The 71,302-nt window shown below is 40.9% G+C and overlaps 6 protein-coding genes across 20 annotated transcripts in view; 4 read left to right on the forward strand and 2 right to left on the reverse strand.

Moving 5' to 3' along the window:
* The first annotated feature begins 6,796 nt into the window (after nt 1-6,796).
* Nucleotides 6,797-8,461, forward strand: LOC128737793 (zinc finger protein 32-like). 2 transcript variants are annotated; one of them, XM_053832498.1, is made up of 5 exons: nt 6,797-6,979; nt 7,037-7,634; nt 7,691-7,908; nt 7,970-8,186; nt 8,244-8,461. In XM_053832498.1, exons 2-5 carry the CDS (start codon nt 7,048-7,050, stop codon nt 8,449-8,451), a joined length of 1,230 nt encoding a protein of 409 aa, XP_053688473.1. In that variant the 5' UTR covers nt 6,797-6,979; nt 7,037-7,047; the 3' UTR covers nt 8,452-8,461. The 2 variants fall into 2 exon arrangements, with proteins under 2 accessions (XP_053688473.1, XP_053688474.1); XM_053832499.1 differs by having other exon boundaries at nt 6,848-6,908.
* Nucleotides 8,462-8,742: 281 nt separating this feature from the next.
* Nucleotides 8,743-22,489, forward strand: LOC128738045 (dynein regulatory complex protein 11). The gene is made up of 4 exons (XM_053832866.1): nt 8,743-10,282; nt 10,342-11,431; nt 22,222-22,306; nt 22,361-22,489. The coding sequence occupies exons 1-4, from the start codon at nt 8,743-8,745 to the stop codon at nt 22,487-22,489; spliced, it is 2,844 nt and encodes a 947-aa protein (XP_053688841.1).
* A 152-nt stretch (nt 22,490-22,641) lies between these two features.
* Nucleotides 22,642-25,821, reverse strand: LOC128734533 (N-acetyltransferase eco). The gene is made up of 5 exons (XM_053828782.1): nt 25,555-25,821; nt 24,237-25,493; nt 23,778-24,161; nt 23,080-23,719; nt 22,642-22,954 (listed from the first exon to the last, which is right to left on the reverse strand). The coding sequence occupies exons 1-5, from the start codon at nt 25,805-25,807 to the stop codon at nt 22,753-22,755; spliced, it is 2,736 nt and encodes a 911-aa protein (XP_053684757.1). The 5' UTR covers nt 25,808-25,821; the 3' UTR covers nt 22,642-22,752.
* A 93-nt stretch (nt 25,822-25,914) lies between these two features.
* LOC128734534 (BLOC-1-related complex subunit 7) lies at nt 25,915-26,618 on the reverse strand. Its single transcript, XM_053828783.1, has 2 exons — nt 26,601-26,618; nt 25,915-26,526 (listed from the first exon to the last, which is right to left on the reverse strand). The coding sequence occupies exon 2, from the start codon at nt 26,476-26,478 to the stop codon at nt 26,161-26,163; it is 318 nt and encodes a 105-aa protein (XP_053684758.1). The 5' UTR covers nt 26,479-26,526; nt 26,601-26,618; the 3' UTR covers nt 25,915-26,160.
* Nucleotides 26,619-28,981: 2,363 nt separating this feature from the next.
* LOC128737354 (tryptophan--tRNA ligase, mitochondrial) lies at nt 28,982-30,331 on the forward strand. The gene is made up of 3 exons (XM_053831976.1): nt 28,982-29,116; nt 29,175-29,721; nt 29,782-30,331. Exons 1-3 carry the CDS (start codon nt 29,051-29,053, stop codon nt 30,282-30,284), a joined length of 1,116 nt encoding a protein of 371 aa, XP_053687951.1. The 5' UTR covers nt 28,982-29,050; the 3' UTR covers nt 30,285-30,331.
* An 8,590-nt stretch (nt 30,332-38,921) lies between these two features.
* Nucleotides 38,922-71,302, forward strand: part of LOC128738154 (rab11 family-interacting protein 4B) — a 222,558-nt gene continuing 190,177 nt past the window's right edge. For 2 of the 14 annotated variants that reach the window (XM_053833052.1, XM_053833065.1), the window contains exons 1-2: nt 38,922-39,221; nt 41,132-41,829. The gene's annotated coding sequence lies outside the window, so the exon portion shown is untranslated. Of the gene's footprint in view, nt 39,222-39,289; nt 39,477-41,104; nt 41,830-71,302 lie in introns of those variants that run through there. The other 12 variants (XM_053833053.1, XM_053833056.1, XM_053833063.1 and 9 more) reach the window with 12 other exon arrangements.

The following is a 71,302-nucleotide window of genomic DNA, read 5'->3' on the forward strand; positions in this document are numbered from 1 at the left end:
CATGTTGGCACCATGTGAATCCTATTCGGCACCGCGAAGGTGCTGTCTATGAAGATTTTCTCCCTGCATAAACAATACAAAAAAAAACTTGTCGCTCGTTGCTCGCTTTGCATGTTGGGCTTGTGCATCCCCGTTCCACTGCTCCTTATGCTACTCTTCCTCCTTATGTTGGCTCTTATGCTACCCACATCCTGAATATAAGCCGGTGTAGACAAGTACCTAACCTATCCGAATGCATCATGATTAGCTCTGTTGCGATGCTATCTGACCGTACAGAACAGCTTAAGCGATGGACTGAGCATTTTGAACAACTCTTCCGAGTTTCAAATGTCAGAGACCAACAAAACCAGCAGCGACGCCTACAGTTCGTCGAATAAATCGCGTGAACTCGGAGGCGCCATCGCTGGATGAAATTGTAGCAGCCATCAAGAGTATGAAATCCAATAGAGCGTCAGGGATAGATCGTATTTCAGCCGAAATGCTCAAAGCTGACCCATCTTTGTCAGCCCAGATGATGCATCAGCTTTTCAGCAATATTTGGGAAACCGCAACTTTTCCGGTGGACTGGATGCAGGGCATATTGGTCAAAATCCCTAAGAAAGGAGACCTAACGGAATGCGGTAACTGGCGTGGCATCACGTTGCTCTGTATTACTCTCAAAGTACTCTGTAAGGTAATCCTCAACCGGATCCAGGAGAAGATCGATGCTACTCTCCGGCGGCAGCAAGCTGGATTCCGTGCTGGCCGATCATGCGTAGACCATACCACAACGCTCCGCATTATATTGGAGCAGATCAACGAATTCCAGGACTCTCTTCTGCTGGTGTTCGTTGACTTCGAAAAGGCGTTCGACCGACTCAATCACGAAAACATCTGGGGCGCACTTAGGCGTAGAGGAGTTCCAGATAAGCTAGTCCATCTCATCGAGGCTCAGTACGAGGCGTTCTCGTGCAAGGTTTTACACGACGGCGTCTTGTCCGACCCCATAAGGGTTACTGCTGGCGTGAGATAGGGCTGCATTTTATCACCGCTTCTGTTTCTCATCGTTATGGATGAGATATTAGTTGGAGTAATTGACAGTAGACCAAATCGAGGATTGCCTTGGAATCCTCTAACGATGGAGCAGCTAAATGACCTCGACCTAGCCGACGACATTGTCTTGCTCGCACAACGCCGAAACAATATGCAGAGCAAGTTAGATAACCTCTCCGAGAGCTCCCAAGCAGCAGGTCTCACAGTCAATGTAGCGAAAACTAATTCTATGGTAGTGAACACTGACAATGCCACCAACTTCACAGTAGCGGGACAACAAGCTGAGCAAGTAGCCGCCTTTCAATATCTTGGTAGCTAAACAACGCCCGATGGTGGTACCAAGACTGATATAGCCACACGAATCAGGAAGGCCAGGGATGCCTTTGCAGGTCTGCGAAACATTTGGCGCTCAAATCAGATCACTCTACGTACGAAAACCCGAATCTTTAATTCAAACGTTAAATCCGTACTACTGTATGCCTGCGAAACGTGGTGCGTCTCAGCGGAGACAACGCAAAAACTGCAGGTATTCATTAACCGGTGCCTGCGATACATTATTCGTGCCTGGTGGCCTGATAATTGGATATCCAGTGAGGAACTCCATTGTCGGTGTCATCAACGGCCGATAGCCACAGAAATTCGTGAACGTAGGTGGAAGTGGATCGGACACACCTTGACGAAAGGAGCGAACGAGGTTTGCAGAGCAGCACTCGACTGGAATCCACTAGGACAGCGTAGAAGAGGCAGACCCAGAGGCTCATGGCGACGGAGCTTAGCCAACGACATCCGGGCTGTAGACGGGAACCTGGCGACAAGTAAAAGCCATGGCGGGTAACCGTCAGCAGTGGAGATCTCTGATTTCATCCTTTTGTTCTGCCGGACCGGCGGACATGGACACATAAGTAAGTAAGTAAGATGCTGTCTTTGCCAGCTGCCGTGTCGCTCTTTAGCAATTTACTGTGAATTAGAAAGAAAAGAATTTAGTGAATTTCACTCGGAACATTCGGCATGGACAAAGGCGACGAAATAAGAACATGAAATGGAGACTTCGTCGCCTAAATATTGTTGGTGGCGACAAATATTGTCGCTAAATATTGTTGGTGGCGACAGGGTTTTTTTGTATGCCAGAAGGGCATTGGGTTAAAAGGCCACTGCGACAGTCTTAATGATTGTCTTTTGTGGCAGGCCCCGATTGCTGTACACAGTTTACGGACCGCTCATACCCTTTGATGGAGTTGAGCGGGATAGTTGTAATCCTGTGCCCCAATTCGGTACTACATGGTTTATAAAGCCAATGACCGTTTTGGGATTTAGGCTCCATACCTGATATGGAGTAAGAAGGAAACTTCCTAAGAAGTTGTGCCTTGATAATGCAAGAACTCCGCAATAGCAGAGCAGATGCGCGGAACTTTCAAGTTCAAAGTTACAAAAGCGTCAGGTGTCGGATGATACCTTGCCGATATTCTTTAAATGATAAAGAGCGGGGCTGTGTCCTGTTAGGAGTCCTGTGATTGTGCGTAGTTCACTACGAGTTAAATGGAGTCGTTTTTTAGCTACTGCAGGGTTTGGGTAGATAAACTGTTTGGCTTGTCTACAACCCTGTACTTGATTCCAACGGGATGCTATTTCTAGCTTTTCCCATGTCATCAGTTCGCCTTTCACGGCGGATGTGGAGGTGCCCAGAAACGGTTCAGGACCAATACATTGCTGAGACCAATACAACCTAGCAAGACAAGGATCAGAGCAAATTCATTGCCCTCGATTCCGCAGTGACCTGCGGGGTGCCCACCCAAAGTAATAAAACTTTGTTTTAGCGGGAGAGCTCCCTCAACGCTGTGCTGTACTCCCAAACTAATTTGGACACGCATTTGGTGGACTGGAGGGCTGCTTGGCTGTCCGTGAAGATACCGATTTTCGCATACCTGTAGCACAGATGTATATTGCATATACTTCTGCTTGAAAAACGGTGAGCCACTTTCCTAATGAGATAGTTTCCCTGATGCCGGTTCCGTAGTCTCCGGAGCCTGTGCAGGCCCTCATTTTTGAACCATCTGTAAAAAATCAGATAGTTCCAGATGGAAGATCGGGCCCTTCATTATTCCACATTGAGCGATCTGTTTCAATCACCTCATATGAAACGTCCATATTGGGCCTGGCTTCCATGCAGTCAGAGACTGAAGTTACTAAGGGTGTCACACTCAACAAACATTTTTGTTGAATAACAGCTTATCAAGCGTTTGTTTACTGGATAGTAGCTGTAAAGCAAAGCCAGCAAAACCCAGTTGCTACATTCCGTTATCGAAACTTGACCTTCTGTTTTTTTATACGAGACTTCGCAGCCAGCTGTTAGAGTGCAGGACCATTGCAGGGCCAGTTGCTACGATCTTATTGACTCAAAATGCCTCTCCCAGTCGAGATTCGAACATACGACTACTGGCTTATTAGGCCAGCGTCATATCTCGGAGCCAACTGGGAGGCATTTATATTAGCTGTATAATAGAGAATCGCGGCCAACACACGCTGACAGACAAACAACGTCACATGCAGTACCTTGCAAGTCGTAAGGGCCTGCAGAAAGTCGTCGTCTTGCCAGTAAAAACCAGTTAGATTTAAACTTCTCGCTCGGTGGTAATCTGCAATAGACGTAGGAAGAGGCACAATTTGTGTCTATAACCCAACCAAACGTGTTGCTATCTTGATGAGTGTATTTTGCAGTCTCCTTTTGTTCAGAGCCTCTATGGTTCAAAGGTACAAGTACCGGCGAACCACATGCCCTGGCAGGTGTTGTGGGTTCGAATCCGGTTATAATCTCAGATTATAATTTGGTTCGACTCATGCACCTTCCAGCATTGGACAAAAGGTAGGAGTCAAAATGACTACTTGTTAAGAGTAGCTACCCATTCCCCCCCTCCTTTTCTTTCCGATCTTCCCCTCCTTCGCCAAAATTTTCATTTCTTTCCCCTACCGTCCCTTCATCAATTGTAGAACCATCGTTTCGAATTTCATTACTGAAACCCAGTCTGACACCATTCAGTATAGGGGGAGTAATGATAATGGTGGCGACAGGGTACTGCTCGATCAGTTAGAACCCTGAAAGTTTGGCACTGTGGCAGTGCAGAAGATCTATCGTAAGGGCGAGAAGGTGTGGAGGATCCGTGGCGGTAGAGCCCAATTTTTCCAGAGTGGTGGAGCGACCAACGAGCTGGAAACGAGCTTCGTAGTGTTGGGCAAAATGCAGGAGCGTGTAATGAACTGGAAAGCTATCTACGAGAGGATGTGCATGTTGAGGATAAAAAGCCGTTTCTTCAACTACGCCATCATAAACGTGCATTTTCCACACGAAGGTAGACCCGACGAAGAGAAGGAAGCGTTCTATGCGCAGCTGGAGGCAACGTACAACCGTGCTCACCACGGGACATCAAGATCGTCATCGGAGATATGAACGCCCAAGTCAGCAGGGAAGCAATGTATAGACGGGTGATCGGACCCCGTACCCTGCACACTGACACGAACGGTAACGGCCGACGATGCATCAACTTTGCAGCTTCCCGAGGCTTGGTGATCAGAAGCACAGGTTGCAGTGAAACGACTAAATGCACAGCAACTGCAAGGAAACAGCCAAACATCTGCAATCAGTGTTACGATCTAAATAGAGCCATTGCAGTGCTTCGCATTAGAGAATATTATCAGTCGTTTTTCTTCTTCAAACAATATCAATCAAATTGTTTCCATGCTATTTTCTGTTTTCAGAATATTTTTAGCAAACATTGTGTGATAGAATCTAAAAACATCACATGTTATGCTGCAAGCATGTTTGTTACATTAATGCAATTTTTTATTCCAATGTTTTTCGAAACTTTAGCATCACTGGATACGAGCTCTGACAGCTTCTGATGAGATTTTACTTGCATTTTGTCTGCAAGTTCCTTGTATTTCGCGTTTTTGATGCAATCTGCAATAATTGTTCCAAATTGTACAGCGCAGCGGTGACGATGGCGATGGTACCAAAGGTTAGTAGCAATGAACAATTTTTGGCACACTTTAACCACAAACTACCGTGGACCCCCGTTCGTTTGACCATTTTTAATCTGAACACTTTTTAATTTGAACCCCGTTGGTTTGCACGACGTGCAAATTAAAAATGGTTCAAATGTCATTCTCAACATGACATCATTTGTTCGATTCATTTGTACTGACCTAGCGTGTTTAATCGGTTTCACATTTCGTTTTCCTAACGATTAAGAGAGAAATCCGATCGGAAAATGCAATATTCGCACTTGCAACTGCCAACTAAAACAAACCACCAAAACAATAACAAAGATCCAGGGCGGCCAGTTCACACAGGTTTCAGCATATTTCGGGTTACCAGTTGTTCAAATTAAAAAGTAACCCCGTTAGTTTGCATGAGGAATCGTTCAAACGAACGGGGGTCCACTGTATACAGACAACACGCGAACGATTTCTCTACGTCCTTCAAATGCGTAGGGGGGGGGGGGGGTGTCGTGGATGCGTGTTGTTAGAGGAATACCTGCAATGTGTAATGTGCGTTAATGACATATTATTTGGGTAGTCGCCGTTAAAAAAGTCGGTTAACAGTTTCCCGTGTAAATGTGATGAACAGTCAGTTGTGGAGATAGCGAACGGTAGGACATCACAGTCAATACTACAACGAACATTGAATGGATTATTGAAGTTTCAGAGTGACAACTATTTGCTTCTGGTGCTAGTGGACAATTTAATGTATATTACCGCCAAAAGCAAAGTATTGTCACTGCAAAACTGGCTATCTTCAATAATCCACTGCTCAGGATTGCTAATAAATTTATCAGAAAATTTAACAAATCAGGCAAAAAGTACAAAATCGGCTTCATATGTCGAAAAACCGGCCTGTTTGCAGGACTGACCGGCCACCGGCTTTGCAAGTAAAAAACCGGTCGGGCCGGCCAAAAACCGGCCACTTGGCAACCCTACCGCCAGAACCAAAGTATTGTCACTGCAAAACTGGTTACCTTCTATGATCCACTACTCAGGATTGCTAATAAATTTATCAGAAAATTTAACAAATCAGGCAAAAAGTACAAAACCGGCTTCATATGTCGGAAAACCGGCCTTTTTGCAGAATTGACCGGCCACCGGCTTTGCGAGTGAAAAACCGGTCGTGCCGGCCAAAAACCGGCCACTTGGCAACCCTATACGTACCAGAGGACGTGAGCAATTCACTCACCGACCCTTCACAAGTAATCATTTAATTCACTTTTCGTTGGAACTATAGTTCATCGTTCATCACAAATAGCAACGCAATACAAATGTTTTTAGTAACCATGCAAAAAATAACAAATTGCACACTACAGCGGCAAATATTTATTATTGTTCCGTCGCCGTCATCAGCAGCAGAGAACCAGAATCGTGTCCATTCGACTTTTCTTGGGTCACTCATCGTCGACTTCTATAGTTTGTGCTTTAACCGCAGACAAATAGACATGGCTCTTGATTTAACGCTTGCACCATCTGTTATCAACATTTCCAAATCTTACTCATTTTAGCGTGCATTAATCATTTTCCGGGTTAATCTCACTCGTTCGTGTGTTAAATTTTGTAAGCGTGTCTTCGGGACGGTGACGTTATTACTTGTTTTTTTTATCGGATTTGAGAGCCCCTCGGTACAACATTCTTTCAGATGATGTTTATTTACTGTTCTTTTTGACAGTCTCTCACTCAGTTCATAGTTCAATACAAAACTTCAGCGTTCAGCCACAACTTTATAAACTGATTTATAATTCGGTTTTGAAAATAGAAGAAAGCAGTTTTCTTATAATTGATTTGGTTTAACGGGATTGCCGTCTACCTGTGCTAATATACAGTTATAGTATTATATGGTAAATCCGAGCCTCATAATATCCATGTTTAGGAGAAAGTGATTTTACAAGTAGTTTACGATTTATTTTTTGTACGCTGTGATATACACTAAAATTTTGTTTAAACATCAATATATTCTCCTTTTCAGAAATAGTCACAATGTCAACGTTAAAGATTTTCAGAACTAAGAACTCTATTTCGGCACAAGAAGGAAAAGTGTTTGACCCTCTGAACACAGGCGATGAAACTTGTATCCTATGCTTAAGAAACTGTACCTCAGGACAAGTCGTTAAATTCTCAACCATTCCGGGTTCAAACATTCACGATGCAATACAATGTCGATTGCAATTGCAGAGCACTTTGAATCTCAATTTAACTCTAGATATGTTTGTAATTTGCCGAACTTGCTGGAAGCTGGTAGAGCTAGTATTAGAATTTCAGCAATGTTGTCTAAAAGCAGAAATGTGGACAGCTGCCGGTTTTAAGAACGATGCAGACCAACAAAAACCGGATACCTGGTTGTGTGAAGAAACGTTCGAAATGATGACACGTGCTCATCTTGTTATACAAGAGCGTAACGAACATATCCTAAGCGAAAAACGGCTTCTTGAAAAAGAAACCGCACCTCTGACAATAGAAAATGTCAAAGTAGAAATGTGTGACGACGATGATGATCTGCTAACTGAAATGGTTCACAATGCAGAATTTCGGAAAATTTCCAGAAATGATCCAGATGTTGAAAAAGGGTAAGAAGAATTGTTTATCAATGTTTATTTATAAACTATGTCAATTTATTTTATAGAGAAACTGTTGTTGAATCTTCAGAAGCGAAAAAACTGGATAATAATGTTATAGAATGTAACATATGTCACCGGAAATTCGACACTGAACACGGTTACAAAGTTCACTACAAACGATGCGTTGGAAAAAATACAAATGCAACTTTTTTTAAATGTTCAATTTGCACGAAATCATTCAAAGCTCAAAGAGAATTGAGGGCCCATATGAATAGACACAGAGGTTCAACAATATTCCTATTACGTTTTTTCAACTCTAAATTTTTCATTTATCTACTTGGCAGGAGTCAGGCCGTACCAGTGTCGAAAAAATTGTGAAAATACTTTTTTTAGCGTCGCAACAAGGGTAAAACATGAAGACTCCTGCGGATCGCAGATGCAAGTTTGTCCCATATGCGGTGACCAGTTGAAATCAAGGAATACATTTGCTAATCACATGGCTCATACTCACGGAGAGCCACACATCGGTTGTGACATTTGCGGAAAGAAGCTCAAGTCGAAGTTCGGCATTTCCCACATTATTATAACCGTAAGTTTATTAATCTTGCTTCGTTGTAGAAACAAACTCCGACGGCATATGCTGGTGCACACGAACGTTAGAAACTACCCCTGCAACGTGTGTGGCAAATCGTTTAAAACCTCCTACGCAGCTAACGTTCACCAAAGGATACACACGCAGGAAAAGCCGTTCATGTGTGATATTTGTAGTCAAGGTTTCACTTACAAATGTTCTCTGAAAGCGCATGTGAATCGGGAGCACGGTTAATTTTTTTTTAATTAGGTTGTATTTTACTGTCTTCGTAATGGAAAGTTCTCTAATAAAATATAGAAAGAATATTGATTTTAAAGCAGCTGTAATTGTATTTTCAAAATATTAATTGGGTACGTACATGCGAAATTTAAAAGAAAATTGACATTGTTAGGTCATTATACTCGACATTCCTAACGTTTGTGTTTAAAAAGCTTTCATACCTATTCCAAATTACAAAAAAAAATGCATCAAAGACAACAGTGGAAAGCACACATCCTAAAATTTACTTTGACAATCGTTCAAAATATGGCTCAGCAGACGATCGCGAAATTTTGGCTTGCGACACGGAACGAACTTCAAGATGTTCTGCTTCACGAGCAACTTGTTCAGAGTTTCGAACCCACCAAAGAGTCCCATGTCGCACACGGGGTCCTCTCGGAACTGTACTGCCGATATGTTCAGCTATGTCGGATGCTTGACCGTTGCTATGATCAAACTCTGCAAGTACAGAAAAGACAGGTTATTTCCGATCTTACTGAAATAGCAACCAAACGCATGCTGGAATTGCTGCAAAAAATCAAACAAATGGAGCTCAGCGAGTTTACGTATATCGATGGAGCACTTAGAGAGTTGCATCTTATTCCGGAAGACGTTCAAATCGTACGGCCTTGTTACTATCCACTGGAACGGTCAGAAGAGTACCAAACATTAACAACTAGTCAACCACTAGAGCCCCTGACTAGCAGCTCAAGCGATGACGAGTGTAGTTCAAGCTCGGAAAGCGAAGAAGAACCTCCGCCTGACCCACGCCGTCCAATTATACGCAGGGATCATGCCAAGGAAAAGCGAATAGCCGCCCTGAATTTAATTCTAGCACACGAGAAAGCTCGCCACGCTAGAATACTATTGTTGAATTTTCAACTTCATCCAAAGATATTCTTTCCAAAACCACGAGAGGATTCCATTCAAGAAGTTCCATATGAATTCTACCATCGCCCAGATCAGCTCATGCTAATACCTGTCAAAAGAACAGTTTTTACGTGGGATTACAGGCTGAAAAAGAAAAATGTAGTGAATTTCCCCTATTATAGACCGCCAGGATGGGTTGACGATATACCCGAAGTTGTTAAAGTATCCAAACCAGATCTGACACAGGTTACGCCCACAGAAACCCAGAAAGTAGAAGAAGAGGAAGAAGATAATAGCGAAGAATTGATAGAGCAGATTACACAAATGCGTGCTGCGAAAAAAATACAACGCTACTGGCGGCAATACCAGTATCGAAAGAAGCTGAAAAGACAACGCTATCAGCGACTACTATTTCTAGGAATGATTGACGAAATGAAACCTGGACCTGATCTAGACGCAAGAATCAAACTGGCGAACGACGAACGGAGAAAACGTAAACCGGAGTTTGATGAAGCATTTCTGCACGCAGTTGACGATGAGAAGGCTAGAATTTTGCAACAGCGGGGCCCCTGGATCATGGAGGACATATCCGATCATATTCGTGCATGGTTCAAAGAGTTTTATGATTTTGCACACGCCTTCGATCGTTATCCGGAAGAATGGGAAGGCGGAACTCTACTGGTAATTAAAGGTGAAACTATGACACCAGGGGAATATTTGGAGGCTGAGCGGCAAAAAGCTTTGGATAAGCGCAAAACTGTGGATCAGAAAAAGCGAGAGGCCGATGCGAAAAAGAAAGCAAAAGAACAGGAAAAAGAAAAGGAGAAAGAGAGAAAAGAACGACTTAAAGAATTGAGACGCGAGGAAAAGGAAAGAGAGAAAAAAGAAGGGAAAACATATGATTTTGGGAAGCCCGAGTTTACAACCAATGTCTATTGTAAGTTTTTTTAATAATTTTTATGATACGCAACATAATGTTTCATATTTTTAACTTAGTATCCATTGAAGAGACACTAGCTCGTTATGAGAAAGATTGGTATTTTGTGGATGAGTTAGAAAATAAAGATGAACTGCCGATCATGGAGTGGATAACACTTGATAAGTTTGCCGAAGTTCACCAAGAATTACGGCCACTGGTAGACGAAGTGCTTCGTGTAGAACGAGAGCTCCTTCAAAAGGCACTTTGCAAAGATTCAAAAAAGAAATACAAAGCCCCCAAACCGAAAAAGCAAAAAAGGAAAAAAGCCAAGGGCAAAAAAGGAAAGAAGAAAAAGGAACTCCCGGACCTAACTGCTGATAGATCAATAGAATCACTATATGAAGAACTCGTAGAAAAAGACATCATTCGCACTTATACGAAACGGCAAATCGATGACTTTATTGGAGACTATAACTATGCTGCCTTTGAAAAACGAAACTATTTGGATCAAGATCCACCGGCAGCGCTGGGAGAGGTACGCGACATAATCCGTTCGTGGCTGTTTGGTTTTGGACCTCTCGTTATACCAAAACCAAAATCATTCTGCTTAATAGGACCGCCAGGTTACGGGAAAACCATGCTTGTGGAGGCGATTTGCACTGAAACAAACTCCGTTCTATTTGATCTCAGCTGTCCCAATATAGCACCCGTGGATGCATCCGATATACCACTATTTCTACATATGGTTTTAAAGATGGCCCGAATTTTACAGCCTACAGTAATCTACATTGATCAAGCACATAAACCTTTTTACAAAAAGGTACCGCCGGAAGAAAAATCGTTAGATCCTACAAAGCTAAACAAATACCTATTCAAACTGTTAGTCAAGCAGATAAAAAAGGATGAGAAAATTCTACTGGTGGGCACCTCAAGCCAACCGTGGACAGCCAAGCTGGGAAAGTTTAAAAAGTGCTTCGAAAAATTCCTCATAATGCCAAAAACCGACTATGGCACTACACAGCTTCTGTGGAAGCATGCGCTGAACAAAAAGGTGGGCATTGGAAAAGATTTCGACGTCTCGCCGTTGTCTATGGTGACAAAAGGTTACTCACCGCAGCAGATAATAGGTTGCGTGAACCAAGTTCTTGGCATCCGCAGGCGAATGAGGTAAGTCTTTTTTTTTCCAAATATGAGCGTACCATTATATATATATAATATTTTACTTTTACTTTTTACTTTTCGCTGGACTAGCGAAAGTTGGATGGTACAATGCCTGGTGAATACGGCGGAAGGCACAGAATTGGTCCTTTTAGGATTTTCAAAAGAGCTTCCACATTTTTCGCAACATCAGAAATTTGGCATTATCGAATAGATGAATAATTCTGTCACTTTGGTCCCGAAACTACAGGCGTTTTTATCGTTGCAGGACTGCTCATCAGGCAGTCCCTCTTTGAAGATGCTTGTTTTGTTCTGTTGAATTTAATGTAGGCCTGGAAATGGTACCCTGTCATATGTCAACTGACTCACCTAGGTCCTGGAATTTTTTTTGTTAGATTATGGTCACTTTAACAGCTTGGGTCATTCGTGACTTCTGCGGAGTTAGAAATTGAGCACGGGTCCTCGGCGTGAGAGGCGTGAATGCTAATCACTACACCAGGTCTGCCGCCAGGTCCAGAAATGGTTCGATCACTTGGACTCAATTTTCATTCATTTGACAGTACCATTTCAGTCGAGCGGGCTTTATGGGACCACGTGCTACTACGGATCAAATTTATACTTTCCGACAAATCCTCCAGAAATGTCGGGAGTAAAACGTGCCCACGCATTATATTTTCGTGGATTTTAGGGCAGCATACTGTTGAACGCGAACAGTTATCCACCTTTTCGCGCGCTTTATGGAGGTTAGTGGGTACAGTTTTCGACAATGTTTATTTGCTTTTGGGAACTCCGCTCACGTATGCTTGAAAGTGTTTCAACGACAATTAAGGCTGGAAATATCAACTTGACGTGAATATTGTTTCCAAAGGCATGCTAACGTTCTCCGAAAGTTGTACCCACAAGCCGCCATTACGCACGCGAAAAGGTCGATAGCAAATAATTCACGAGTACAGTTTTCCGGACAAACTGACGCGGCTGATCAAAGCTACCCTGGAGCGAGTGATGTGCTACGTGTACGTTTCGGGGCACTCCCAAGTCCTTTCGAATCGTGCAGAGGATTGGACAACGGACAAGGGATGGACTGTCCTGTATGTTATTCAACATCGCTATTGTTGTTATTGTTGATCGCTATGTTATTCGATATCGACGACCTTGATATGAAAATAATCCTGCTCGGGTGCATGGTTAGTTTTGATAGTTCGATGGTTCGCTTCTGAGAGCCAATGAGATATAGTTTCAGTAATCCTATATTGATCATATTGATTTCTGGAACTCTATCCGTCAGTATCGCTTTAAGCATTTTGGTAGTGATATTATCGAATGCCTTCTTTGTGTCCAAGGCGGCAACGTATAATTTTTTTCCTCCGTTCCAAAATTCTTCCATTATCCTCTTCGTGACATAAATAAACTTTTGATTTTTCGCTTTAAAAGTTGGAGCGGCGGAACTAATTTTGAACACACCGAACCCATTTTCACCCGCAAGGTGCTATTTTAAGCAATCCTGAAATCTGAATTTTTTTACGTCCCGTTAAAAAATCCCTCGAACTTTTCCCCCTATTCAGTAAGTTCGCGTTCCTATCCGCGACCTACTGATCGGCATCTGATGCGTAATCGGCATAGCGTATCGGCATAGATGCGTAAAATGCCATCTGTCTAAATTGTTTATCGGGGCATACACTCACCGCACCGTTCGGCAAACGGTATTCGTCGTCTCTTTTATTCTCTAGTGTTCTTATGGGAAACTGCGAGTTTGACTTCTCACTCGCTGTTCATAAGGATGGTGGGAGAACAAAAGAGGTTAACATATAGCAGTTCAAACGATCCGAGTACAAACGATCAGAACAGTGTTGTCAAAGCAAATAACATTGAAACACATCGTTGCTTTATTAAATCACTGAGAAAATCTTCGAAAATTATTGAAAAAGCTGTCTTTAGTGTTGTTTTTAATAAAGAAAAATTAATTATGAACATACATTTCTCTTGAAAGTATTGAACCACGTTTTCACCATAGGAGGTTTCAGGTAATTTCAAACTTAAAATTCTTATTTCCAGAACCGAAATAGTATCTTGGCAACACGATAGTTCATCAGTTGTGTTGCAGCTGCTGCTAGTGGTGAACAGGTTCCGTCAATTCAGAATTTGTTTTCAGTTTTGTTAGAAAATAATAAAACTTTTGGCTAGTGACAAAGCCTTAGATAATAGAAAAAAAGAGACTGAATATGGTATGTGACAATTGAGTGCTTGACTTTCAGAGTGGTTGTAATCAGTGCTGAAAATTTGATGAATTCGTTAGTAGCGAGGTGGCGATTGCTGAAGAGCAGCTGAAAAATGTACGTTTTTGTACAACAATTTTTAATTCATCATATTTCTTGACGGAAACCCAGTAAATTGTGTTTGTGTGAATCAAATGTATGGTTAAGTGATTTGTGAAGATGATCCTATCAAAAGATTTTGAAAATATGAATAAAAAAGTGCATTTTCGGATCATTTATGTTCAACTGATTAAAATAGGTAACACTGCTTAACTCATTCCTTACCCTATTCCATCCTCAATCCATCAGATCCCACAGATTTTCCATTGCATACATATTTTAAAATAGTTTTCATTTCCTCCGTCGATGATGGCTTTGTGCGTGTATCTTGCTCTTCTATAAGACGAATGGCCGGCCCCTCACAATCCTTTAGCACGTCGTTCCATGATTTCATCGAAATATCTGCTCTTTTCCTTTTCTTGCCTTTTACAAATTTACTTAGAAATTGGTACGATTTTTGTATTCTTGTTGCCACATTTATATCTTTGATCTTACGATAAAACTCCTTGATTTCGTCCTCCTTGTGTTTTCTTATGGCAAGTTCAAATTCATCCTTTCTATTTTGTATTCTCCATCTGTATAGTTGTATATCTAGATGTTTGTTAGCTAACCTTAACGCTGTATTCAGTCTATTGGGAGCTTGCTTCCTTTTGGGTGTTAATGGCAACTTCTTTGTTTGTAGAGCCCTCTTCGCCGCCGTTTTCATTTTGTTGACTTTATGAGATCAGCCATTAATGGCCCTATTCTCAGAGTCACCTCACTAAATTTTTGGGTGAGAGCACAATTTGCGATTTTCAAAGTCACTTAGGTGACTCCGCTCACCTGGGTGACTGTACAAATCAAATGGGGCCGGTAAGGTGAGGTGAGGGTGACTGTGAGAATGGGGCGCGTGAGAGAAGTGAGGTGAGGTGAGGTGACTGAGAATAGGGCCCCAAATCAATTTTTTATAACGGCAGTTTTCATAATCGACGGAAGTGTTGGAGAAAGAAAGTAATGAAACAAAAGTGTTTATAGTATCCAAATAGTGGGACAAGACGTGAAAGTGGAAGAGCGTTAAATATGATAAGAGGCCATCTGAAGCAACGCTTATTAAGTATATGTACCATTCCTCTTTGTATAATGACAGTCAATTCAACAGGATTCGAACCCAACCTCTCCCAGCTCCTGTGGGCCGCAGATATTGGTGAACCTCCAAGTCGGTCTACGGAAATAAGTTCGGTTTTTGAGAGTGAAAGTTAGTGAAAATACTACAAAACGTTTAGAGCGTGCAGCGACGAGTCAGTTTTTGGCCAAGGCCGCGCGTAACGCTGTTATTAGCCATATAACAGCATACATTCTAAAGTCATCTTTTTATTCATTTGGAGTGCTACGGTGCTCAGAAATAGGTGTTTAATAAAGAACAGTTATAAAAGACAAAATTGATGAAGGTGTGTAAAGGGAATAAAAGATCGATTATCAATTGTGAAGAAATTAATTAAAAAACAGAGGGGTTGTGTACAAGACACGACCGCATATATAGGTGACGCAGGACTACGTAAGTCTCTTTGTAGTGATAGTAGCATGTATTCATGCTTGTAATCCTTCGATTCTTCATGTATACATGCTATATGCAACTTATATACATGCTACATGCCTTGAATATAACATTTACCAAAGTAGTAATATTGCATACGTTCAATTCTCAAAGAGTGTGCATTTGAAAACAATTTAACAAAATCAAGAACACAAACTATTGTTTTCCTGCTACCTTACTGAAATTAAAGATTGTTTTTATTACCCATGGTTCCCCACGTTGAAGGGATTTAACCAATTCAATCCTATTTTATCAACAGCACATCTTTTCAATACACTTCTAATGAAACGGTAAGCATGCGTATTCACGGGAAACTAGCAGTCATTGACTTTTCGTCGGAAAGCCCAATTTCGGAAGCAGCTTTTCGGCCCAAAAGCGGAATTGTGTTTATAAAAATGTATATACTGCATTCTTCTTGCCAATCTGAACACAGCGAATATATTTTCATAAACCGAATTTTTTTTCAAACAAAAAAACTGCTTTTGAAATTGGCAGAATCGATGATGACTAATTTCACCTTCATACAGAGTCGTGTTATAACCGAACACTACAGCTGTAGCACAGTTTTCCAACACAGATATCAAATTCGCCGAGGTTTAATCGTCTCGCAGTAAAGAATTTGCGATCTATTGGGACAACGAACTTGTGTCATTTTTTCTGGCACACTTCCCTAACACAGACATCAAATTGGACTAGGTTTAATCGCGTTCGTAAAAAATCTGTTGGCACGAGGGGGTTTTGTCACTCTTCCAGGCGTAGTCCCAAGCAAGGACATCAAAATGGTCTAGGTTTAACCGCGGTGTTGAGAAATTTTGTTGAAATGAGCAAACTTGGTCACTTGTTTTGACTTACTTCCCAAGCACAGATATCAAATTGGTATAGGTTTAGATCATCGCAAAGAATCTTCCAACCAATCACGAATCGAAAATTCTGGTAAAACATAGGTTCATTATTTTCAATTTTTCAATAGTTCAACATCAAGAATCCATACTTTTCTTCATTTGGGTCAATTCTTAGAAGATTTTCCGATCGATTGGTGTAAGAATAATGAAAATCGATAGGAAAACCGCTGAGCTATTAGCGCTCAAAACCTTTCATTTTTCGTGACGCTCGCATTTTTCGATTTTTTGGAATGACACCCTATCTCAGAACTTGCCGTAAGACGTAGTACTACATCAAAAAAATGTAAAAGAAAGTTCTTACTGTACATTTGAAATTAGACACAGAAGAAAATGGTGTAGAAAATCAAAAGAAAATGTTTTTAAGGGCTGCATTAAATTTGTTGAGGCAATTAAAAATTTTTGAGCAAAAGGTGGAAAAGTGCATATAGCTCATTACATATTTGTGGTTAAAATTTGATTGTCTGATTACAACGGAAAACACTTTGTTTTGCACAGAATTGATTTAACAAAGCACTCTGTACGTTGTGCAGAGGATCGGAGCTTTTTACAGCAGTTGAGAACGTTCCTGGATGCGGTGGAAAACAGTGACAGAGTCTTTCCATTCCAACAGATCAGGAGTTATACATTTCGATAAAATTTGTACGAAGTTGACCTGAAAGTGAGCAATTTTGTAAAAATGTAAAATTGTTCCCATTTGACCGATTCTAACCATTGTAGAACTTGAAGTCCTGAAAGTAAACCATTGCGGAAAACTGCTCAATCATCCCTCTTATTCAACCTATTATATCGGAATACTGTAAGAACTTATCCGAATCCAAAGTCTTGTATGAAAACGTAGTATTCGTGCAAGTGGCGCGATGCAGAAATTTTCATATTGGTGAACTGCTTTCAAAGACTAGCGACGGAATTTTCTCTACTGTTAGGGACTACCGTCCCAACAAACATTTTTGTTGCATAACAGCTTGTGATGCGCTTGTTACCCGCTAATTAACTATACAACGGTTTAATAAGCTGCTATTTAATAGAAATGTTTGTTGGGGTTGTTTTTGTGTCCAATTATAAATACGGCATTAGGCTCTAGTATCGCAGGTTCGATTTCTTCCGTTTGAACCGTTTGTCCCTGGAGCATCCTTAAGTAACTATTTTGAACGAAATGTTTATATTTTTCAATATAATAAATAAAAGTCTGGGGCTTAAACGTCTCTCTAAGGCTTGACCCTTCTTTGTCCACAGAATTCGCAACCGGCTACTTTTAGACTACCCAGATAACACAACATCGTAATAGAAAGTTCACATTTAATCGTATTCATGTCAATTTTACATTTTACATTTTTAAAGTATGTCAAAACAAAGCGAACAATAAGTTGTTTAGCAGTCGAGCGTGTCCTCATATACAACTCATAACTGTGAATTATAAAGCAGTATAGATGATTGCACTATTTAGTTATATCTTACTCATATATTCAGGGGTATAAAGTTGCGTGTTATAAAAACCGCTGTATAAAATGCAAGATAGAATTACAAATAATTGTCAAAACTTTCGCACGTATATTTTCTCCACTTTGGTACATATATGTTCTTATCTGGCGTGAATTATAACTTTTCCGTTCAGATATGATGTATTTCTCAGTTGCAATCGAGATATACAAACCAAATGGTTTACTGGGTACAGGAAAATTAAGGGACTAGTGCAACGATCCTGCTGACTATATAGCAAGTACCGCCCAGCCGAGCAGCTGTACGGAAATTAATCGAACTGATGCAATTATCATAAATCCCCCTGGGTGTGAACTTAAATCTGAACATTTTTAATCTGAGATTCTGCAATCCGGACGTTAAGAATTCGCGCACAATTGCTACATTTTAAAAACATTTGTTTTCGTCAAATCGAAACAACAAATAAATAGGGGGTACGAAGTAAAGTTACCAAATACAGTGGACCCCCGTTCGTTTGAACGATTCCTCTTGCAAACTAACGGGGTTAGTTTTTAATTTGTACAACTGGTAACCCTAAATATGTTGAAACTAGTATGAACTTGCCGCCCTGCTCTTTGTTATTGTTTTGATGGTTTGATTTAGTTCGCATTTGCAAGCAGCGAATATTTCATTTCCGATCGGATTTTATATCACAATCGCTGGGAAAACGGAATGTGAAACAGATTAATCACGCTAGGTCAGTCCAAACAAATCGTTTTTACGTGCATTGTCTGCGTAAGCAAATGATGTCATATTGAGAATGACATTTGAGACATTTTTAATGTGCACGTCGTGCAAACCAGCGGGGTTCAAATTAAAAAGTGTTCAGATTAAAAACGGTCAAACGAACGGGGTCCACGGTATTGAGATTAAAAATGCGCTCGCCTCATCTAAACGAGGTGTCATTCGGGGGTTCACGGTATTTGAAAAGCAGTGCGAACTTTAGAATGTCAATGAAATTATTGTAATGATGAAGTAGCAGATGATCAAATCGAATAATTAGAAGACGTAACTGATGAGAATTTAGAGCTTGAAAACGATGATTTTGAATTAGTAAAACCCATCAACAATTCTCTGCCAATTGAAAAATGGTATTGTGTTTGATATTCTGGACAATATAAGACGTGGAGCACATACTGCACAGTTGGCAGTATGGGATGTTCTGAAAGTGTATGAATCCAAATTGGCAAATATCAATAAAAGTGTCTAAAAATGCGGCGCAAGACTCACCAAAAGCTTTTCAAAACTCAAAGTTCCACTGACGCCGAAAATAAACAAAAACGGGTGGAATGTCGGAGACCTACAGTCATTAAAGAATGACCCCTATTTGTCAATTCTAGAACTCACACGCACAGGCTGATAAGAACTCGAACTAATGCATCTCTTCATCACTGCACGTGTGGCATCGTCGCTTGTGCCACAGAGGCCGGCGGAGGCTTCCTAGGTTAAAATATTTTGCAAAACCATTTGGAGGCTGGTGTCTGTCGAATCTGAGTGCGGAGTATGCTAGGAGGGGAAGATGATCCGATCATCATCGAGGTCTAGCATAATAGCTTTGTGTACCGTTGAAAGAAAGTAGCAAGTGCACGCATAGGTTCGTCGTCCCGGTTAGTAAACGAGTAAGCTTGACCTTCTCGTCCGGTGGTTTGACTACAACTGACGGAGGAAGAGGTATAATTTACGTCTAAAATAACTCAACCCGTCAATGTTGGTGGAGTTTAAAATACGTCGCACGCTTAATTAGGGGATTGTTGAAGTCTCCGTTTTTTGTCCAGTTCGCTGTGGTCAAGGGATCACTACCGATGAGCCACAGTGCCTGAGAAGGAGTAGTGGGTTCGAATCTGGTTGTAATGTTCCGATTACAACTTGGTTCGATCCATGAATCCCCTAGCTTGAACATAAAAGAAGCGGTACACAACCTCTTAAGCGTTGATTCAATGATTCTCCCTTTCATAATTTTCCGCTCTTTCCCCTTTATGCCTTGTTCACGGTCCATTTCGTTACTTTCTTCTACCGTCCGCTACGTTAATTGCAAAAAACTACCGTTATAAAAATGGCCATTCAATCATAGCCACGCAGTATTGGGATAAAGCGGTGTTCTCAGCCAATTTCAGCGGGAGCCTTCTTCTCACCTCGGCGGTTAATGTCACGCTATATGTGATATGATTGGGTAAAAAGCCGAACTATTCCTACATCCGGCGTCCACATATCGGACGACAAATCGCGGAAGTTTGCTTACATGACCAGGAAACTTATCGTCATGGATCATCTTGGCTGTCGGGATGCGTGTAGCTTTCTGTAACATACTAAAAACCGAGTCACATTTGATTTAGCACAGTTCCTTCAGCTACCATGAATTCTCGCTAATGTGAGCTTCTTAAATCCGAACTCCAATAATTTGAATGCCACTGCCATTGTCAGCATAGAGCCGGTAGGGCTCGTGCAGTTTCAAGCAATCGTCTCCATTTAACTCCACTTTGGGCCACTCGCCATTAATTTACCAGGTGACCCAGAAGCCGCAAGTCACTTTTGACGTGGTTAGGCCATCTTACACGTTGTGTCCCGCTGGGTCCTGGTGCCGATGGGATTGTTAAAGAGAGCCGTTTTCGTCGCATTGTCGTCCGGCATTCGTTTGACGTATCCAGCTCACCGTAGCCTACCGACTCTTTCCGGCTTACCGAGATGTACGACCGAATCTTTCCAAGCAGTGCCTGTAGTTCGTAATTCATACGCCACTGCCACGCTCAGCTTTCAAATTCGTTAAACATCATCCGTAGCACCTCTTACTCGAACACAGGAGGGACGCGCATGTCCTCCGTGAGTAGCATCACAGTATCAAGTCCATGAAGAACTACAGGCATAAACGAGGGGTTTGTACATTATCAGCTACGTAGGGCATACGCTTCTTGGTCGTAGTGTTTGGCACAGTGCAAAATAGGCCAAATTTCCTACTTAAATGTGCCGCTGGATCTCCCTACTAGTGTTGTTGTCCGCGGTAATCATCCCAAATACACGAACTCATCTACCACTTCTGATTCGTCGCCATCAACGGTTACTGTCTATGGGAAGCGCACGTTTGTCACCTTTGAGCCTTTTGCTTCCATTCATTTGGTGTTTAATTCATTAATATGGGGCCCAATCCTCCTAGAATCCGCTCAGTCTGTCCTAGTGCAGTTGCCTCCAAAGTCACAGTTCTTGGCTATGATATCCTCAGTCGCAGTTCTTGGCTATGATCTTGAAAGGACTCGAGCGTGCCGCGGAGATGCGCACGAAGCACGCTACTTGATTCAATATAGCTCTGGTCAGTCGCGTCAGTTTGCCTGGAATATCGTCTTCGTGCATTATCTGCCATAACTGGATCGATCGACTGTATTGTATGCTGCTTTGAAGTCAATAAAGACGTCATGCGTGGGCATGGTATACACCCGACGTTTCTGCTGTCGGATTTGGACGGACCAATGACGCGTGATCTCAAGAACCACGCCAGATATTCCCTATGAAACCTTGAGCTATCGGTTACGGCAGGCATAACAGAATCTAGGAGAGTACAGCGAGTAGGTGGTGTATACCAGCGTTATGTTGCGATAGTTGCAGCAGTCGGGCTGATCATCTTTTTGTAGATGGAACAAACAATTGCTTCCAACCATTTCTCCGGTAACTTCTCCTCCTCCCAAATGTTGACTCTGCTAGGTTTGATACACACTAGAGATATCCATACCTTATATTTTTTTAATATTTAATCAGCTCCAGGCCGTAGTTTCCTCTGCTGTACGAAGAAGTCATCTCCATTCCACTCGGTCCATGGCCGCAATTCGCCAGCCACGTAGTCTGCGTAGGGCCCGCAGGTCGCCTTCCACTTGATCGATCCATCTTGCTCGCTGCGCGCCCCGCCCCGTCTCGTTCCAGTCGGATAATTATTGAGAACCTTTTTAATCGTGGCGTCGTCCGACATCCTCACGACGAGCCCAGCCCATCGCAGGCGACCGATTTTTGCGGTGTGAGCGATGGGTGGTTCGCTAAGCAGCTGATGCAAGTCATGGTTCATTCGCCTCCTCCACGTTCCGTCTTCCATCTGCACTCCGCTGTAGATGGTGCGCAGCACCTTCCGCTCGAAAACACTAAGGGTGCGTTGGTCCTCCACGAGCATAGTTATAGCCGTAAAGGACTGCCGGTCTAATCAGCGCCTTGTAGATTGTTAACTTCGTGCGGTAGCGAATTTTGTTCGATCGCAGCGTCCTACCGAGTCCAAAGCAGGCACGAATTCCTGCCATAATGCGTCTTTGTATTTCTCTGCTGGTGTCGTTATCTGCGGTAACCAGTGAGCCCAGATACACGAACTCTTCTACCACCTCGATTTCATCTCCGTCTAATCCGGGGGGGAAGGTCAGAATTCCGAATTTGTTCTTCACCATTCTGATGCTTTCCTTAACTCGTCGCCTATGTCGATGTCAATTCTTTTGATACGTATAATGTTTTCTTGAATTCTCATAATACAGCGTTTCTTATCAAAAACATGATAGAAAAATTCCATTTCAGACTGGAGAGAGAACCACTTACTGACAATGAACTACTGGAATATTTTCTGCAAAAGAATCCTCCGGAATATCCAATTACAGACAAGGTAAGACGGTGCTAATTTCACAATGCTCCACCAATCTATGCTTTTAATTGCTAGGAATATGACAAGTATTTGAAATTTTATCGGAAATCGGACAAATTGGCCAAAAAGCGGGCTAAAATGGTGAAGACGCGTGAAGAAGCTCTGGCCAAGCTTAAAGCTAGAATGGAAAAGAAAAAGAAATAAAACCTCCAGACACAAGTGATATCTTGTTAATAATACACACAATTGAGTATCGATAAATGATCGAAATATTTACTTTGTTGTACATTTATTCATCAATGTATGGCCTTTCGAGCGATTGAAAAGAAAATGGAGAGCAAAACTATTGTCATGTCAAAAAAAAAATAATTATTAGAACAGAAACAACAGAAAAACAGGGAAAAAACAACAGTCTAGAAAATATGCACAAATACTCACAGTCCGAAATAGCGAACAATGTTCTAACACTACATATAGATAAGGAAATCCTTGCGACCGGTAATATTTTCCGCTAGTCGTTTGCCAGCTTCGGTCGGAGCGCTGAAGGCGATTTCGTCGAAGCTCAACGGATAGCCGAAAATAAAATGCGATCTCAGCACAGTAAGCATCGTCCGTGCAATCCCGTGACAACGGAAGTTAGGTGTTACCCAGATCCGAGAAACACCGCACCTGTAAACAAGAAAAAAATAAAAAATTACGGATTGATTGGATAATTTTTTATATTAAAGTTGTTTTAATCCAGAGGGTCATTAACCACTTGGATAATTTTTTCTGGTATAACAGAATATGCTTACTTTACTGGATAAGTTTCCAAAGTGCAGCAATCAATGGATCCATCGATACCGTCGATCGTAAGTAACCTATTCGCTTGCTGTAGTGGCTGCGCCACACAAACCCCGAGAACCATTGAACGAGCTACAGCGAGGTACACAACTGAACCCAGCACAAGCGAACACGGTTCAACGTAACCTAACTCTCGATCTACCACCGATAGGACTTCCATAATTTTTTGCAATCTCTGCTTGTTTTCTGCTATCGTGATTGCCAGAATGCGTCCCGTTACGTCCCACTCCGGAACGCGGGCTACTACGGGCTCATTGGTCCAGCCAGTAAATTTCAAAACTTGTTGAGAATTGTGATAGTTCTCGTGAATAAGCTCCTCCTCTGGTTCGTGAACACTGTAAACCAAACCGCATTCCGCGCATTGCTGAGCTCCGTATTGCTTCTGTCCAGCGTCAATTTGATATTGATTGGAACCAATCGGACGCCAGTTTTGTACGTTCCGGCGTCTTCGTCGATACGGGTCGAATAAACCGAACCGTGGGTGCGCTGAAGATTCTCTACCATCCACAGTTCGTTGGTGATCTTTGTAAAATATTGGGAACAGTTTTTCTTGTTCCCTAGACTGCGGTGGCTCTGTCCCTCGAAACTGATCTGAAATTAGCAAAGCGAATTTATTTTATTTGGACTAACAAATCAGCCAGAACTCTACCATTGACTGTTTTGATTATAGTTAGCTCGGAATCCATATTTTCAACTTGATTCATTGGAGATTCTTGATAGGTGAGATTAGCGTCATGCATAGGCGCTTCTGTTATCGAGCTGCTGCTTTCCTCCGAAGCTGTATTGAATGGCGAAGTAGTATTTACAAAAATAACATTCGATTGTAGCGGTATTGGTTCATCGTCGCTTAATTCGTTATTTGCAGCATCTACAATTTCAATTTGAACCAGTTTTCCAGATACTTGGGATGTGTTCTCCGCTTCAATAGTCAATGGTTTCTTAACTGAGCGGTCTTGATTGTGGTTTATCTGAGACTGGTTGAGCTTGCTGATGATGTCATCCACTTCTAGCTGTTCGGTTTCGAAGTCGAATTCTGTTTGAAGAAAATAAAAAGAATTTGGCAAAAATTAAACAAATCTGTTGCGACTTCTCATAACAACAAACTCACCCTCATCGAAAATCGATTGGAACCTTCGTTTGCGTTGCTTTCTTTGATTGAGGCTTATTTTTCCGCCCTTCTGCACGGTCGCCGACATATTGTTAACAATCTTGTATTCTCGTTTAATGCGTTTGCTAGAGTTAGCTTTAAAAAATTTTCCCCCACACCTGGTTCCTCCCTCCGATTTGGCATCCTCATTTTCGTCACTTTCGTACGCACCATCTTCGTCCGCGTCGTCGTTCGCATATTTCTCGCTTCGAGAACACTCGTTCCGTTCGTCACTATACAAGGTACAGCACGTTAAATCCATCATTGATTTCGATAAAGATAACGGTCGTGCCTGTTCGATAGGGTTTTTGATATTCTGCAAAATTTTTTTAATACGAGCCATTTGCTCAACGAGTTTTGCATCTTGTTGTGGCTGTTTAGGTTGCATCAGAGGAGAAGTAGGTGTTGATTTACTGGCACTTTTTACGGATTTTTCTACAGAGTTGTCTAATATGGTACTAGTCGATTCCAATAATTGACTAGTAGACAGTTTTTTCAAACTGTTTTTTGATTTTTTCGCAACAGGTTTCTTAATTTTATGAAACACTCCCCGATTAAAATTCCCCAAACGTATTGAGTTACCACGATTTTTAGTGTTGGGGCGTTTCCGGTGACTGGATGGCGCCCGCTTTGCGGGTGTTTTACCATTGGACGATGAATTTAGTGGTTGGCTCCAACGAGAAGGTTGAGGCTTGGGTTGAGGGACATTCTCGATGGAAGAGGAATAAAACGATTTCGTAGAAATCGGCCGCAGATCGCCGAAAGTGAGAGATGTTCGTGCTTTGCACTCGTTAGTCGTATCTCCTAGCGGCATTTTGTGGTCTTTTGATTCACTCGGTGTCGAATGGTTGTTGATAACGCTGCACTTTCTAAACGTGAGTTTTGATTCCTTGTTTGCTTCTGTTACACCAGGAGTTTTAAGAATAGGAGTACGTTTATCTACAATGTTCAAATCAGAGTTCATAAGCTGAGATAAACTATTCGAGTTTGTTTCGTCCAACAGTGCGTTTTTGGACGGACTCCGCACACGTGACATTTCCTTTGGAAACGAGTGACGAGTCTCGTCGTCAGACATGTTATTTTCCTTGTCACAAGCAGAGGACAAAATTTCATACCGGTCTGAATGGGAAAAACGACGTTCATAATCTGGTGAGAGGGACCGGTCACTCTCAGGGGAAGCATTTCCCAAGATATTGCGAAAAGATGTTACATTTAATGCTGCAATAAAAAAAATATTCCTATCAAAACCGGTTTTCAACTCACATTGAATATTAATCACCTTTGACTAAAGTCCGTTTCGGACTGTTGCTAAATTTCAACGGACTCATTGGACCCAGATCAGAGTCTTCTTCTGGATCAAGTAAGTTTCTGTTTACTTTCTGGTTCTCACCACCGAAGAGAGCCTTCTTCCGGGAGGACATTTTAGGAGTGGGCACATGTTTAGATCGTGTAATTCTGCTGTTTTCATTTTGCGGAGTTACAGATCCAATCGTTCCCAGAGCGTCACCAACATTTCGCACCTGCTTTCTCATTGAATAACGACCCAAATTTACAGAACCAGCAGCTCACACAGTAAAACGCAGTTATAACACTTAGCTCAAGCTACATCAAATACAAGTTTATTCAGAAATTTGAGATATTCAGACAAAATCGCAAACGACACTTTGAAGCACGGTCAGCACGATATGTAAACACAGTTTTTCTTACTCTTTTGGCGGATTTTTCTGACAGTTCATATGACGATATAATAGCGTTTCCAGTACCTGCCACCAGGAGCGCTCTAATAGTCTGTTTGTTGCTTTGCTTCGTTTGTTTTAGATGTTTTTTTCCTTTCTTTTAGCAATCAGTAATAGCCAAGGGGCTCACCCGTTGCCAATTTCTCGCATCATCTTTCCATTGCATTCACTTGCTCTTCCACAAATTCCAACTTTTCTGCGGCTTGATGGATTGCATCGTACTGATAGTTCATATGTTGGAAAATTATATCCATCTTCTTCAAGTTTTGTATACTATTGTCTACAGTGCTTTCATGATAGGCAAAGTTTTTTGCAGCCTGCATAAGAATTTCGTTAGATTTCGATCCACGTACTATTTGTCGGGCAACAGAAGAGGCATTGTTTACGTTCACTGCAACTCGTTCTGCCAGCCGTCGTTTAGAATCACTGAACAGGTTTTTCGCACTGCTACTCGATGCTGATGCCATATCGTATCCGGAAACAAAATTCGTCACTTTTGGGGCGTAGTGTTTGAGCTTAAAAAGAGGAAGTTAAAAAACATTTACTTTAGAACATCGAAATTTTCATTCTGAATGCAGATTTTACTTACCACCCAAAAATCAATAAAAATAAGTTTTGGCAACCGAGGGGACCTAAATGATTACATGACTTTTAACGAATTGATCAAGGGGTTTCTAAAAGCGGTGGCAACAACGCACTGTAATGACTACTGCTCAGAGGATCATGGTGTGGTCTAGGGGTTTCCAGTGAGGCGTATAAGTGCGTAGTAATCAGAGATTACTTTTGTAATCATTTACACTCTTAAATGATTCTACCTGTAAATAGGTCGGATTTAGTTAAAGCTAGGTTGAAACTACTCAAAATGCCCTTAAAGTGTACAAACTCAAACTTTGGGTAAAAATTTCAACCAATTTTGGCTACTTGCTACCGATAATTGAATTATTCTCTATGACAAATAACGCAATTTTAAGTTCCTTCTACCAATTTTTTGGTTGAAAAACTACTCAAAATCTAGGTTTGTACACTTTAAGGGCATTTTGAGTAGTTTCAACCTAACTTTAATTAAATCCGACCAATTTACAGGCAGAATCATTTAAGCGTGTATATCATTTATTAATTAGGTAATCAATGGTAATCAGTAGAGTAATCAATGATAATCTTAAGTAATCATTGGTAATCATGATTAATTTATAGTAATCACAAGAGATTGATTACTGGTAATCAGAGGTAATCAGTAAAGTAATCAAAAGTAACTTTTTTCAAAGGTGCGTAGTAATCGTTACTGTTGGAAGCCCCTTGGGTGTGGTATTGGCCTTGCCAGCGTTGCTGATATCTTTCAGGGTTTTGCGTGAGAAAAAAAGAAAGGAAAGTATTTACACTCTAGTCCCTTTTTACGCGAAGGATACGTTCCACGTAAATCGAAATCGCGTAAAAACCGCGTGAATTCCGAAATTCGTGTAAAAACCCAAAAATTCGCGTAAAAAAACTGGAACGTTTCGTGAAAAAATAGACTAATTAAGCACATCCGCGTAAATTTCGAAAATCGCTTAAAAACCGCGTAAATTTCGAAATTCGTGTAAAAACCCGCGTAAATTCCGAAATTCGCGTAAAAACCGCCTAAATTCCGAAATTCGTGTAAAAATAAACCGCGTAAAAAGCGACTTCAGTGTATTTTTGCTTTTGTCAACACTCACGCGTAAACCACTCAAAAAAAAAAAAACACTCACGCGTTGACAGTTGGGCACGAGATTTCCTGTAGGTGCGAGCAGCCTACGAAATCTGTTTCAACGCTGGCAAGGCCAATATGCTATTCGCGACTACAAAGTTACTGATATTTGTTTGGTTTTTGTGTGAAAACAAGAGATGGAAATTTTTTTACTTTTGTTTTCACGCAAGTTTTGACAATTCGGCATTTCGGGTAAGTGCGAACAGGCTTAAAAATCTCTTCTATTTTCGTAGACGCTAACCTCTTACTTATGTAGGAGGGAAGAGGACATCTTTCAGATGGTTCTCAACTAAGAAGAAATTACAGCAAATTTCTATAAAAGGTACCAATATTAGCTGTTTGCTACCTATGGGTGAGACATTACAAAAACATATGAGCTGGACTGCCAGACCAGCTTCTATAGCTACTGATCAGTCACCTGCAACCTACGTCCTTACTAAAAAGTTTGGCAGACGGAGTTCGCAGTCTTTTGTAGTTCCATAAGAACACTAGGGAAAACCGACGAAATCCCTCTGCCGAACCTACTGTCTTACCTGACTCACAACGAATATACGTGTTATTGAAATATTACAGATTGCAAGAAAATTGTACCAACCAAAGTGCGCAATCGCTCATAAAAGTGCTGTTTTAGATTAAATCGTTTCTGTATCTTTGATGCACTTTTTCGTTAAATTTCAAGCAATAAAAAAATGCAATAAAATGTATATTCATAATATTTGACGTTTTAGTAATACTTCGCGCGTTTTCTTTTCGTGTATTCCTTTGGTTTATCGTGAACGTGCGGAAACAAAACGTGCGATGTAAATATTAAGAAATGTGCACATTTTCGTAAGTGCGTTGTAATCATAGCTGTTCGCCCCTTGCCCAGTACCGTTGGTAACAAGGGGTTTCCAACAGCAATGATTACTACGCACCTTTGAAAAAAGTTACTTTTGATTACTTTACTGATTACCTCTGATTACCAGTAATCAAACTCTTGTGATTACTATAAATTAATAATGATTACCAATGATTACTTAAGATTATCATTGATTACTCTACTGATTACCATTGATTACCTAATTCATTCGAAAATGATTACAAAAGTAATCTCTGATTACTACTCGCTTATACGCCTTACTGGAAACCCCTTGGTTGGTAACTATTGTTTTGCAGACCCCTCGGTGCGGGTGTCGTGTCGAATATAAATAAATATTTACTTTTAAATTTTCTAAACCTATCATCACTAGGATTAGCTTGATTTAGCTTAAAACTGAAATCTACTGAGAGTTTATTTTTCATTTGTGCAGCACTATCATATTTCTATATTTGAAATGCTTTACCGAGTGTTTCGTAGAATACCGTTACCGACATGCAGAAACTACTCAGTTGAAACTAAGGTAACGTATTCACTACTTATGCAAACCAACGGAACACACATTAAACCGAACGTCACAGTCACCAGCATGGCCTCGCAAGATATTTTCCGGAGTTCAACCAACCGGCAGTCTCCACATCGGCAACTATCTCGGTGCCGTCAAACGTTGGGTCGATTTGCAAAACTCCGGCGAAGATGTTACCTACTGTATTGTAGATTTACACTCCATCACAATGCCCCAGGAACCGGAATTACTGCGGCACAATAGTCTCCAAATGGCAGCCACTCTGTTGGCGTGTGGAATTGATCCCGCAAAAGCTACGCTTTTTGTACAGTCTAGAGTTTCTCAGCACGCAGAACTATCGTGGATTCTTGGCTGTCTGACTACCATGGCCAGGCTTACACATTTGCCTCAGTACAAGGAAAAATCTGCCAAACTTAAAGAGATACCGCTAGGATTGTACATTTATCCAGTTCTACAGGCAGCCGATATCATGCTGTACAAGGCAACGCACGTTCCGGTCGGAGAAGATCAAGTTCAACATTTGCAACTTGCTCAGTCCTTGGCGAGAGCGTTCAATAACCGGTTTGGGCTGACATTCCCATTTTGTGAAGCTATAATTTCTGGTAAAATTTGAATGACCTATAGAAATTGGAATTTAATTTTAACAGATCCATTTGTTTTAGACGACACTAGCAGCCGACTAAAATCTTTGCGAGATCCTACGAAAAAAATGTCGAAATCTGATCCCGATCCCAAAAGCTGCATTATGCTGACAGACGAACCGGAAGTTATTCGAGAGAAGGTCAAAAAGTCGGTGACCGATTTTACTTCCGAGGTCACTTTTGATCCGGAAAATCGTCCGGGAGTAGCCAATCTTATTACCATTCATTCCATGACCAGTGGAATAACACCAGAGGCGATATGTGCAGAAGCAAAAGGCTTAAATACAGGCCAGTATAAACTGAAAGTCACCGAAGCTTTGGTGGAACATTTGAATCCGATCAGAGAAAATATAAACAGGTATATGGCCGATCCTGGCTATTTGGCAGCCGTCATAGAGGATGGTTGTGAAAAGGCGCGGTGTATTGCTGAAGGAACGTTAACTGAGGTGAAAGAGAAGGTAGGAATGAATGCTTTCAGTATGGCACGGCAGCAAAAGTTAAGGAGAAAAGAACTCGCAGAATGAGTTAACTAGCAATGAGTCAAATAAAGTAACGTTATTGTTGATTTTTAACATGGATTTTCAGAATTTTGTGTAATGCTTGTTCCACAGTGTCATCAATGACATCAGTATTTATTTTCCGCTAATCCGCTGAGGTATTATTATACCGATTATTCCTTTTAAAACGTGTACTAAATCTACCCATGAATCGACATGACAGAAGTAGTTTGTAACGTATTCTGGAGTATTACAGAAATATGGGCAGCATAGGCATTATTATATTAATTAATTTGCCCGGCTCGGCTATAAAGCGGTTTACAGACGAGGCGACACGCATGTATTAGACAATTCGTGTCTGTCGCCCATGTATGCTGTGTGCATACTTACTTAGTTGGCCTTACGTCTTATGACAACGCCTGCATAGCGTTATTCCTCCATCTAATTCGACCCATGGCAGCTGGTCTCCAGTTCCGCTAGTACGCATACGCAGTGCTCGCTACATCTCGCTCCACCTGATCTTGCCACCTTCCTCACTCTGCCCCTCTTTGTCTTGTTCTTAACGGATTCGCTACGAAAACCATTTTTACAGGATAGATGTGTGGCATTCTAGCAACATGTCCTGCCCAACGTATCCGTCCAGTTTTAACCACTATCTAAATACTGGATTCGCCGTTAAGACGCGCGAGCTTGGAAAACTCTGAGTGCTCGTAGATCCTTTTCTAGCAGTGTCCACGTTTTTTGTCCGTAGAGGACCACCGGTCTAATTAGCGTTTTATACAGTATGCACTTTGTACGGGGGCTAAGATTGTTCGACCGCAAGTGTTTGTGGAGTCCGTAGTAGGCTCGACTTCCGCTGATAATGCGCCTTTTAATCTCACGGCTGGTATTGTTGTCCTCTGATGCCAGTGAGCAAAGGTATACGAACTCATCGACTACCTCGAACTCCTCCTTACCTTATTCTGCCGAGAGCCGGGGTGGCTCTTGCCGTATCAAGAATTCCTCTTCATTGTACTCGGTTCTGGGATATTCGTTGCGCGTCTCGACAGACGCAAGTCGGCTTCAACCTGATTGAGCCATCGTGCACATTGAGCCCCTCTATTCCTAGTGCCTGTGGGGTTCTTGAAGAGAGCGGATTTCACTACACAGTCGTCCGGCATCCTTGCGACGTGGCCGGACCACCGTAGTCTCCCAACTTTCGCAAGGTGTACGATGGGAATCTCCAAGCAGTGCCTGTAGCTCGTGATTCATACGTCTCCGCCACTCTCCGCTTTCCGTTTGCACTCCGCCAAAAATAGTTCGCAACACCTTTCGTTCAAAAACGGCAAGTGCACGTATGTCTTTCGTAACCAAAGTTACTGTTTCAAGTCCGTGGAGGACTACCGGTCTTATTAGCGTTTTGTACATCATCAGTTGTGTGCGGCGGCGTTTGCTCCTAGATCGAAACCTCTTGCGGAGGGAAAAGTAGGCTCGATTTCCAGTTTGAATACGTCGTTGGATCTCCTTACTCGTATTATTGTCGGCGGTGACCAGAGATCCCAAATATACAAACTCATCAACCACTTCCAGTTCATCGCCGACAATAGTCACTGTCCGTGGGAGGCAAACGTTACTTTCTCGGGAGCCTCTTCCTACCATATATTTGGTTTTCGATGCATTAATTTGTAACCCTATCCTCCTAGCCTCCGTTTTTAGCCTGGTGTAGATTGCCTCCGCCGTCCCTCGGTTTTTAGTAATGATGTCGAGGTCGTCTGCAAAGGCTAGGAGTTGGCTACTCTTGCTGAAGATCGTTCCTCTCATTTCGATGCCCGCTCGCCGGATAACACCTTCAATAGCGATATTGAATAACATACAGGACAGTCCATCCACTTGCCGTAACCCTCTGCGCGATTTGAAAGGACTTGAGAGTGTCCCCGAAACGCGCACGTAACACATCACTCGTTCCAGAGTAGCTTTGATCAGCCGCGTCAGTTTGTCCGGAAAACCGTACTCGTGCATTATCTGCCATAGCCATAGCTGTTCGCGTTCAACGGTATCGTATGCTGCTCTGAAATCCTCGAAAATATGATGCGTTTGCACGTTGTACTCTCGACCTTTCTGAAGGATTTATCCGAGAGTAAAAATTTGATCCGTAGAAGCACGGGCCCCCATAAAGCCCGCCTGATACTGCCCTACGAAATCTCTATTGCTATTGAGGATAGACGACGCAACAAAATCTGGGAGACCACCTTGTAGGAGTCGTTGACCAGCGTAATGCCGCGGTAGTTACAGCAGTCTAACCGGTCGCCCTTTTTGTAGATGGGTCAGACTACGCCTTCCATCAACTTCTCCGGTAGTTTCTCTTACTCCCAAATCCTTGAAATCAGCCAGTGGAGTGCGGCTCTATTATTCTCCAGCAGACCGGCTCTATTATTCTTCTGGCCCGTTTTCCTCCTCAGGATCGTGGTCAACTTATTCCTCGCTCGTCGATACTTGGCCAAATTCTCTCTCGCGGATATGCTCAGATAGTTCTCCAAGCTCTGTTTTTCCTCTCTTTCGCTTCTTGGCATTCCCCGTCAAACCAATCATTTCGTGCACTCGAGGATTCCACACCTTGCACCGCGGTTGCGACGTCGTTGACGGCCGAGCGTATCCTACTCCATCCGTTTTCGAGGTTCGAAGCATCTAGCTCCATAGAGAAAGGCAGAGCATCCAGCACGCGAGCGTAGTTTTCGGCACTTCTCGGGTTGTCTAGTTGCCGAATGACTTTGTCGCGAGGTATAAACCGTCGATAGTTTTGAGCACACATGTACTCCCAGTAAACCATTTGGTTTGTATATCTCGATTGCAACTGAGGTATACGAAATCATCTCTGAACGAAAAAGTTATATTTCACGCCATATAAGAGCATATATGTACCAAAGTGGAGGCGATATACGTGCGAAAATTTTGACAACTATTTGTAATTCTATTTTGCGCAGTTTTTATAACACGCTACTAATTACTACTGAATATATGATATAGATATAATCAAATATTGCAATTGTCTATCCTGCTTTATAATTCACAGTCATGAATTGTATATGAAGACACGCACGACTGCAAAACAACTTATTGTTCACTTCGATTTGACATACTCTAATCATTATACAACTCCAATATGAAATTGACATGAAAACGATTTAATGTGAACTTTCTATTACGATTTTGTGTTATCTGGGCTGCTACTAGGTAGTGGTCCGAGTCAATATCCGCACTCCGTAGGGAGCGTATGTTGGTGATGTTCGAGAAAAACTGGCCCTCGATGAGAACATGGTCGATTTGGTTCCGTTGGTCAGGTGATTTCCAGGTGACTTTGTGGGTATCTTTGTGGGGAAAGAAGGTGCTTTTGATCACCAAGCCTCGGGAAGCCGTAAAGTTGATGCATCGCTGGCCGTTATCGTTCGTGTCGGTGTGCAGATGGGGCCCGATCACCGGTCTATGCACTGCTTCCCTGCCGACCTGGGGTTCATATCCCCGATGAAGATCTTGATGTCCCGTCGTGAGCAGCTGTCGTACGTTGCCTCCAGCTGCGCTTAAAACGCTTCCTTCTCGTCGTCGGGTCTACCTTGTTGTGGACAATGCAATGGTGATCCGCTCGTTGATCGCTTTCCAGTCCATTACGCGATCCTGCATTTTGCCCAACACTATGAAGCCCGTTCCCAGCTCGTTGGTCGCTCCACCACTCTGGAAAAATTGGGCTTTGCCGCCACGGATCCTCCACACCTTCTCGACTTTGCAACAGATCAAACTTTCGGGGTTCTACCTGATCGAGCAGCACTCTGTCGCCACCAACGAAATTTAGCGACCTGCAGTTCCAGGTACCAAGTCTCCATTCCATGTCCTCATTTCGTCGCTTTGGTCCATGCCGAATATTCCGAGAAGATATTTCTTGACTCTTGCTGTTAGTTTTTTGGGTTTAGATAGGTAGCCGTACTAGGGCTTACGCTTTGTACATCGTCAGCTTTGTGCGGCGGCGTATGCTCCTTGATCGAAACGTCTTGCGAAGGGAAAAGTAGGTTCGATTTCCAGCTTGAATGCGTCGTTGGATCGTATTATTGTCGGCACCGCCAGAGTTCGCAAATATACGAACTCATCAACCACTGCCAGTTCATCGCCGTCAATGGTCACTGTCCGTGGGACGCAAACGTTACTTTCTCGGGAGCCTCTTCATACCATATATTTGGTTTTCAACGCATTAATTTCCTCCTAGCCTCCGTTTTTAGTCTGGCGTAGATTGCCTCCGCCGTCCCACGTGTAGGGACTATAGCAAATGATCAGTAATATCTCATTGAGTAAATGGAATGCAAATATTAAATTTGCTAAAAATTCTATCTTTTATAAGAAACCATTTTAGCGTGCATTAACGTGTTGCTCACAACGCAACAAACATCGTTTGCTTGCTCTGCTTGACTCGAGTGGCGAACAAGCACACGAAAAGGATGACTAGCAAATAGCCCGGAGAAGTGATGTCTTTCGGTTATATAGGAAGAAAAGATATGGAAAGAAAGAGACGCGGGAAAATTTGGTTGATACAAACGTATAGAGCGAGAGAGGGATTGATTTGGTGTTCATAGTTCATTCAATTGGTTATAGTTGAGAAAGATAGACGTGAAGTTAAGTTCGGTCACGACAAATGGCGCAGCTGGTAAAACTAGTGCTCCTAGGTATGTATTAATTGTTTTAAAATGAAACCGGAGCAGAACCTTATGAATCGGCGAACTTGGAAAAGACAACTGTGGGGAAAATTTCGAATGATGCGGAATTGAAAACAAAGGTGCTGGTTTGGGATGGCGTCTCTGTTTAAGTGGCAAAAAGGAGATATTGGGGTGAATAGAATGATAAACTAAAAAGTAATGAAATAAATATAATGATGAAAAAAGTATGATGATGAGAAAAAAATGTGATGAATGGAAGTATGAAGGCAAAATACATGTAAAAAAAATGTAGAAAACAAAGTATGATGATGCAAAACAAATGGAAAAAATGACGTAAAAAAATAATTATGGGAGAAAAACACTATGATAAAAAAAGGTTGATGGAAAAAAAGGTGATGCAAAAAAGTATGAAAAAAACAAGTATGATGAAATAAATTAAACATGACGTAAAAAAGGTAAATAATTATGGAAGAAAAAAATTATAAAAAAAAAAGAAAAAGTTTGATGGAAAAAAATGCATGATGCAAAGAAGAGTATGAAAAAAAAACAAGTAGAATGAAAAAAAGCATGACGAAAAAATATGATGGCACAAAGTACGATAAAAAAAATGAAAAAGTGTTGATGGAATAAAAGGATGATGCAAAGAAAAGTATGATTAAAAAAAAAAAAATAAGTTTGTTAAAAAAAAAAAAAAAAAAAACGTAGAATGGAAAATAAGTATAAGATGGAAAAAGCATGAAAAAAACACTATGAAAAAAAATGTGATTGAAATGAAAGTATAATACAAAAGAGAGGCGAGCAAAACGGCTTTGAACCGCTCATTTTCTGCTGTGACTGATTCCAATGAGCGGCGCATCATTGACGGTTTGTTTGCTTGCTAAGTCGACATTTCGGTAAATTGAGATTAACGAACAAAATTTCGTGACACGTTCGGGTAAGTTCGTGGTATTTTCCAAGAGCCGTTCGTTTGAACGCTCTTTCAGGTGAACTAGTTTATTTCAACAGCTCGGGAGCCGTTCGTTCATCCTTAGAATATGAAATAATATAAAAAAAACGAGTGCAGTGGGATTTCGGATTGGACATTCCTCGATTGTGGCTATGCAAATTGTTTCACTTTAAGCATCAGTTTTGAATCAGTTTTCGCGTAAATGTTCTAGTTAACGTAAAAATGAGTCAGTATGTGTATAAAAAAGAGCATTTGTAGAATATTTCAATAGGTAATATTTTTGTTGACGTCCTCTTTCGCCGTTTTTCAATTTTGGCGACATAGGAAACACGCGTTTGTTGCCAAGTACGAAATTCTGCGCTATGACAACGAAATATATGGTGAAAATAAAAGTGATGGGAAAAATATGATGCGATAAAGAGATATGATTAGAAAGGAAGTATAATGCAAAAAAAAAAAAAAAATGAAAAACAAATATGAAAAAAACTATAATCCCTGGCAACCATTTCTTCGTAATCTTTGTTTTCCGCCATATCAGTCTTTGGGGACACCAGTGGAGGGGGCCGATGGTGGTCGTTACCATTTTTAAGGGCAATTTCTACAAACTCTACGATTACTCTTGGGAAGCTCAGATGGGGATGGTAGTCATGTTCTGGAGGGCCCCATACCTGTGTTAGCGTGTTGGCGAATTCGTCTGTGTACGGGAGCCGCGGGCTAGCTTGGCGAAACTGGCAGAAGATATTTGGGCGAAATGCTCAGTTCGGATTGTTCGGCCAGCGTATTGTTGATTTCGGGCTGAACCATAGTTAATAAGTGTGGAAAAAAGCCACAATCTCGAAAAACAGGTATGATGGAAAACAAAATGTGATAGAAAATAAAGCATGGTGGAGATAAAAGTGTGAAGAAAAAGAAGGTGTAATTGATACGAAGGTATGAAGCAAAAGCAGTGATAATGATGAGGCTGCCTCTTGGCTACGTAGCTCTGTAATAACTTTCACTGCGAAGAAAGCTCGACACCATTCTTTTCTTAGGGTTCAAAACGTGAACTTCTATACTTTACTTCTATATTTTAAATATTGTTTCAACAGAAAAGAGTAGAGAAGGAGAATATTGTAGGGACTATAGCAAATGATCAGTAATATCTCATCGAGTAAATGGAATGCAAATATTAAATTTGCTAAAAATTCTATCTTTTATAAGAAACCATTTTAGCGTGCATTAACGTGTTGCTCACAACGCAACAAACATCGTTTGCTTGCTCTGCTTGACTCGAGTGGCGAACAAGCACACGAAAAGGATGACTAGCAAATAGCCCGGAGAAGTGATGTCTTTCGGTTATATAGGAAGAAAAGATATGGAAAGAAAGAGACGCGGGAAAATTTGGTTGATACAAACGTATAGAGCGAGAGAGGGATTGATTTGGTGTTCATAGTTCATTCAAGGGGTTATAGTTGAGAAAGATAGACGTGAAGTTAAGTTCGGTCACGACACCACGGTTTCTAGTAATGATGAACCTGACACCACGCTTGGACGATATTCGCCGTGTGGACCGGTGGGCCGTCCGGCTGAAAGACGTAATGATCTTTCCCGTAGAGGTCACGAAGTGCCGGAACCACAACCTACCCCAGATCCTTGGTCTTATTGTACGCGGCGTTGATTTTCAAGTTTTTCAATAAACACCAGTGGAAGCTTCCCACCCTTGGATACGGCCCCCCAAACCATCACCGACGCGGCACCCTGGAACCGCGAGATGTTTATGTGGCTCTGTCCAGCCTTTTCTTCGTTGTAGCCTCCGTTACCCCGTGAACCTTGCGTTTCTTGTACGGCTTGCATCCCAGATCCTTTGTCATGATGGTGTGGGTAGTCTCGGTCGACACATTCAGATCAACAGCGGTCGTCCGGATCGAGCGGTTCAGTTTTCGACGAACCCGCTCCCTCACCACCTTGATGGCTGCTGGCGTCCTCACCGAACGCGGCCACCCGGATCTAGCACGGTCCTTGGCCGAACCCGTCTCCCGGTACCGACGGATGGTGTTATAGATGAAATTCCGCTTCACCCCGTGGGATTTCAACCGCCGAAATATGTCGCCGGGTTGCTCACCTCTCGCAACCAACTTTACTACGACACTTTGCGCGTCGGTTAGCCTATATATAAGGCTAAAGCGGACACTAATACCAATACCAATACAGAATGCACATGATGCGCACTTACACAACGATGAAAAGTTGTATTCAAACTTATTGAACACCCTGTAGATCATGTAGGTACCTATCATATTAATTTGTCGTTTTTATGGAAAATTAAGGGGGGGGGGCACTTTTACCCCGGGTGGTCGTTTTGCCCCAAAGTTCCCCAGGATTACCTTAATATTCAGATTTGAATGGTGCAAGAAAAGCACCGCGATGCATGATGAAGCTTCAATTCCAAGCTGATCGCAAAATCACAGCCCAAAATTTAATTCGCAGGATCTGCGATAGAGCCCATTGCTTTAATTAATGCAGATTGAGATTCTCCGAATATTGTTTTTGAGACGTTAGTTTTTAAAAATTTATTTCGAATAATTTGCTATACACAATCAAAATAGCTGGGAATAGGCGAATCAACAGGTTCCGAGAGGTGGTTCGCCTTATTGTTTCGAATAAAGTACGCGCATGAGCTTTTTATGCCATAAAGAGAGCAAGAGAGTATCAAACTGAGCGCAGTTTATGTTTATGCTAGGGGTCTTACAACGCAAGTGCATAACAGCAGGCTGCACTGAGCTGAGCGATGCAACTGCAAGTGCAGTGGCAGCTGACGGATGGACGGGCCGGATGCAGGTAGGCCGCATGCACGATCGCCAGCAAATACTCACTCACATGCTCCGCTCTTTTGCGGGTGGCTGAAAGCTCCTCCTCTCACGAAAGCTCCGACGAAGTGCATGAGATTGTGTGGTGCTGGTGGCCTGGCCTGGCTGGCTGGCGGCATTCAGCTGGGCCAGGCAGTGATCGTCGTCGTTTCTCTCAGTCAGTATTAATTCATACTTCGTCGAGCATATACTGTTTGCGGTGTTTGTTTCGTGTCGGGCTGTGTGTTGAATCTCCGCTCCATTGTGGCATCGTCGAGCAGTATTTTTATCTTTTCCGCTTCTGTTTAGTGCTTTTCCGTTGTTTATAGTATAGTTATTCGATCGCAGTTTTTTAGTATACGAGACATTTTCGTTGTGTCGTGTCACAATAAATCTAGCGGATAATCGTGCACCGTGTTCGTTTTGTTATAGAAATTGTGTACTTATACAACGTTATTCGCCACTGGTGATAGGCATTTGTTTCCTCTCTAGAGCGGTACGTGGTTCAGGTGTTTGTGTAAGTGTATTGCTTCGTGCATCAGCAAAAAATAAAAAACCTCCTACACTGGATATATTCAAAACGAAACAACTGTCGTGTGACAGCATTGCCTTGCTGGAAGTGCATCTTACTTATTTTTGCCAGAAAAATAATAAAAGTTACTTTGTGGCTTGGTGAAGGTACACTACGTGTATGGCCGATTCGGAAGACGGAAAGAAGCAGCAATAAGTGATGCTAAAGATGAAGACGTAAAAGTGAGCGAATAACGGAACGGTGCGATCGTTTCCCCCGGTGGAGAACTGCACAGTTTCCCCGCCAACCTGCCCGCCTGTTGGTTCCCTTGCGAGCACATAATGATGACGGCGGATTGGGAAACACGAAACGAAACCTACTTTTGCACGACCAGCGGAACTGAGATCTTTGCTCCGAACCGAAGTGCTGGGGCTGGCCGAAGATATGACGGTTTCAGTGGTTAATAGATATGCGATTCGTATGGGGCAATCCGGCCGCGCGGCAATTGGACCAACTGTCTGGACTACTTCTGTAGTTCGTCTATTAGCCTGTGTAACTGTCTCGAGTTACGGAATTGCTAACGCTCGTAATGTGATGAATAGTGATACCTGGCTATTTTTCCATTACTGAAATGCATATGGAAAACAATAACGATTATGGCTTCCGAGTTATTACTATAAAATAAGCACTTAAATTCAGGCGTTGAAATTTGCATACGTTTAATTTGTTTTAGATTTTTTCCTAAGATTCCTATGCATTAATCCTAATGCATGGAAATGTACCAACAACTCTACGTGATTCACTTGAAGATCCATCGTACATTCAGTGGATTAGGTACAACCACTGTGCACACAGCGCTCCTGCATTACAGGTGTGTCGATTGAGATGTGTGCAAGGTTTATTTTTCCTCCTGCCCCCTGCCTGTGCTTGGTAGATGTGTGGCGGATTTGATCTTGAACACGGCATATTCTGAGTGTGTATAAGTTATCCGAAGCTGTGCTGCGCTTTGTGTTTGTTGACCTTTATTTACTTTTGCGCTTGTTTGGAAGTTATCCATCTCGAAGAATGCTTTCGAATGCCTAGTTAACTTTAGCGGATTGTGAGCGATTATTGCAAAGAGGGGCAGGGAAAATAAATCAGTACAATGCAGATTGAGATTAGATTAGCCTGGGATTCGTGAAGATAAGCTGTGTTATCCTATGATCGATGAATATTTGAATTATAAAATTAATGTCGGAAAAGGGTCGATTGTTTTTGGGACCAGAACATAAACAATCTATGAAACTATGTTATGTTTCTTACTTGTAGATACAATGAATTTTATCTTTGGTACACAAACAAATATTGTTTCTAATTAGGTATATGATACAAAGAACTATACCAATTTACACTAGGTAGTTGCTGTATGACCTCTAAATAGTGAAATTTGCTTTTAATGGCCCATGTTTGCTTAATTCAAGTCGATTGTGATGTCAATATGTGTACCTCTCGTGTTACTTTTATGTATACTTTTTAACGACCTGTTCATACTTCACTTTTTGTTTTTAACTACCTATTTGTGTCGTTATAGATTGAAAACTTTTCTCAATCAACAGGGACATTCATGCGATTACTCCAAATAGGTATGAAAGCTTACCTACTTTTGTTTCTAGGTACATACCTATATAAATTTATAGGTAGGTACCAATCGAAGATGGAACGAACGGTTGCATCTACTCAATCTCACAATCTAGATCAGAGAAACCCATGAAAATATATGTCATAAAGTGCATGGCGCAAATCGACAAGAGTTTCCAATGATATAATTTCAATGTCGTTAATGCCAACAATAGGTTTCGTATTATGTTGTTCCTTACTGCGTAGTGAAATTGGTTTGCATTATTTTACAGATTGTTTTGAATTTAAATTAATTCTAGCCGTCCTCCTTATGTGATTTATTTAATTTAAAATCGAACTTATGCTCTACCACGCGTGTGAATTTATCAAAGGAAAAACCGTGCAGTAAATGGCTGTGAAATTAATAACAACCCACTCACGTGAAGAAAAGTTGAAAAACAGTGCGGTACACCTTTAGGCCAAGCCATTGCATAAAGGGTTCATCCCCAGCCAGAAGCATTAGCCCATTGGCCATTACAGTATCTCTGTGTGAGGAAGCCGTGCGCGTTTCCGTCCGAAGAAGAAGTTCAACACTCACACAAGTCTCTTCGACAGAAGTAAGTGGCATTTTGCAGCAGTTGGAAGCTTTGCTAAACTTCAAGACAAGACCATAATCGTGTAAAACCGACGTGTCGGCAAGGTTTACCCATCCGCAGACCTACACAATCCGCCGCATACATACGGAGTGCTAACGAGACCCACTACTGCTGCAGTAAATAATATCTACAACTACAAACGCACATCATCAGCTTTGCCAGCGACCGACCGATCAGTGTGATTGACTTGGAAGCAACCGACCGGGGTAAAAAGTTGAAAATCAACTTTTTGTGCCTGCTGCTGGAGAGACCCGCAAGTTAGGCGCACCACAACTTACAGGAAAAAAGAGGGTGCAGAAAAGACCTGGCTCGGCCATTTCTTATTCGAAATTCCTTTACGTACACCGTTAACGCAGACCAAGGTGAGTGCTTTAGTTTGTCTTTGCATTGCAAACGCAGAATGAGTTTTGTTTTTATTGTTATTGTCATTACGACTGTTACCATTGGTTCGAGGGTGAACATAAATTGTGCTAGGGTCACAATTTTACCTCTCACTACGTTTAGCATGAGTATCATTAAGCTTGTGGCGGAAATGAACCTTTCGGAAAAGTTACCTGCAAGTTTCACTATATGTTTCTGACATTTCTGTTACGTTCAATGATATACAATACAAATAATAATATATTTCAAGCACCATAAAACTAAGCATAAGATTTACTACTATTGTTCTTTTTTATATTAATCTAACCATCTACAACAAATAGTTGTCAGTAGTGAACAATCCACTACTGCAATTTGCAACTTGCTCTTATGAATATCAATAGCTGACGTAAATGACGTAAATTATAAATTTTGTATGTACTCAAAGTGTAAGTTAAGTTTTGCACTTTTCTTGAGAAGTTTATACTTGGATGAAATGGTTAGCTGACCATCGGATTTTCACAGAACATTATTGTTTCTTACAACTGTGCTAAACCTTTAGTTAGTAATGGCAATCTTTTCAAAGTCCCAAAAATTTATTGCCAAATAACCGTTGGAAATATGGTAATTTTTCCATTTCCAGTACCCAGCAGCTTGTGAAAACTACCATACATTTTGACAGGTCATAACATTTTCTTCTGTATTCTTTACATACCAGTCTATTATCGTAGTAGAACTAAACGAAATTCTTTTCTGCAACGATAACGACATTTAGACATAGACGAAAATTTTATCTTCAAACTACGCCGTATCGTGTCAGTTTGAACTTTGAATGCAATTTTCTCTTGCATAATCTTAGATTGACTACTTGTGCATAATGTAGCATTGAGAGTAGCTCAAGCATTCGCCTTTCTTGACTAAGGAGGGGTTCAGACTTCTATCAGAACGTGCTCCTTACCCGAGAAATGCACATTTTGTGTTTTAGTTGCCTGGAGAATTCTCATGTTTGGTAACAAATTGTGTTTCATTTGTATGAGAGCCGGTTTAATCATTTATCGGGTGTGACGTGTGACTAAAGGCAGCAACATGGGACTTCTAGTGTTTGTGTTGTTTTTCGACGATATCGCCCCGCTGCTTGGAGTTGAATGCAAGCTAATGTACGCTGATGATTTGAAATTGTATTCACCAGTTCGTTCTGTAGATGATTGTATGCAGGTTCAGAGGCTTTTGGATATGTTCGTTGACTGGTGCCGGAAAAACTGGCTGGCCATCAGCATCTCGAAGTGCCAAGTAATGACTTTCCATCGTATCGCTAGTCCAATCTTCTTCAACTACCAAATAAATGAACAGGTTATTTCGAGAGTCGACCAAGTCAAGGACTTCGGAGTACTGCTTCATGTCAAGCTGACTTTCAATTTACATCGCATCACTGCAATATCGAGAGCTTCCCGACAGCTTGGCTTCATCGCTAAGATTGCTCGTGATTTCAGTGATCCTGACTGTCTAAAGGTGCTATACTGTTCCCTGGTACGTCCACTGATCGAAAATGCGTGCATAGTTTGGTGTCCTTATCAGCTGACATGGAATCTGCGCATGGAACGGGTGCAAAAACATTTTGTCCGGCTTGCGCTACGAGACTTACCCTGGCATGATCCATCAAATCTACTACCGTATCCCGAGCGTTGTCGTCTTCTGGGTCTTCAAGCACTCGAGCGGCATAGGAAGGTTCACCAAGTTGTATGTGTAGCAAAGATCCTAAATGGCGAGATCGACTCACCAACAATTCTATCTGCTTTGATCTTCCGTGCGTCGCAACGGTCCCTCCGATCAACCGGACTACTGCAGCCGACTTTTCATCGAACAAGTTTTGGATTGCAACGAACCAATAACTGCCTGCATTCGAACTTTCTCTGCAGTTGAAACTCTATTTGAGTTCGGCGAACCTTCACATATGTTTGCACAGAAATGATCTAATAGTATTTTTTTATAACCATGACTAATATTCAATAAGACAACTGTGTCAGTTGAATTACACAATCAAATAGACGCGCAAACTACTGAACCGACTAACATAAAAATTTTCCCCGGTTTCAAAAACCCTTGTATACAAATTTTCACGCCGGTCGGTTCAGTAGTTGGGGAGTCTATAGCTATTAGTTGGGGGGCGGTCATTGAAGCAACGTTTATTAAAGTATGTGTAAAGTAAAGTAACCCAAGCGGAGGGACCGCTGATCGAACCAAGCTCTAATGGGAGCCAATTATAACCGGATTAAACCCAACTTCTCCTGTCAGTTCGTGTGGATCGCAGATATTGGTAAACCTTTGAACCGCAGCGGACTGAATAAAAAGGAGACTCTTCAGCCCCTTAATAAGCGTGCGACGTATTTCAACGTATTTAGTGGATATGGACGATTAATGTACACTAGAGTCAGAAGCAAGCTGTAGTCATTGTAAAACTAGTTATCTTAAATTTTTTTATTTTTGTGTCCATGTCCGCCGGTCCGGCAGAACAAAAGGATGAAGTCAGAGATCTCCACTGTTGACGGTTAGCCGCCATAGCTTTTAGCTGTCGCCAAGACAGGTCCTTGTCTACAGCCTGGATGTCTTTAGCTAAGCTGCGTCGCCATGAGCCTCTGGGTCTGCCTTTTCTACGCTGTCTTTGTGGATTCCAGTCGAGTACTTCTCTGCAGATTTCGTTCGCTCCTTTCCTCAATGACCGATCCACTTCCACCTACGTTCACGAATTTCTTTTGCTATCGTAGAAGTGTACAACGCGCTCCCGAAATGCTTCTTGTTTCAATGTCATTAGCCAAACAAGGCAAGCATAAACAAAACAAAAAATATTGACAAAAAGAGAGAGAGAGAGAGAGAGCTAACACATACAGACTCTTATTTCTCTCTGAGCTCGTTTGTTGTTGAGTATAGGGGCCTCAAAAATTTTTTTCCAAAATTTTAGTTGTCACCCGTTAGTTGAAGTAACTATGAGAATGGGGTCCAAAATTAGAAAAAATCGCTGAGAGCAGGAATAATAATAAATAATAATAATGATTCTTCTGGTTGGTAAAAGTTTCTCCGACACCGGACTACAAATACTTCCAAAAGTTCCTGTAATTGTCGGCAGTTTTACAATAAGGCAACGGCGTTAAATATTGTATAAATAGTATTGGTCTCATATTACTGCCTTAAGGAAGCTCAGAATATATTTGTAAACTGAAAAGAATGGCAGGAAATAAGTTTTTCACGCAGAATTATATTCATTGTCCGTGCTTGGATCAGAAAAGAAATGTGAGATGATCGCCAATCGTTATTTTGTCGAATGCTGATATTGTTTGTATGTGACATGACATACCAGAACCCAGAAACTTATGAATATTTTTTTTGACCAAGCCTCGTGATTTTAGTCATGACCTTGAAATGCGGTCAGGCATATATTAATGTTTTTTTGAAACGATGGTTCTACAATTGATGAAGGGGCGGTAAGGGAAAGTAATGAAGGATTTTTTTTGGGAATGGAGGGGAAATAGTGGAAAGGAAGGGGGGGAAGACGAACAGCGTTCACACGGAGTACCTTGTAAGTCGCAAGGGCCTGCATAGTGTCGTCGTCCCGCCAGTAAACACAAAGTTAGATTAAACTTCTCGGTCGGTGGTTTCTATAGTAGGTGTAGGAAGAGGCACAATTTGTGTCTAAAAATAGCCCAACCCATGTCGCTACATTCATAATGGGGGTTGTGCAGTCTCCTTTTGTCCAGCGCCTCTGGTTCATAGGTACACGGGTACCAGCGAGCCACATGCCCTGGCGGGTGTTGTAGGTTCGAATCCGGTTATAATCTCAGATTATAGCGTGCTTCGTCCCACGCACCTTCCAGCATTGGACAAAAGGTAGAAGTCACAACGCCAACTTGTTAGCTACCTATGCAGCTACCTACCCCCCCCCCCCCCACCCCCCTTTCCACTCCTTTCCCTCCATTCAAAAAAAAAACCTTCATTACTTTCCCTTACCGTCCCTTCATCAACTGTAGAACCATCGTTTCAAAAGAATTTTAATGAATAATGTTTATTATATTGAAAATACATAACCTTGTACACTGAAGTCGCTTTTTACGCGACTATTTTTACGCGGTTTTCGGAATTTACGCGGTTCTCGGAATTTACGCGGTTTTCGGAATTTACGCGGTTTGCGGAATTTACGCGGATGTGCTCAAAACGTCTATTTTTTCGCGTAGTGTTGAAATCCACAGTTTTTTTTACGCGAAATTTTGGTTTTTTACGCGAATTTTGGAATTTGCGCGTTTTTTTACGCGGTTTTCGGAATAATAACTCTATCGAATGAAGTGTCAAAATAGCAAAACCTTGTATGTATGTATGTATGAGGGTAGCCACCATCACTTCAAGGGTTTCCCATTGTATGCAAGTAGAATTACTGCGGAATCGAATTTATCTACCCACTAACTTTCGTGTCAATGCTGTTCGTGAAGGACCAAAAGGGGTTGGGTGGATCTATAAGCAATGTCGCTTATATGATAATACGGGAATATAAGAAACTCCTTCCAACATAGACCTCCGGTTTGTAGATACATAACTTCGCCGTGCAAACTTATCTTGCGTAATGATTTGTGTGCTGGAAGGGCGCGTTAAAATCCTCTCCGACCTTATATAACTTGGGCTGGTTACCACATCCCTCATCCAGTCTTCGTTTCATTCGATACCCTGATGCTCCCTCCCCTTTACTATAAGGATGGTATATGGCAATATAATGAAAATGTGGTACATATGTGAATGTACAATATATGGAGATTAAGAATTAAACTCCTATGCCCTACCTAACAATTCCGTGAAACAGAGTTTTGGCCAAAAACCAGACCGATGTCCATGTCCCGTCGTTAGCCGTCAGTCATAAAATACCAAAGCCTTGGGCCTAAACGTCTTTCTAAGACTAACCCGTTCCCCAAGTAGCACTTGTAACTAATCATAAAAATAAAAAAATACAAAAAGGTTGCACAGCAGTTACATTTAGGATACTTGTAACGAGTTAGGTTACATAAAATTAAAAATAGTTACTTTTTAGTTTTCTAGTGACAAAAATCTCAAAATGTTACCAGGTAGTTACCAAATGACCAAATTGAAACCTTTTTTTCGAACTGTCAACAACTTGGTCGTCGCAAAACAGTCACCTTTCAGTTACGAGTTACCAAATAGTTATCAAGTGACACAAATGAAACCTTTTTCCAAACTGTCATCAACTTGCTGGTCGCAAAACAGTTAATTTTCCGTTACGAGCAGTTACGAAGTCAAAAAAAGTCGGCTAGTAACATTTTCGCAACAATTTGTTCACTGTTCCTTGTAAACACAACGGATTAAGGAAAAACTAGACCTGAAGAATATTGCTAATGGTAAAGATAAACAATTGGTACACGGGTTGTGAAATGCTCTTGTAAATGCGTTTATTTACTTAATTGATGGTACTTGGAATCTTCTCCGCCCAGACATTGGTATTAAGTAAACAAATGATGATTATTCTCAAACGTCAAAACGATCAAGTTACATCGAAACGAAACCGGCAATGAAAATAGGTTACAGTGTAACTTAGAAATGACGACATAAGAAATAAGTGACTACAACAGATTTAATATTGGTTACCGTATAACCGATACCGTAACCAGGTCGAAGACTAAGGTTACGTACAACTAGAATGTAACTGAAATGTAACCTTCTATGATTAACACTGGTGGTAACTGTTTTATTCAAACTGAAACTATTCTTTGATATTAAATTAACACTTTCTTTTCACAACAATCACTAAAAAATACCTTTTCCCGATATCAACAATGTGAACAATGAACAATGGCTGCTTAAAATCATTTCATGCCATATGCCGAAAACGATACAAAACTTCAAGGACGATGGTGTAGTAGTTAGAACCAAAGGCAAAATGGCTATGAATTTTACTGTGATAGAAGTGATAGCGAAAACAACTTGATTTTTAATGGTTTCTAGGTGAATGCTCCACTAATTCATTATTGCTAAGAATAAATTTAAAAAATCAAAAAATTAATATTTAAATTTTTATATTTGATTTACAAAACATCAATTTTTCAAAGAAGTAAGTAACGAAAAGCTATATTAAATAAGAGCGCGTGAATTTTTCAAAGCTAGAATCATGCATTTCACCATAAATTTGAAACTGCATTAAAATTTGTGTTGAAATAATAATTTATACACTCTTCTATATTCAACAGTTAAATTTACTGCTTGACGTTGACAGCCATAGATTGAAATAATAAACCTGCTACATTTTCGCTATGCAATAAAAGTTACAAGATAACTAATTTGCCACCAATTGAAAGTCAATTTACAGTTTATGTGTAACTTCAATAGTAACCATTTTGTAACTATACATGTTACATATTGGTTATTGAGTAACTGTTAATGCAACCAGATTTAGTTACATAAGTTGCGCTATTTCGGTTACACAACTGTTATATTTTAGGTTACTGTAACCGAAGTTTTACATTTAAATTTGTCGCATATCAGCCGCTGCGACTCAATTGTGACAACGTGTGCTACTTGGGTCGTTATCGACATACTTCACATGTAGCCCTCCAAACTGCTCAGCGGGAAGGGAAGGGAAGGGTAATGGTGCTAAAACGGATAGAAACGGTTGTGCGTCACGGCTATTCCTCAATACAATAAGTGTTTCCGTCGCAAACAGAAACCGATGGAAATCAACCAACAATTAGGATAATATCACGATGAATAATGCTACCAGAAACACAATGATCGAGTTTATATTCGGGTCACACCTCAGGAGAAAAATAAACGAACAGGACTGAAACTCCTTTCGAGCTCGCAAACGAAATTTACAATCAAGGTGAAGATAAAATTAGAGGACGGTGACGCTGTTGGTAAAACTCTAGATTATGTATACAATTTACAGGTTTATTTACCCTCTCCCGACAATTTTGGCTTAAATCTAGGTTACTTGCTTATCTAAGGCTGGTGGAACGACCTTCTCCTCTCAACACCGACGACGGTTTTTCCACACACGGCAATTTTGATGTTAATGTGGTCAAAGTGGCCTCGGCTACCGTAGCTTGATGGTACGGGGTATTGTTCTCGTCCCGCAATGAGTGTATCAACAGCTACGTTACACAACGCAAGGGTGTTCGAATTGCAGATATGTTGAATTAGCCGCAGGGAGGCTTTTGCGGCGGGTACGGTCAGCAGTAGACACCGGATGGTATTGCGACTCGGCCTGTACCAAACGATCCAACGGCCAAGAACACCGATTCACTCGCTCTGCGCCGAATGCTGACGGGCACGCAGGCTCACTGGGTACAGTTGCTAGCGCTGATGTTCTGCGCCTGTGAAATAGTCCAAGAATAAAAGGTCCCTCGAGGACCTTTTCGAGGGATATTAGCCTTTTTCACACACCAGCCTTAGTTTTTCCTACACCAGCCTTAGTTTACTTTTGCACATTTTATAATTTGCTTAAAACTATTTTTACCTTTTTTCTTCCTTGTATATCGGCACTATTACTTTTATAATTCTTTTTATCCACGTTTGTTTCTTCGTTACGTGTTTGTAAATTGTTCGCTTTTAGCTCTTTCTGTGTTTTTATAGCTTACCACTAGAATAAACAATAGATTTTACAATAGACTTTTTACTTTCCACAATACACTTTTTTTTTAACCACTTGATAATTACCTAGTTTAGTCCTTTTAACTTTACACAACACACGACAAAATCTTCCTTTTTATCTCACCGACAATAATCAAATCGATATAAATATATTTTTAAAATAGTAACGGACAAAACGATTCTCGCGCACTATTGTCGTTTACTTTTCCAAACATCAAATGATATGTTCATCGAGCCTGAACCCTTTTATAAGTTCGGTCAGTTAAAAATTGAATCTTTAAAAGTTTTTCAATTTTTAACAATCTTTTGTCCTGGCAACCATTATTTACTGTATAATACCCTATGGCTCTGAATACCTTGGTTGTGTTTCTCATGGTATCTGTGGGCAACCCTGTGGGGGGGGACCCCTCCGTCTATCGGGGACGTGGAGGGTTATCCCACTTACAGAGGAATCTTCTGGTTGTATTTGAAAAGGCCTTCCCGAGTGAGTTACCGCTCCGTCCCAGACGAGAGACGCCAGACGTGGAGGGATATAACTCACCCAGTCGATCGCATCACCGTTTCTCTGGCAGATAATTGAAAGAGCTATCCGAAGTGAGCGATCCGTCCGTCCCGGTCGCACTGCGACAGACTTGGAGGGATATCGCTCACGTCGTTGACTGCTAACTCAAACCTGTTGAACTATGCCCGAGAGAGCTTTCCTAAGTGAGTGACCCGTCCGCCCCTCGCAAAGCGAGAGACTTGGAGGGTTATCACCCACTCAGTAGACAGCTTACTCAGGTTGTTTTAGATATGCCCGAACAAGCTTACCCGTGTGAGTGACCGCTCCACCCGAAGGTTTGGAGCGCTATCAATCACACAGTCGACAGCTTGCTCAGAGATGGACTTAGGAAATTTGGATTGGGAATTATGAGCAGATTGAAAAAAGCATGTTAAATTGGCAGAGTTAATTTTATAAGAAATATGTAAACGAATGTTACACACAGCCGGCTGTTAGAGTACAGGGCAATTACGAGGCTAGTGCAACGGTCCTTCTGACTCTATCTACCAGCACCGCCCATCCGAGATTCGAACATGTGATGACTCTGTCGCGTGCTCTGTCTTGTTTGTTTACATATTTTCGGCGCAGCAACTGCGAGCGATTACCTCGGCACCATAACAAAAGAAGAAAAATAAATGTTGCTTATGCAATGTTTGTTTGCGCTTTTTTGCATTCCCGTGCCTCGGTAGCCAACAATGCTCATTGTTATTTCAATGTTGTACAATCCTGTAGTACAACGGACTAGAACAATTGAACATCTCTGCAAGTGTACCTCAAGGAAGTATCTTGGGGTTTATTCTGTATAACACATATACATCCGACATCCGAGGGTGGTGTATTCTTTCAGTTTCCACAAGACACAGCAATCTTGTACGCGGGTCGAAACATACGTGACCTCACAGGCAAGCTTCAGCGAGGTCTGGAGGCTCTGACCGTATATTTTATGAGCTGAAGAACTGTGATAAATGTGGCTAAAACTCAGGTTATCCTCACACTCGAAGTCTCCAAAGCTGGTTCCGGCTGCGAACATAACAGTCCAGTTCGTCCGCTCTATCATCCAGTGGTCCCATGGTCCCAGGTTGCTTAACAAAATTATCAACAAATGTGACATACTCATTCGAACGTAACCGAATAAAAATATTGTAGCGACAGAAATAACAAAAATAAACCAGAAATTCAGTCACAAGTTAAAAAAATAAGACTAGAACATGCAAACGATGCTTCTGGCAGTGGCGAAGACTGAAGCTTGGGAGTCGAAAACTGGTTCCATGCATCACAAATTTTACGTTTTCATCGACATTTTCAAAGATTTGGTCGTAGTGTTTACACTGAAAGCGTAGTAAAAATGTTTCTGTAGGCTTAGCACTACTCATCGATTTGGAACTACGTAGTGATGAATCTCGGTTTTTTTGTCTATAAAAGTGTCGAAGGAAGAATGACGCGTTATATGTTCAATCTCTTGTGCATCAATCCACGTACAAAGATTGTTTCACAGGAGCTACTTCGTCGTCTGTGTTAGGGAAGTTGAAAAGTCCAGCAGAAAATTAGTTACGCGGTTTTTTACGCGTTTTTCGGAATTTACGCGGTTTTTTACGTGGTTTTTGGAATTTACGCGGTTTTTACGCGGTTTTCGGAGTTTACGCAGTTTTGATTTACGCGGGACGTATCCTTATGTTTCGCTGTATATGTTTTAGAGCCTTCCAAACTTAGAAAGATGCACTCTAATAATGAAATTTTTTATAAGCAAATTCAGATATTTACTAATGGAAATTTAATATCCGTAGAAATCTGCGTAAAAGAGGAAATTTGCAAGTTTTTTTGCAGTCCAAAACGGAAATTATTTTTCTTTTATCAATTTTTTTATTATTCTCAAAATGATGAAAAGATAAACACGTTCTATGTGCTGCCTTGCAACATGGCTCGACAAAACGTGAACTAAAATTTTGATTTACGTAATAGAATAAAGATTAAATAAACGCATTTACCGTAATTATCGAAATGACAATACGAGAAAAGTCGAATGACCCTTTTAGATGGATAAAATAGGGGTTTATGAAATGCTTATTGCGCGATCAAATCAGTATCCTATTCATTTTGCTGTGCTATTCGGATGCTATGCCACTATTACCATGTACCAGGCGTCTCCATTGCCCATCTGGCAAATTTCAATAAAGTTTTAAATAAATGTGATTTATGGTATATTTTCAAGTAAAAAATGTTCAGTTTGTATTGTTATTTTATCACTTTTATAGAAAGACATACACTCGCGAAAAATCGTTGATATCTATATGTTGATGCTAAATATTGTTCACAAATTTGGCCTATTTTATGGTCGTCATAATTAGTTTAGTGAGAGAACGGTTAAACAAATTTCGCTCGAATTTTAGTCTATCGAACACTGAACGTTGTCGGTCGAAAACTATGGACTTTTTCTCTCTGATCTTCTGGTCTGGCCGATATGTGGTTTCATCAAGACGGCGCTACTTGTCACACAGCATGCAAAACAATTAACCAGTCGAGAAACGTGCTTGGTGAGCAATCAATCTCTCATTCTGATCTGCAAATTAACCGACTAGATTGTGTGATTTGATACTTTTGAATTACTTTTTGGAGGTAATAATATCAAATAAACCAGCAACGATTGAAGACTTGGATGACATTATGTTGAACCGTTTTATACAAATTTGGCAAATTTTGTCTGTTTTATTAAATGAAAAACAGACGTCTACAAATCATCCTTTATAACTGAATTTTGCAATAACCGCATGCATCCACTTTGATTTATTTCGAGTCATTTATTTCGAGCACAAAAAATACGATTAATTCCGCTGTCGACTGCGCTGATTGCTGAGTGTTTGCAGAAACGGTTACTTCCGTTAAATGAGAAGCATAACATTTATTCACTGTTCTGGCGCGATTTTGCATCAGCAGATTACATTAAAGTAACAGTGAATCATTAATTTTGATAACTTTTAAGCTTACGTCAGAGAGAAGGAAAGCAAATAAAAAGATCATTCAAAATATGTCGACAAAAATTACGCTGCAGAATTTTAGCGAAGCAAACTGGGCTGTTATGTCAGCATTCGCTTTACTTTTTCCCAGTTCGAAATATTTATGGTTTTTTCCTTTTTTGACATTCTTCTAGGCTTTTCCCATAATAAAACCAAAAGCGGAAGATCAACGATCTGCAATATAGCAACGAATGCAGAACCGATAGCTGTTGCTTGGAGTAAAAGGCGATCGGAAAACATTGCATGAACACAACTTATTACACGGGACCGCTCGCGATGATCATTGGCGGAACAAGGGGGGCTAAGAAACCATTCCTAGGAAAAATTTAGTCCTTTCCTAGAAAAATCGATTCAGTTTTATAAATTAAAAAAAACAATAGTTAGATAACTTTAGGTAAGAAAAACTGCAGAGTAATTTTTATTTCCATCTCTGTTATAAGAACCCAGGTATTAATCTGCATTTAATATGTCAATGAAAAAAAAAACGGTGGAAAAATGCTGGGAGCTATAGCCCCCCTAGAAATGGCCGCTAGTCCCGCCAATGGCGATGATTCAATCTCTATAACATAAACTGCAGTCTGCGCTCTGGATGGATGACCCCGAAAGAGGAAATGCTATCCGAGCATGGAGTAGACACGCTTCTCTAGCTTCGTTTAAAACAATCCCAGACGATGGACGCGATGCAACACTAAAATGCCGTTCGCTGGGGCTGCGAAGCATCGCTGCTTATTCGAAGGAAAGATTGCACTTATGATGGATAAACAATTGGATTTTCCATCCTCTCCGAAACTCGACGAAACGGTGTAATAAACCAGTACATCTGTAGTACAGCATAAACACATGTACGAGCGCATATACGCATGTTGCGATGAAAGGAGAATAGATATTTCATAACACTTTTCGGGTCTTGAACTTTGCTATACAAGTTTCGAGATTGCAAGCTTCATCATCACAGGCAGCATCCGAGACCGAGACTGTATATATCGTTGTTACTATTAGCATTGATGCCGAAAAAGAAATTAAGAGAAAAAACAGGCAATCGTAATTATAAATTGATTTCCGTTCTCTTCAGTTTTGCTGTCTGCACGTTGCTCACGTTGAATGCTACGAAAAATTTCCTGGGATTTTACGCGCGCTGTCGAAAGCAGTGGAATTTTTATTCGGCAAAGAAGTGTGGTAACCTGCGAGGTGACCTTCTTGTTTCCACACGTACATATTCATAGAACAATTTGCGTTTCTGCGCGGGAACCAACGCCGGTCTGAAATTCCACAATGGTCTTAGCTTTTTTTGGGACCAATTTTCGTCTTCCACTGACTGAATTCACCTACCACAAGGCGACCATCATGGCACCAAAGCGGCGGCCACCGTTTTTTGGGTGGTTAATTAGATGATTATTGCTGTGTGGTGTTGGTGGTGGTCGGTCAGGTTCGGTTGGTTGCATTCATTGTTCGCCTTAGCAAGGCACGTTCTCGTCGATGGAGTTAAGCAAATTGGCTGCCTTACGAAAAGTGCAGTGAAGTTATATGCCATTGCCATTAAAATTGCAGCCGCTACAGTGTAGCGCCCAGCCTGCAACTTGTTTTTAATAATCGCCATGATCTTTCGCATGCTTTTGTCGGCTACTTTGGAGGTCCTTCTCGTGTGAAAATCTGTTTAGCAATGTTTTATAATTTTCAAATCTTAGCACTAATTATCAAATCATATCTATTCTGCAATATACTGAGCGCAAAATTTTTGAGAATCGTAACAGTCGTATCGCGCATCTTAATTTGCATAGATGACTATAAATGTCGAACTACCTTTGCCACAGAAACAATGACCAAATTCCTCGTGTTCAGTGAATTTTCCACACGCTGCTGACGGTGTTTCAGGAAAGAGCTTTAACCACTCCGTGGTGCTATGCTTCAGCTCAAATGTTCATTCGTGGATCAATGCCTTCAACTGCCGCCCGGTAATGACTGAAATAAGAGTGCGGAGTAAGTGTAGGTACGTTTTTTTCGGTATATCTCAGTAAAACTGTAAGACAAAAAAAACTTTCCCCCTCAATTCGTTTGTTATCATTCGTTCGGACACCGGTTGTTAGCGTGAATAAGCATTATACGATTGGAAAGTATCAATAACATGATTTTCCCTTTCTTTCTCGTGATTAGCTAGTAGTACACGTGTTTTAAGCCCCCGGCGTATTTCCGCATTGAATTGTATTGATTTTGATGCTTCGATCGTAACATCAATAAGGGATCTGTCATTAATGAACGATGTAGGGAAAAAATGAGGCATCTTCGCTCGGTAAATTTATTCATCCGCAGTTTAGTTTGGATGAGCGAAAAAGCAAAATTTATTCAGGCTTTTGTATGGGGTTATAGGGCGTGAAAATGGAACCAAGTCCGTTGCAAACTTTTTGCAAATTGGAAGTACGATTTAAAAGGGGGCTGAATGGCGTATTGTGAGTACAGATAAATGATTATGTCTTAGTTATTTATGTAGTTGAGCCTTTTTCGTCAAGTATTTGCTGAGTAAAGTGTGGAACATTTACAAACAGAAGCATTCATGCGTCTTCATCCGGTCAACAGTTTAAAACAAACTAACGACTGAAAAGTGGGCTTCATTTTCGGCTTTTTGCTCAGTAGATGCTCATTTGACTACAGCGTCTCAGCAAGATAGTATTGGAAAAAAGTAGTGTAAAGAGCAATTGTAGTGTTAATTATTATCTACAATATTGTTGTTATCTTTTGTATTTACGGCACTTTTGGGCTGCTACCCTGTTGGTAGTCAAAAGGGCACTCATTTTGCTACCAACGAGGTAACAGTTCCATAACGCCAGAAATACAAAAGGTAAAATTATACACACTTCAACCATATTGTAGATCATAATTAACTCTACAATCCCTTTCACTACTTTTTTGAATTCTATTTCGTTCAAATGAGCATCTACTATTCAAAATACGGAAAATGAATGCTGCTGAAAGATAAATCTTCGTGAGGCTGTTGGAATGATATTCATTAATTCTTTAAATAAGTTAAGTGAGATATTATAAAGATTTAGTTTCTGCACGAGATAAAAAGTAAGACTAAACACCGGAGTGTCTTCCCGGGTTACGGTGATTGGCACGGTGGGTCGAACAAATACCGACGGAAAATAAACATAGATTAATTTTCAGCATTCTATTGACTAAAAAATTTTATGAGCGTAATACTTTCACTTAATAAAGCATTGTTCCTTCGGAGGTTACCGTCTCCGATAAGCGAATAGCATTTTTCCTTTGGCGCGTTTCAATGCTTTACTCCGTTAAACTTTTTCCTCTCTCTTTATTCACTGGAACACAACAAATCGGCATTCTTCTTCAGTATACAGTAACTGCTCGTGAGCGCTAGTGGCGCAATGGGATACAGATTTTACATTATTTTTTCTTTTCATCAACTTCGCCCTCGATTCTACTCATGGGAGGGAGTGTGAACCCCCGCGAGTAATCGATATCAGGGGGCCCTGTAGCCGCAAGGTTAAAGAGTCTGCCCTGACAAGCGGGTGGTCGTGGGTTCGAATCTTAGTAGAATCAGGCCATTCGATGTTAAGTGACTTTTGTTAAGTGGGTTTAGTCTCAGGCCCCTCCTATTAAATTCTGCATTTACAAACAATGAAGCCTCTTGCCATGGCTAGTTATAAGTGTGGTATTTGCTTGAGGTACGAATGAAGCCTGTTGTTCAAGGGCAAATTATAACTTGTTCCACTACCTGGCTCTAGGAACGAGATTGGTAATGCAAAAAGTAGTAAGAAACATATACACACCCTCATTTTGTGCTGAACTCTGCCCTATCGAACGTGAAGCCTCTAGCCTGGGCTGGTTATAAGAATGATATTTGCTCGAGGTGCGAATGAAGCCTCTTGTCCAAGACAAATGAATAACTAATCTCTGCACTTCTTGGCTCTAGAGCTAAATTGGTTGAAAAGTAGTAAGAAGTGTAGAAGGATAAAAGGGATGAAATACCGCCACTTTAAGCACATATAATAAGCAGTTCGCGTATAAGCAGTAAGCATGAGTTCGAAAGGGATGCTTATGCCGGCGTGTTCGTTAAAATGAATAATACTCGTGTGGGAGAAAATTAGACCACACGAGTGTGGGCTTCAAAACACTGTTCTTTCCGAAAAAAAATTACATTAAATTTTGTAGTAGAAACAATGCATCTACCACAGTTTTTATTGTGAACACTTGGCACTTATGGTAAATTTATTGAAAAAGTGCCTCAAATTTTATTCATGTTTTTGTTTCTTATTTTATGTAATAGAATTGGTCATATTTCATCAAAAATTTACTGCCTTTTTTAATTATATTTGTTTATTCTTTGCCTCAAAACATTACCATAAAAAGACGATAACTTTTACTGTAAATGAAAATTTTTGTTCGCGAAAAACTAGATTTTTTATTGTTAAAATACTTACCAACCCGTCATTTCTATGGTAGAATCTCTCAAAACCATGAAAGTTATGGTGGACAACAATACCTTCGATGGTTTGGTTATCTTTTCTGACGATAAATTTTATTGTTTTTACTGTATTTTGTATCCTACTGTTACAATAATTTTTATCTTCGTGTTAGGGTTATTTTTTCCGGGTTGTCAACAGCGCACATATAATCGGTACGGGGTCTGCCTCGAAGTTGTTGGCCTTTATTGAATTTTCTGCTGAATATTGCAGTTATTAGTCGCTCATCCGGCATCCTTACTAAGTGGCAAGCTTGGTATATCTCTTGATTTATGCGGCTGCGCCACACGCTTTCATATATTTTGCTAACAAGAGTTGGTCGCAGAAAACACGCTCAAACACACCTAGAACTTGTCGATCTCTTTCCTTCCACGTTCACACTTCATGACCGTAGTGTACAACCGGGAGAATTACCGTCTTATAGACCGCGAGTTTCTTACGGAGTTGCAGATTACGAGACCTCAACAAACTACGTAATCTGTAGAAGGGCTTATTTGCAGTCGCAATCCACCTTTTTACTTAACTACCCACATCGTAATCGTTGTCACATATCATTAACATACCAAGGTAGACCAATTCATCGACCACTTGAAAAGTATTTTCATCTATCACCACCGCCGAGAGCTACCACATTCTCCACCAGCCATCACATACATCGTTTTGGTAGAGTTTATGAATAACTTTTCCCTCTTTGAACCATCAATAATAGTACGTATTTATCAGCCTAAGCGGTTTTGCTTAAAAACTTAATTGTAATCTGCCGCAGTTCATTTCGTTTAACTGAATCGTACGTCGCTTTGAAGTCTATGAACAAATGGTGCGTCTGCAAGTTGAATTCTCGGAATTTATCGTATATCTGTCGCAAGATCTGTCTTTATTGTCACACTGCTATTCGACAATAAAGGTTAACCCTTTATAAGGCAGTGGCAACTAGGGTACGGGTGGGTATTTCCAGCCCATTAAGCGGTAGCCTGAACAATATTCAGGAACTACGTTGAAACCATATTTATTCGAGACAAGATTTTATACCAGTTGATAGAATAATATTTACTGAATATCGGCGTGTATTTTGATCTTAATAAAACGCTACTGAATTTGAGTTATAGTCGCGAAAAATGATGATGTCGCTGCGGCTAAATTGAGCCCATTTTCTATAGTGGTGTCTGTGTTTTTTAAATCCGACAGGCCGAATTAGCTTGCACAGCGATTAAATGCCTTTCAAAAACAGATCGAAAGAGACAAGAAAAGAGAGACCGATTGATAACTTCTCGCTATTGTCTACATTCCGGGCTCATTGAAGATAATCAGTTTTGCAGTGACAACAGCTTGCTGCTGCCAACAAAAAATTTTGATTTTTCTTCTATAATTATATTCATGTCATTATAGACGCAAAACAAATATTTTTCGTTGGTGGCAATATAATTGCCACTGCCTTATAAAGGTTTAATTACAACGGCCTCAAGGGCCCAACAGAATGCTGCGCCAACGCGTCCGTCAGCGTTATGCTGACAGCTTTCCCATGGGTTCATTGGTGAATCCACAGCTTGTCCATCATCCTCAATCATTATCATGTTTTGTCGACAGGTCCATCTTTTTACCATTCAATAGCTCACCAAAACGTAGTCCAATGCATGGATATCTTTGATCTTCCAGTAATCAGGTTACCCTCCTTGTCATTGCACATAACAGGAGTTAATTCGGTCCGGTTGCTGATTACGTGGATCATGTCGTGTTTTTCGAAGCAATTCTTCACCTAAAGCTCAACAAAGTTGCCGGTAAGGATCGCCTACCAGCAGAGCTTTGTAATCATTACCGAGAAGCACTGACAACGGCTTTACACTGGATTATTTCCAAGATTTGGGAGAAGGAGAAACTACCGGAGGAATGGATGGAAGAAGTGGCTTGTCCCTGCTATAAAAAGAGTGATTGGCTCGACTGCTGCAACTATCGCGGCATACCGCTGGCTGGTAAACGCCGGTTACAAGGTACTCTTCCAGATCCATCTACGCCGACTCTTATTAATAGCACAAAGTTTCCTGGGAAATTATCAGGCGGATTTCATAGGGACTCGCGCAATTGTGGACCTAATTTTATTCATCCAAAAGATTTTACGGACATATCAAAAGTACGACGTGCACATACATCACATTTTCATTGACTTCAGAGCAGTGTACGATACAGTCGATCGAGATCAGCTGTGGTAAATAATTCACGTACATGGTTTTCTAGAAGAATTGACACAACTGATCAGAGCCACATTCGATCGAGTGACATGTTCCGTGAGCAGCTCGGGGACAGTTTCGAGTTTCTTTGAGACGAGACAAGGTGACTGATTATTGTGTATGCTGTTCAACACTTGAGGGCAGAGTTGCCATTTTGAAATCTGTGTTTCTGGTTTAAAAATCTGTGAAAATCTGTAAAACTATCGAAAAAAATCTGTTACTAAATCTGTGTTACATAGTTATGCTCCCATGAAGAAAAACTAGCATTTCAATGTTTTTGAACAATATGCACTCTTAAATGATTCTACCTGTAAATAGGTCGGATTTAGTTAAAGCTAGGTTGAAAGTACTCAAAATGCCCTTAAAGTGTACAAACTCAAACTTTGGGTAAAAATTTCAACCAATTTTGGCTACTTGCTACCGATAATTGAATTATTCTCTATGACAAATAACGCAATTTTAAGTTCCTACTACCAATTTTTTGGTTGAAAAACTACTCAAAATCTGAGTTTGTACACTTTAAGGGCATTTTGAGTAGTTTCAACCTAACTTTAACTAAATCCGACCAATTTACAGGTAGAATCATTTAAGAGTGTGGTTCATTCAATATCATCCATACGCTTCGTAAATTTTGATTTTGATGTGCAGTAATTTCGGTTTTGTAACTTTACCTCCCGATTTTTTGTGCCATTTCACTTCCAGTGATAAAATTGATAAACTCTTCTTCAGCATGTAGCATATCTGTGAAAATCTGTGATTTTCAAAAATATCTGTCATCTATGATCACAGATTCAGTGCTTTAAAATGACGAAAAAATCTGTGATTTTACAGAAAAATCTGTAAAAATGGCAACTCTGCTTGAGAGGATGATCCGGCAAGCGGTCATCGAACCGAGTTGCAGCGATGTCAACCTTCCAGACATTTGAGCATGCATAAATTTGGGACCCACCAATTATTTCAGTTCCTGTGCATTCTGGTTTTACTAATGTTGCTTAAGCTTAAAGTACTCCACTAACTATTTTTGTTATACAAAAGATTAGACTGAGAAAATAAAATGCTGCCTAGAAAATGATAGGGTCCCAAATTTATGCATGCACTAATGTCTGGAAGGTTGGCATCGCTGCCGAGTTGTATGATTTTTACCAAAGGTAGCCTACTTCTAGGCGTCGCATATGACTTTGATATCATAGCCTGGAATTTTGCGATGGCCTAAGTCAAGGTTAGACAAGAGAGGTTTTCTGATGTTCAAATTTGTTTATCACCCCCGCTGGGTTACGCTTGACGCTCAAAGGGTATCAGGTATCAGGTATCAGCATCTTTGGCTCGAGCAGCACGTTCCTCACAATCATGTGGAAGATTTGTGCCTTGCCCATCTTGCCCGTGTCATCATTTTCCTGATGAGGACGGAAAGGAAAACAGGAGGAATAGGAAGGGGTGGATGAGGAATTTGGACAAACACAAACATATATATACCGAGAGATTTTTGTACCCCCGAGGGGATACTGCAATCCTTGGTAGTTAACTTATCAAAAGTACACCCCCTGGGGGGTATACTCATGATAAATAATACCGCTTTCGGTAAGGAACATCAAAATGTCTCGTAATTTTAGTTTCCTAAAATCCGATTCATTTAAGACGTAGGTGTCGTCCAATGCAAACGGATTAATTAATTATCCTAGTGATCCTACGCATTATTCAGTTGCTGCTGTTTGTCGTGACGCTTTTTTTCTTGCTGTGCATTTACATCCTTCTCACACAAATATCGTCAACTGAATCCCAGATATCTGTCGAATGTTCATCCAGTAGAATCAATATATATAGAATGCCAGTGTCGCTGTTTTTCTATAGGACTCATTGTGGTAAACATGATGCTAACAATCTGTATCAAGTCTGTGAATCGGGAACTTCGTTGTCAAAGTTGCTCATTGTTATTTATCTGTTCTTTATCTGTGCGCTGGTTGGTGCTGTCATCAGTTTGTTCTCCGCTGTTTTTATGCCAGTGAAATGGTTTTAAACGTTCTTTTTCTTTTCGTCCGGATGAATAGAATCCCACAACTGCGCCCTTTTGCACCGATTTTTTCGGAAATTTGAAGCAAGCGAAGTTTACAATCACATTACTTGGCAGCCATAATTGAAATTTTAAACTGGTTGTCAAAGTTTGACAATGAGATTCCCCTTTTGATGAATCTCAGGCACACACACATTTGCATATATAATGTAAATACATTATCTGAACACGTGTGATGTTTACCACGCGCACTGCAGCGACACTGGCATTCTATATATATTGATTATACTGTTCATCCTCATTCGCTTTTCCTATTCAACGCTCAGCTCCTCTTTCGCTCTACACAATTGTGCCATTTCCTTTCTCCCTTTGGCAGCTATTATAAAGGCATTGCGCTGCTCTCGCGTCAATACTTTTCGCTCACTTCTTGAGTGCTTTTGTCAGCTCGAACTGCCAGTTCGGAACTGGGCAAATGTTTTAGGCTGCGTTAAGAATTTAACGCTCTTGTATTAACACGTTAAAACGACTTACCACAATAAAATGCAAATTCAACTTCAGTTAATTTCAATCCTTACTATAATCCCTACAGTAGGATCCAAAGATCCTATGACGCAATTGTGCTACTGCAGGACAGTTGCAAATTACGTGATATGGTGTACCGTAGTCGGATTCACATAAATTACAATGAAACGATTCAGCTCGCTGAATCGTAGGCATATGATAATTTAGTCTGCAGTGACCAGTCAGTGATCTGACAAGAATACTGCAATTTACCTTTGAGTGTTGCAAAAGAAATTTCGCAACCTTCTCACAAGGCTTAACAATGAAACTTTTCGTTTGACGACAAGTTTCAAGATTTTCCCAATAACGTACATGTTCAGATGAAAACCAAGATCGAATCTTTTGTTTTATCCAACATGCCGCAATTGGTAAAGCAGGTTCCGCTCCGAAAACCGGCTTTTCTGCTCCAGATCTTGCTAGTTCATCAGCCCATTCATTTCCGGTTATACCAGAATGGAACCAGATGAACGGCATTTAAAATGCTTAGTTCTTCTAATTGGGTGTGGCAGGCGATGACTGTTTTAGATTTAGAATTAGCCGCACAAAGGGCTTTTATAGCGGCTTGACTGTCAGAACAGAAGTAGATAATCTTGCCTATCAGTTCTTCCTGAAGTGCAAACTGAGCTCCGCACATAATTGCAAAGATTTCAGCTTGAAAAACGGTGCAGCAACTACCCAACGAATAGGATTCCTCCAATTCCAGCTCACGGCAGTAAACACCAGCACCCGCGCGACCTTCGTACAAGGAACCATCGGTATAACAGACCACATAGTCGGAAATTTTCCTTTCCATGTAGCCTGACATCCAATCCTCTCTAGGAGGAAAGTCACTTGAGAAAGTCCTATACGGGAAAGTACGCATGAGCGTTACATCGCTAGGAGCAAGGGCAAACTTGTCCTCAGCAACAATTTGCGACCACAATCGAGTATTACCAGTGGAACCGTCCACAGACTGCCAAAGGCCAATCGCGTGTAGTCGATAAGCACATATTAGTGCCTCTTGCTTCAGGTGGAAGTGTAGAGGTTGAATATTGAAAATAGCTTCTAGCCATTAAACACATCCTTTGAAGATGGTTTAGCTTTGTCTGGACAGTCACAACTTCCCCTCTCTGCCACCATACAAGACAACCATACGCCAGTATTGGTCTGACTACGACAGTGTATAACCAGTGTATGTATTTGGGTTTAAGCCCCCAAGAGTTGCCAATTACTCGTCTACATTGCCCAAAGGCCATGCACGCTTTTTTAATTCGGAAATCAATATTTGTGGACCAGTCAAGCTTGAAGTTGAGAATCAACCCCACGTACTTCACTTCGTTCACAACATCAACATCCGAATCGTAAAAACGCAGAGCGCGAGCTCCATTGGTATTTCTACGTCTTGAAAATAAGACGATAGATGTTTTGCTCGGATTTACCGAAAGTGCAGTTTCTTGGCACCACGTTTCCACGACGCGTAGTGCCTGCTGCATTAAGTCAAATAATGTGCTTATGCACTTTCCAACTACTAGGATGAGATAGTCATCCGCAAAACCATATGACGGATAGCCTAGACCATTGAGTTTCTTGTGGCCGTCCGCCACAAGGTTTCATAAAAGAGGCGAGAGAACGCCACCTTTTGGACATCCATAAACACTTTGCTTCCAAATGCTTGTTTGCCGTAAGGACGAAAAAAGCAATCGGTTACTAAGCATTTGTTCTATCCACTTTATGATTATTGAAGGCACATTATGATAACGAGCAGCCTCCAAAATGGAAGCGAAAGATACGTTATCAAACGCGCCTTCAATATCCAAAAAAGTTCCTAAGCAAGATTCCTTTTGTGAAAAAGCAACCTCAATTTTATCCACCACATCATGTAATAAAGTGGTTGTAGACTTGCCACTTTTATAAGCATGCTGTGCTGAATGAAGAGGAACTTCTACTAAGCTTGTTTCGCGGATGTGGTGATCAACAATCTGCTCAAGTGATTTAAGCAAGAAGGACGTTAGACTGATTGGTCTAAAACTTTTTGCTTGCTCGTATGTCGCGCGTCCACTTTTAGGAATAAACCTAATGGTTATTTCACGCCATTGAGTTGGGATGTACCCAATAGCAATACTACACACAAACATCCTTCTCAGAATGTGTTTGAAGTACTTGAATCCTTTTTGCAGTAGAATAGGGTATATTCCATCTGTTCCAGGAGATTTGTATGGAGAGAAACTGTTCACGGCCCACTCAATCGCTTCAGTTGTGACAAGTCTCCGAGCAAAAGCCCATGAGTCTAAGCCACCTAAAACGATTTCTGGATCGTTTCGAACTTCAGGTTCCACACAGCCCGGAAAGTGACTATAAAAGAGACATTCCAGGATTTCATTGTCATTCGAACAGCATTCACCGTTCGAACTTCGAATGTTATTAACCTGATAATCTTTCGATTTTGACAGTATTTTATTAAGTCGACTTGCCTCGCCGAAACTGGAAACGTTGCTACAGAACCTGTGCCAGCTCGTGCGTGCTGAAGATCGTAGAGCCTTTGCATAGGCTTTCCGGGCCTGCTTGAATGGCTCCACGCCATCCCTCCGACGTCTATTCCAGGCTCTCCTGCATCGTTTCTTTAGTTCCGCGAGATGAGAGTTCCACCACGGTGTTCCTCTAGTCGTTTTAATAGTTTTTAGCGGGCAAGCTACTTCAAAAGCTTCCGCAATAAAAGATGTTGTGGCATCTACAGCCACATCCAAGTCGATCGATGACTCAATCGTCGGTTCGAATCCTTGAAATTTCGTCGCCAGTTCCTCCTCAAAGAGTTCCCAGTCAGAAAATCTCGGATTGCGAAATGTTGCAGCGTTCAAGGAGACACCCAAATGTTCAAAATATATAAAGCAATGATCAGATATTGGTGTCTCATTTGAAACATGCCATTGTGCCAACTCATGACTGATCCTGTTAGAGCAGAGTGTTATATCTAACACTTCCTCTCTACCAGCTCGTATGAAAGTTGGACAATTGCCAATGTTGAGTATTCTAAGGTTGGTACTACTCAAATATTCCATCAAATCAGAGCTTCTCAGATTGATATCCGAGCTGCCCCAAATGATGTGATGGGCATTGGCATCACTGCCTACAATGAGCGGAAGCCCATTAGATTGGCAGTATCTCACCACATTTCTGAAATCGTCGCTGGGAGACGGTTTATCGTGTGGTAAGTATGCAGAACAGTGGACATAGCGCCTATGGACATCATCCACGACGAGTTCTACTGTGACTGCACAAATATCTCGAGTAGTCAACTCAGAGATAAGGCATGCACTTATTGACCTATGCAACAATATGTATGCCCTGGGCATCAAACGAGGACTTGTCATACCAGTTTTGCTGAAAACAGCAAAGTTCTGGTTTCCAATATCCGTCGAATGATAGTACCCCTTGCGAAAATATGGCTCCTGAACCAATGCGATGGTGACAGAGCCATTAAAAAGTTTTTCGCATAAATACAAATTTGCTGCCCGTTTGTGTTGAAGATTTATTTGTGCGACTCTAACTATTTGACTAGCGGAGTATATGCACAAACAATCTCCAACACAGATCAGACAGCAAATAGTAAGTGAAGCCAATTAAGTTGGCCAGAACGCACTTGGCGTAAAACCCATAAGGGAAATTGGGCAGGACTACTATACTGTTCCCACGAAACGCAAGGGACAACAAAGATCGACCGTACCAGAGCCCCGCATGGCACAGTAGGGTGGTGACAAGGTGACTGATTATTGTGCATGCTGTTCAACGCTTGAGGGGATGATCCGGCAAGCGGTCATCGAACCGAGTTGTATGATTTTTACCAAAGGTAGCCTACTTCTAGGCTTCGCATATGACTTTGATATCATAGCCTGGAATTTTGCGATGGCCTAAGTCTAGGTTAGACAAGAGAGGTTTTCTGATGTTCAAATTTGTTTATCACCCCCGCTGGGTTACCCTTCACGCTCAAAGGGTAAGTGCCACCTTGATAGCAATAATGCAAACTTTCATTTGTAAAAAATGAAGTTTGTTTCGGGGTTTCCAATTGAAAAAGAAATTAAATGATCGTAGAAAGCAAATCATTTATTCATTAATTTCGAAGTAGTCGAGCTATAATTGGTTTCGCTATGAGCATGCCTAAGAAAAATTAATGTGGCCAAAGCCGCCTTCATTCAACAAAATGCATTATTGCTTCAGCGTTTTATTTGAGAATGCCTTATTTACAAATCTCAAGCCAATAATTGAGGCACCAAAAAATTACAATGTTCTCACCTGAACACAAAAGGAAAAACAAATTTCTTGTCCATCGAATATCTACTTTGTTATGATTGGCCTAGTTACCGCATCACACGGCAAACAAAGGCAAACTGACATGATGCCAAGTAGCATACATATTGTATACTTGCAGTCAATGTTCAGCACAACAGCGCTTCCTTTGGTGATGTTTTCTTCAACTTCTCACACATATATTTTACCTGAACGACTGAAAAAGATGGGAACTAATGAGGAGCTGACGTTTTACCACGTAGGTTGTAGTATGGAAAACCGTGAATTGTTCACCACCGCGCTGCCGTTGTCTACATTGGTAGTAGGAAAAACGTGCCGGACAACTCTTTACAATTAATTCACCGGGCAGTAGCAGCAAATCGATTGGATGGAAACCGCATCCGCCGTCCGGGCCGGCTAGCCATGGCGTCTGGACGCACCACAGAGCTTAGCGTAGTGGCAATGCTTTGTTTTGGTTTGCCTTTCTTTGACTTCTGATTACTTTTGAGTGTCCAATCAAAACTGGCAGGAACTCCGCGCAACAGTTACGTCAGCAGACGTAGAGCATATAATAACCGGTTTCTGATTTCATTCGACTTCAGGAAATACCGGCAATAATTTTCACGTTCATTTAAAACGTCGCCGTCGTTCCATGAACAGATTTTCAATGCATTCTAAATTGCCCTTCAATGAGCTATAGCCTGTCCATTACGATCACTAAAAGGTGTTACGAAAGTGTTTTGGACTAAACTAAATGTTGGTGGTGCGATATTCAATACATTTCATCGTTTGAGACAAAGCAGAATTTTCCAATGTGCCGCAACGCACGGCACCCCCTGAAATGCGAGCATGTACGTATAAAACGGATCTTTCGCATCGTTTCCAGCGAGGTTTACAACCTACGGCCTCAGCTTTACAATCTATGCACAGTTACAGTAGCTCTGCGCGGAGAACTGTGATTTATGACCAATTTCGGCGTCCGTAAACTACAAAGAAACAACCTAAACGGACAAGAATGAAATTGAATACGTATAAAAATTGCGCAACCAAAGGTTCTGGATAAACTAACCTGCGCAGGGTCCAGTGATGAAACTATACTTGCGTTCTAAATAAATAATTTATTCGATTTTTATGGTGCTTTTCCCTACCGGCTGTTTTACAAAACATAACAACATTTGGTTGCATGGATGCCGAATTTTTCTAAAGTGAACATTGAAATTTCATTCCACATGGGAAGGAATGAATAGCCAGAGAACCAATCATATTTGCATTTTCAATGTTTATCAATAATGCAAATAATTTCAGCTTCAGCTTCAGCTTCAGTTTCAGTTCAGGGAGGGATGCCCAATACTGTGCGCAATAAATAAATAATTTTGTTTATCACATAGCTTAATACTGGCAAATTACATTGTTGCAAAAATAAATTCGATAAAATATTTATATAAAACAAATTCGTTAAATTATAAGATACAACATACAATATAATGTTCATAAACAATCTTCAATACTAAAAAATCATGAATTTGATATCAAAGAATAACTGATACGTTGATTCAAAGTAAAATAATATAAAAGAATTCCAATTAGTAAACAATATGGGTCATTCCACGTGTAGCAACTTCGCTGTTTTTGCTTCATGATTTACCAGCTTCCTAAACACAGATGACACAAGTCATATTCGGACTGGCTGCTATTAATCAAATTTCGTGTCTCAGGGGTGTGAGCAATTCATAGGCGATTTTCAACATGGATTTATACCATGTCGATCAACCGCGACAAATATCCTTTCATCTACTACTTATACTACGGATACCATGTCAAGGCGTTGCCAAACGGATGCAATCTAAACCAGCCTCTCTGCCGTTTTTGATGATAACCTTTTTGATGATTTTAAACCCGAAATAGCGATTGCCAACAATCATTTCGATAGAATAAACCTTGGCGGCACACGCTATGTCCGAAGGTACTTATTATTTAACTTACATGCACCTCAGATTTCTCTTCACTGGATGTTAGTATTAATCAAAACAATTAATTTAGAAAAGGTCTTAAAATATTCTATCTTGGGTTTTTTGAAAAATTCAATTTTCAAGGTTATTTAGGGGTCATCCCCTCTCAAGTGATCCGTTGTATTCGAAGATATCCGTTGTATTCGACCACCTCCGATTTTAACCAAATTTGGTATAATTGCTTATTCCGACCCCATATTTAATTTCTCAAAGTTTTGTATGGATTGAACAATCCCCCTTGCAGTGACATGCATTGAAAAATTAGTATTTTCGAAAATCTGAGAAAAATGGAAAAGTGTCACTGCAAGGGGGATTGATTAATCCGTATAAAACTTTGGGAAAATGAATGTGGGGTCGGAATGAGCAATTATATCAAATTTGGTTGAAATCGGAGGTGGTCGAATACAACGAATATGATCACTTGAGAGGGGATGACCCCTAAATAACCTTGAAAATTGAATTTTTCAAAAAACCCAAGATAGAATATTTTAAGACCTTCTCTAAATTAATTGTTTCGATTAATACTAACACTCTGTGAAGAGAAATCTGAGGTGCATGTAAGTTTAATAATAAGTGCCTTTGGACATAGCGTGCGGCACCCTACTGCTTTGGCTGAAGTCTTACTTGATTGATCAGCATCTGACTGTTAAAATCGGAGAATCAATTTCTAGTGAATTTATTGCTACCTCCAGCATTCCACAAGGCAGCCATCTTGATTCGCTCATCTTCATGCTATACTTCAATGATGTAAACTTTTTGTCTTAAGGATCCAGGCTTTTCTTTGCCGATGATCTTAAGATCTATTTCGAGGTCAAAAACGTAGAAGACTCCATGTTCCTGCAACAAATAACTGGAGAGCTTTTCAAGATGGTGTAACGTAAATAGAATGTTGCTCAATCTAATTCTTTTCGCCTCATGAACATCTCGGCGGTGAACTGAATAAAAGAGAGCTATGCATCAAGGCCCTGAGAGTCCTCCTAGACTCACAACACAAGCTGCACATCGACTACATCGTTTGATGATGTTTTGATTTACGTTGTTTGAAGAATTTAAACTGCCCCTTGTCCGTTCGACGTTGGAAAATTGCGCGGCAGTCTGGAATCTCCATTATCTCATCGACATTGATCGGTTAGAGAAAATACCATGCAAGTTCATTTCAACTTCAGCTACCAAGATTCGAAGCGCGCCCGATGTAAATCGGAGAATGGTAGAGTGGATGAAACTGAGAAATTTTAGATATGATGCTACAAATATATTAGGTAGTTCAATTGATAGGTGGGACTCCAACCCACACTTTCTCGGTTGGAGCCCGAGTGCTTTGGCAGTTAAACTATTACTACACAACCCGCTATATTAGATAGTCTCACATCTAGTTTCCGTCCTCTCAGTCTAACCATTCCCATGCATAAGGGACGGAAACTAGATGTGAGACTATCTAATATAGGGGGTTGTGTGGTAATACCGTGACCGCACCTAATGTCTGTTGAATATTACGCCATTATTGACAAACGGGCCATAATATTTGAGAGCGAAATAATTTAACGTGAAATTGAAAGTATTTTATATGGCAGAAAACATCATCGTTAGCACCAACGCTGAGATTGTCCGTCTAGAAAACTAACAAATTTATGATCGAAATGCTTTGCAATGATCAAATTACCCAGCATAATTAGAGAGCATAATTAGTTTTGGTCATGTTTTAGACAAAAAGAGTGATTGCATGCATTGCTTTCCTTAGAAAAATGCGATGCAATAATGCGCAGATTTAGGCACAGATTTTTTATTCATGTTCCAAATTCTGCACAGTAATATATCCTACGAAGAAATCATGTCAATCATGTGAAACCATGTCTTTTATTTTTTTTAATATCCAACCTCATGGGGGTTTCAGAGAGTGGGAAAGTGGTTTCTATATGAAAACACAAAATTTTTAGTATTAGTCTAAAGTGTAATTTTCAGTATGCAGAAAACCCGAATCAATTCGCCCTTCCCGTTATCGAGAATAAAATATTTAAAATGAGGCAATCAAAACGATAACAATATTCCTTTGCCACCCGGACAGCACAAGAAGGCCGGATCATAGATTTAATTATGGTAATGACTAATGCCGGATTTTTTGGTGTGCTTTCAGCGTATAAAGACATAAACAGCATGGCAGGAGTATTTATTTTCACTTTTTGGGTGCTCAGAATTAGGAGCAAACATGCGCAGAATTAGGCACCATGGATAAGTTTACGAAACGAAAAATATACTCAATTGTTGGTCGACTTATAATTCCCATATTTTTTACCAGATATTATAGACCGTAGCACTACACGTTGCTGCTATCCACGTTGTTAATTTAAATCTAGAATACTTAGAACAGCGGAAGAATCATAACATTGTCTTAACTGCGCAGAATATGGTACGTTCACGGTAGTTTAATTGCCAAAGTACTCGGGCTCCAACCGAGAAATTGTGGGTTGGAGTCTCACTTACCCAATTGAACTACTTAATATATTTTTGGCTCCTATATCGGAAATTTCCCAGTTTCATCTAGTTAACCATTCTTCTCACCAAACGATCCTCCACTTTAATAAAAAATAACAGTTATCGATAAGAATATTAGGCAGTAGAATGGAAGTTCAGTGTTAGTTTCAACAACAGTGAAAGCGAAAACAGCTTCTGGAAGCGTTTTGCCTCTGAGTCTTGTGAGTGAATTTTGTTGTGATATTGCTATTGGAAATAAAACTCGTAGTTAAGTGTTT

Source organism: Sabethes cyaneus, chromosome 2, assembly GCF_943734655.1.
Source record: "Sabethes cyaneus chromosome 2, idSabCyanKW18_F2, whole genome shotgun sequence".
In the NCBI taxonomy this organism is placed as follows: domain Eukaryota; kingdom Metazoa; phylum Arthropoda; class Insecta; order Diptera; family Culicidae; genus Sabethes; species Sabethes cyaneus.

Excerpts from the sequence above, each read along its gene's own strand:
- LOC128737354 (XM_053831976.1), top strand. The coding sequence starts at position 29,051 with ATGCTTTACCGAGTGTTTCGTAGAATACCGTTACCGACATGCAGAAAC. Across the intron at positions 29,117-29,174 it reads ACTACTCAGTTGAAACTAAG|TCACCAGCATGGCCTCGCAA; the intron begins GTAACGTATTCA and ends CGAACGTCACAG. Across the intron at positions 29,722-29,781 it reads TTGTGAAGCTATAATTTCTG|ACGACACTAGCAGCCGACTA; the intron begins GTAAAATTTGAA and ends CATTTGTTTTAG.
- LOC128737793 (XM_053832498.1), top strand. The coding sequence starts at position 7,048 with ATGTCAACGTTAAAGATTTTCAGAACTAAGAACTCTATTTCGGCACAA. Across the intron at positions 7,635-7,690 it reads GATCCAGATGTTGAAAAAGG|AGAAACTGTTGTTGAATCTT; the intron begins GTAAGAAGAATT and ends TTTATTTTATAG. Across the intron at positions 7,909-7,969 it reads CCATATGAATAGACACAGAG|GAGTCAGGCCGTACCAGTGT; the intron begins GTTCAACAATAT and ends TCTACTTGGCAG.
- LOC128738045 (XM_053832866.1), top strand. The coding sequence starts at position 8,743 with ATGGCTCAGCAGACGATCGCGAAATTTTGGCTTGCGACACGGAACGAA. Across the intron at positions 11,432-22,221 it reads GGCATCCGCAGGCGAATGAG|ACTGGAGAGAGAACCACTTA; the intron begins GTAAGTCTTTTT and ends ATTCCATTTCAG. Across the intron at positions 22,307-22,360 it reads AATATCCAATTACAGACAAG|GAATATGACAAGTATTTGAA; the intron begins GTAAGACGGTGC and ends TTTAATTGCTAG.
- LOC128734533 (XM_053828782.1), bottom strand. The coding sequence starts at position 25,807 with ATGAGAAAGCAGGTGCGAAATGTTGGTGACGCTCTGGGAACGATTGGA. Across the intron at positions 24,162-24,236 it reads CCAATCGATTTTCGATGAGG|AATTCGACTTCGAAACCGAA; the intron begins GTGAGTTTGTTG and ends TTCTTCAAACAG. Across the intron at positions 23,720-23,777 it reads TATAATCAAAACAGTCAATG|ATCAGTTTCGAGGGACAGAG; the intron begins GTAGAGTTCTGG and ends TGCTAATTTCAG.
- LOC128734534 (XM_053828783.1), bottom strand. The coding sequence starts at position 26,478 with ATGGCATCAGCATCGAGTAGCAGTGCGAAAAACCTGTTCAGTGATTCT.